The 72,089-nt window shown below is 40.1% G+C and overlaps 1 long non-coding RNA gene across 1 annotated transcript; it reads right to left on the reverse strand.

Moving 5' to 3' along the window:
* Window positions 1-51,058: 51,058 nt before the first annotated feature.
* LOC132668389 (uncharacterized) lies at window positions 51,059-56,043 on the reverse strand. Its single transcript, XR_009605566.3, has 3 exons — window positions 55,853-56,043; window positions 53,808-53,985; window positions 51,059-51,221 (listed from the first exon to the last, which is right to left on the reverse strand). It is a non-coding gene; the product is annotated as an uncharacterized LOC132668389 (long non-coding RNA).
* Window positions 56,044-72,089: the final 16,046 nt, after the last annotated feature.

A 72,089-nucleotide genomic window follows, 5' to 3' on the forward strand; every position in this document is an offset into this window, starting at 1 on the left:
TGGAAAAGGATAGGAGGGATTAGAACTGAGGCAAAAGAACAATCCATTAAAGAGCAGCTGGTGCTAGGGGCACCTGGGTGGCTCAGTTGGTGAAGCATCCAACTCTGGGTTTCAGTTCAGGTCATGATCTCCCCGTTTGTGAGTTCGAGCCCCACATCAGGCTCTATGTTGACAGCGTGGAGCCTGCTTGGGATTCTCTCTCTCTCTCTCTCTCTCTCTCTCTCCCTGCTCTCTCTCCTCCTCCCCTACTCATGCACGTGTTCTCTCTCTCTGTCTCTCTCAAAATAATTACAAAAACTTAAAAAAATAAAAAACAGCAGCTGGTGCTACATGGCAAACTTCTCCATCTTGGCATGGGCAGCTGGACGAGAAGACACGATTTTACATGGCTCCTGACTCTCTCAGATTAATTCCCTCTGTTGATCAAAGACACAAAGCGCTTGTTTTCCACTTCATTTTGTATTCTGAAGACAAGGTCCGAACATATGACAAAAGCTAACTGAGGGGCGCCTGGGTGGCTCCGTGGGTTGGGCGTCCGACTTCAGCTCAGGTCATGATCTCACGGTTTGTGGGTTCGAGTCCTGCACTGCTCTCGCTGCCGTCAGCACGGAGCCCACTTCAGGTCCTCTCTCTCTCTCTCTCTCTCTCTCTCTGCCCCTCCCCTGCTCACGCTCTCTCACTCTCACAAATAAATAAACGTTAAAAAATGTACTTGGGAACAATACAGACCGTACATATAACGAGTCTTAATAGAGCAAATATTCTCTAAGAAGCACTTATACGTTATTTTCTCTTGGTGATAAAAATACACGCTAACGTCCGAGAATTTCAAAAATCGAGGGAAAGGAAGCACAAAATAAAAATCTCTGGAATCTTCGAATCCAGTAACCACCTTTTGCCATCTTGGCTCATGTTCTCCTAATCTCTTTTCGAGCACTTTAAAGAGAACTACCATAGCCATAAAGAGTTTAACTTTTCTCCCGGAATATTCATTTTTCATTTATACAATGACATTTTTATTTTATGAACATAGCTGCACATTCTGAATGACTACAAAAAGTGAGTTAGAAATTTTGACCAAGGGGCGCCCGGGTGGCTCAGTCAGTTTTAGGTGCAGCTCCAGCTCAGGTCATGATCTTGCAGTTCGTGAGTTCAAGCCCCACACCCAGCTGTCTGTTGTCAGCACAGAGCCTGCTTCAGACCCTCCGTCTCCCTCTCTCTCTGCCTTTCCCACGCTCGCACATGTGTGCTCTCCCTCTCTCTCTCAAAAATAAACATTTAAATTTTTTTTAAGAAATATTGACCAAAACGTCACTTGTTGGCTCAGTTTTCCGATCTCCTGGGAGCTGCTGCGATTTTCCTGACTTAAATAAATGGACCACTGTCCTCAACTTCACCATTTGAAAGACATTTTGAACATAACCTTGAATGATCCTACTTCAATACCACGCACAAGGGAGAGAGAAAACATGCCATTCGAATAAAGGACAAATATGCAGCGATTAGTACCGTAAAGAGGAGAGATATTGCTTTTGTGCAGTGTCCAACAGGGTCCCACGTACTCACCTGTCTCACAGTGCACTGGGAATTGGAATGTTCCACTTCCACGCATATTAGACCCATTGTTTACAGCGGTTCTCACCTTTCCTTTTTTCAGCTTAAAATACATGTCAATTGATATGAAGGGATTCCATACGCGTTAACCCGCTGGTTTGGTTTGGTCTTGTTTTCTCATCACAACCTCACGATTTGCTTTAGCACCCTCCTCCCCAAGCCAGAGAGGCAGCGAAAACGCCGAGCTTCCATTTCTCTTACCCCTCTTCTCGCTAAACTATCACCAGGTTCGAGCTTTAAAATTACATTTGCCGACAGCTCAAGTTGGGGGCATCGGCATGTTTAATTCACTTGTCATTAGGCCATGTGACATCTTGTCCCTTCAACTTTGCAGCCCTTACAGCAGCCTAGCCAAAGTCCCTCTTCTCTGCGTGGGCTAGTTAAGATGTATCTGGCTGTTCTGCACTATCTTTAATATGCAGGGAGCACACAGATGGAGATAAAAGGCGAAATGTCTATCTTTGAGTCCTCGGCAATACCGAATAAGTTATCAACCCACTAACATGCATGTCTGAATAGACTCCTTTGGCAACAGTGAGATGTTATCTTCCGTGACATGTGAATTCCTCCCTCATGTCAATCCATGAAAATACTAGAGGCTGAACGCGCTAGGAAAATGAATGTGGCAACACCACTGGGAATGTGAGAGCATCATATTTCCCCCCCAGCCCCTTAAAAAAAAAAAATTCTCCAGCCGCATCCTCCATATATACATATAAATTAGTCATTCTGAATAACCGCTTGACAATCCATGGCTTTAATCTCGTGGAGTAGGCGTGGGGAATATACTCTGTTTGGTGCTCGGGGGCCTGGATTTTCCCCTTCAGTTTTGCCATCCTCCTTCACCAGCAGCCCACACAGATGGAACTGGAGACACGCGGAGGTTGCAAGCGGGGCGGTTGTGCTGCCCAAGTAAGCGTGTGCTTGACTGTGGCGTGACCCGGGGTAGAATGCCCCCCCCGCCCCCTCCCCCCCCCCCCCCCCCCGGCCAAAGCAGGCGCGAGGTCCACCTGCTTCATTCATAAAAACGATCCTAGAAACGACAGGTGGCTCGTGGGAGGAAAGGCCACGGCCCGCCAGATGCTACGTTAGCAGGTAACATCCGTGGGCCGCGGGTTACTCCCAATAACCCTGTAAAGCTGCATTTTATTTTTATTTTACAGAAGGGAAAATGGAGGCATAGCAAGCCTAGACAAGGCCAGGGAGCAGAGAGGTGGCGTCGAAACCAAATCCTGTGGCGCTCGAACCCGTTCTGATCATCCTGCGCTCTGTCTTCTCCCTGCCTCCGTTTTTCCGCCTGTAGCCTGTTCCTTCCTCATTATAATGCTGTAAAGTAGGGTTTGCTCTCCCTGTGCTTAAATGCAAAAACACTCAGAAGCAGGACTCAAAGAACAGACGCCTCTGTAGAAACTACCCAACCACCTGTTTTATTTAGTTGGGTAGGATTCAATCACTCACCAATCTATTTAATAAGAATGTGGGTTTTTAGGCCCACGTATTTATTTTGACAGAGAGAAGGGTGTGTGAGCCAGGGAGGGGCAGCGAGAGAGGCAGAGAGAGACAATCCAGGCGGGCTCCAGGCTATCAGCGGGCTCGAACTCACAAACCGTGAGAACGAACCTTAGCCAGACACAAAAGATCGGATGCTTAAGCGAGTGACCCACCCTGGCGCCCATAAACATGTGGTTTTAAGGACAGGACTGAAATGATGCATCTTCGTTTTATTTCCCGATCTCGGATTGAGACTTGGACCTAACTTATTGGACTTGGCTTGAACTTGGATCTAATTTACTGGACAAGCAGTTGGAAGCACAGTGACGTTTGCGAGGCTGGAATTTGAGAATTCAAAGGCACGAAGCTGGAAGTTCTGGCTGTAAATTGTTCACGTTAATTTCCACTAAAAATATGTTATATGCAGTCTAGATGCACCATGGCCATCCTAGGACCAAAAAATAAATAAGTGAATAACAATTAAAAATGAGCCTTTATTCCAAAAAGCACTACCATGATAAAACCAAAAACGCAGGGAGAGGACTATCAACACTGAAATGCAAATCAATGAATCAGTCTTTCTATCTGTCTAGAGAATGATATAAATAAAGCAAAATTTATACAAAGAGAATAGTACGAGCTAATGGGGAATCTGTAGCAACATTTAATTAACCATAATTTTATTCAAGAAGCAGTTAGGAAAACTTTAATCCTATATAGGGAACTCTGCTAGGCGATATAATTCATATAAAATTTAAAAAAATTTAAATGTCATCTCTTGAAAAGTTTCCAAACGCTAAGTAGGAAAGAAATAAAACCCGTAAGAAACACAAAAGAAGCGTCAAAAACGGGAATACGTGCGTTCTGCATAAAATTTAAGAGACACAAAACAGAGCAACAATTCAGAGAAGGTGAGTTTATTTAGTTCAGGAAGAATTCTTAGATGAAGAAAGATGAACTGAATTTTGAAGACAGTTACGGGCACACGCTGGAGAAAAAGGATCAATGCCAATGTCACTTACAAAGCTATGGCTATCCCAAGCAATGTCAAAGGGCCAACCACAAGGTTTGAAAGGTGGGATCATGAAATGATAGTACCAATTAATATCACAAAATAGGATAACTGATGCCAGATAATGGTGAGAGGGTATAAATGCCACGGTGGGGAGTTCATTGGGATCAAACCAATGATAAGAGGCCAATATAGATTCTGGAGTGATCTATAAGACACAGTGCAATGGGTCAATGGAAACACGGTGGAAGCTTTGTAAAGAACCTTCTTTCTTGGAAGGAAAGGAACCACTATTAAAATCCATATGGCATAACTGCAAGCCTCAGGTGGAGTTTCAAGGATTTGTCAGGTTCCTCTGAGTCTGAAACATTCTCGAGCAATGTCCTCAAGTCTTTCTTCAGCCACTATGGAATGCCTCACACACGTGGACAGGACAGTCATACTGAAAGAAGATCAAAATGCTGTGCAATCTAGTTCCCAGTTATTCCAGTTGGAAAACCATATTATTATGATTTTGAATATGTAGAACATAGGCTCTGAGAAGTAAACAAAAGTGAATCCTACCATAAAGCCAGAAGCTAATGCAACCAAGGGGACGCAGGCACATCTAAATCCACACCCATACCCTCAAGATGGTTATGTTCCACACAAGAAGACAAGGTTCATAATTCTCTCTCCTTTTTCTTCCCCATATAAATATTTGCTTAGTACTTTTCCATTTAAATATTATGTGCCAGCACTCATAAATTGGTAGATTATGAAATGAATTCTCATCCTCCCCATTTCCCTGTGCCCTCTCTCCCCTTCTCTATTTGCATTGGCATGAGAACCTCTAGTTCCACTAAATGAGTCATTTGGGACAAGAAAATTAATTTATTTGAGCAGATGTATATAAACGTTGCTCAGAATAGAATCACAAAACAGCCCACTATTTACATAAGGTCCCTATAATTGATGACCTTTTATAGTTTTGTGTGAAGAATCCAAGGAGCTGACTAAGAAGCTACATGGGAAATATCAACATGATTAGAAATACCAGCTCATCTCTTGAATTCCAATTCTGTGGTGATACACAATGAGCCCAGATGAGAAAAATAACCACAGAATTCCTCTGCGCAACTGAAACCTTAGTCCGAAAGCGTCAAAATCATGGTCTTCGACGTTGTTCGCTACCAATGTCGAACTCCACTTTTTGGCCAACAGTAGGAAATATCTAAGTTTTAAAACAAAACCAAGCATTCGTCTTGCATTCTGCTTCAACAGCACCATTCTATTTATATTAAGAGCAATCATCTCCACTGTGTGACATTTTCAGACTCCTCACTGTAGATCTTTTGCACTAAATGAATACTTTGTGTCCAAAAGCTGGTGGCTAAGCGTAATTCTTATTTTATGGATCAAAGAATTTTCCTCAAGACGAAGACCTTGCATTCTGCAATAGTGCAGATTTCTGTACTTCTTTACCAAAGTGGGGAAGAAAAGTCATGGTTTGGACTTAGGATTCTTGACAGCTGTGGATGGAGTTTTCCAAGGGAAAAAGAAAGGCCAGGTGAAATTACCAGAACACATTTCTCCAAACATCCATGCATCCACGGATGGAATCGCAAAATACTTGAAAAAAGTAAACAAAATAACTTGATAATAAGAACCTACTCTGGACAAGAACTGACTATCTGAAACTTAAGTGCACATCATTATGAATGGCAATTTATTTTGAAGTACTAAATGTAAAAACACAGTCCCTTCCCTCAGAGAGTTTGTAAGGTAAAAAGCACAAGAACGTCAAATCAAAAGAGACGGGGAACGAAGAGAAAAAGGTAAAGGAAAAAGAGCACATTTTAGGGAGGAACCAAAAAACAAGTGATTTTCAGTGGAAGGCGATGAGAATCTGGCGAGTTTTTATCAAAATCCCTTCCTGACAAGAATTTCACGAAGTCAGAGGAACAGGTCTGTTTCCTACCAGGAGTGGTAACAAAACAAAACTCAGTGGCTAAAAAATATGTGCCCATCTACGGGTGCAGAAATTAGCACCCCAAAACAATAATGACGATGCTTGTCTAAGGGACATAGAAGCAGATGTCTACTCGTATATTCACTTATCCCGCAGTAGGATTTATTTATCCTCCTTTGGGGAGGCAGGGACACATCTCCAGGAGACAATGAAAGTGCATACACCCCCCGGAGGCAAAGACAGGGCCTGGCCCTCAAAGAGCTCACAGTTTAGGGAGCAAGACAGAGGAGGTGATCCCAAGTTAACACAGCTTGTCGGTGCTATGCTAGAGAACCGGGTGGTGTCGGAACACAGACAAGGACCTCTGGTCCGCTGTCAAGAGCCTCACTCAGGCTCAGAGGCCGATCCGTCTTGGTTTTCATAGGAGCAAGACCATTATTAACCATCAATGGAAGGTTAGGTTAAAAAAAAAAAAAAGATCTTAACAGGCTTTATACACTGGGAGCAAAACTGTAGAACAAAATGAAAGTGGGATATGATTCCAGGTAACTGCATATACCCATGTTTTTGAATTTGTCACCTTTACTCATCAACAGGAAGTTACGTATATTTATTATAGCAAATGAGTTAAAAAGAAAAATAAAGTACCTCGGGGCACCTCGGTGGCTCAGTCGGTTGAGTGTTAGACTTTGGCTCAGGTCATGATCTCACACTTCATGAGTTCGAGCCCCACATCGGGCTCCACGCTGACAGCTCAGAGCCTGGAGCCTGCTTTGGATTCTGTGTCTCCCCCTCTCTCTGCCTTTCCCGCATTGGCACTCTGTCTCTCTATCTCTCTCAAAATAAATAAACACAAGAAAAAAAAATTTTTAAATTAAAAAAAAATAATAGTGAAGTACTTCTAATGTAGCCACCCCATTTACTGCTGATATCATATATTTTCTCCGGTCGCATTTTCTGAACCACCCCGAATATTGAACTCTGCATTTCTAACCTTGTGTTGTTAAATGTCCTTAAAAAGCTTTCTACGTTCTCTAAGCAGCAACCCCCCCCCCCAATATTTTCCCCACATTTCCACTGGGGAAGAAACACGTGATGTCTCCAGTCTGTGTGTGGGATGCCGATGCTTCCAGAATGAAAGATGTGTTGAGCAATCCTGGAGACAACCCGGTTGATGTATCAGAATACATTTGTTTTTACCGTCCTGTTAACGCACTATCTTATCAATGTGTGCTTTATCTCTCCGAATAGAAGGTAGAATCTGTGTGGGCCGGGACTGTCTCTTAGAGTGTCCGTATCTTCTATGACACCCGTAAGGGGCTGGGCATATAGTCAGTGTCAAAAAAAATCCTTGATCAATTGATCTGTCAGGTCTCAGACTTGGGTAAGAATTTAATCACACACCATTGGCCTCGCGTGCTTAGGACTTGGCACTCAGTTTAACTGGCCAGAGATGAATAGAGATTTGAGGCACAGCCACCTGGACCTTCACCCATGAAATCCCGGGACTTGCATGTTGTAAACCTTTTAGACTCTTTCAATGTTAGAACCATAAATTACGTAATTCTTTTTAACACCAATTACCATGATTTGATCCCTTGAAACACTTTCATTAGTTGACCCCGAACTTCAGTGAGCTCATATCTGAACCTGAATTATTATCCTTCTTTTTTTTTTTTTTGTTTTTAATTTCTTCAATTTTCCAAAGGGAAAGCACCCCGAGGGTGGCCTTCCTCTGAGGTGACAGTATGATGTAATGACACTCAGGTCACAATGTCATGAGCCATTGTCCAGAAAGTGATAACCCCCTTGTCCACCAATCTATCCTTGAGTGCTGAGGTTGGATTCAATCCGGCCAAATGGGAAGTGGCCGGGCAGGCTCAGATATGTGCCCCAGACAGCCTGCACGGAGCTATTTTAAGCACCCTGAACAGCATGAAAAATCACAAAGCAGCAGGAACATTCACTGTGACACTCTCCTGTAGAATCAGTTCCCGTGGCAGAATTTGTTTGGTACGTTCCTCAGTTAGCTGCTTCAAAAAAAAAAAAAACAAAAACAAAAACAAAAAGGAAGAAAAGGAAAGAAAGAAAGAAAAAAGAAAAGAAAAGAAAGAAAACAGAAAGAAAAAAGAAAGAAAAACAACAACAAGGAAAAACATAAGGGCCTTTTGCCCCCCTCCTTCCCCCTCCTCCCCTCCCTGAGGGCCTCAGCTTGTGTCTGTGCGCAAGTCAAGTCCTGGGGTCTTGGGTGTCAAATGTCAGGCCTTGTACTGAGCTGTCAAAGAGAAGAATAGCCTGGGATGATTGATGACGGGGAGGCTTGAAACCCACACCTCCACTGAAAATGCTGCTTTTACAAAAAAGCTGGGGCTACCCACAGCGCCTATATTCAAGGTCACTTGGCATACCATTACACCCACCGCTTGGGCTCCCAACAAGCCGGGCCATTCACACAGGGGCTGACTTCTCTCCTCAGCTGTGCTCACTGCCTCCCCCTTCCCCCCCTCCCTAGCTCCCCTCATGAGCCCTGGCCCAAGTGTTGGGATATGGAATCCCAGTCAAATAAAAAGATAAACTAAACGGTATGACCTTTTTGTTTTGTTTTGTTTTGTCTTGTTTTTCTTCAGGCTACATTTGCTCTGAGAAGCCATGGGGCTGGAGCTTTCTGGAGCACAAGTCAGATGACAAGATTATTAATGGGAGCAGGGCAATGTCATATCTGATTTCATGCATATTCATGAAGGGAGCCACACAGCTGGGACCATGCGCTGTGGAGAGGGAAAATAAAGAGGGCCCTACCCCCCACCCCAGGCATGAAGAATGTCATTGTGGAGATGAAGAGCCTGACTGGAAAAGTTTAAGTGACTGTATCCTTCGTTTTGAGAACCAAAAGGAGGTAAGAACTTACAACCACAACTACCACAAACACCAGCTTTGGCTCCTCCCGCCAGACTCCATAACTCAACACTGACATAGAGCCTCATACCTTAAATCACCTACCTAGAAGCTCTCCTCTTTGACGTACGCACAGGGACCATCTTTGCAACAGTGTCAACAAAAGGCGTCAACGTGTTGAGACAAGAACGAAAGAAAGAAAGAAAGAAAGAAAGAAAGAAAGAAAGAGAAAGGAAGAAAGAAAGAAAGAAAGAAAGAAAGAAAGAAAGAAAGAAAGAAAGGTAGGTCAGTGAATAGAAAGGAGTTGCTCATGGCAGTTAAAACATTGCCTATTCTCCCAATAAAGGACAAATTATGATTAGTGATAGATTTGGGGGAAAAAGTAAGGTCCTCAAGAGGAATACCTACACCTGTAGGAACCAAACAGCTGCTGGGAAGCATTTCCCTTGGCCACCCAGCAGGGTCCGACCAGCCACAGGGAACAGTGGGTGGTTAGGAGAGGCCAAAAACCAGATGCCCCCAAAACAATAAAGGTGGCCATGTTGGACTTTTCTTGTTTCCGACTTATTTATTTATATATTTTACTCTGCGTATCAATTCCCTTCAAAGTTCACAGAGGGTGCTCTACATAGTAAAGATCTTTCGTGCAGTTTTACCCCAAGCTGTCAACAGCATAAAAACATCAGCTAACGGTTGGATTTAATACCACTGTTCTCTGAAAGAAGACTAACCCGCTATGGAGTAGGGGCAGACATATTCGAGACTGTTTTCTTTCCCTCCCTCGATTGGAACACTCTTTACCAATCTAAGTCCCTTCTTAAAATCTCTCTCATCTCCCTTAGGAAGCCTGGAGAACGGGGCATACTGGGTAGCCTTATCAATTAGGCTAAGAAGTTTAATGACATTTAACCAATGTTCATAATTCTGGAAATCTCTACGAAAGGATAAATTCAAAATATGAAACAACATGCCCAAAATAAGTCATTGCGATGTTATTTATGTCGATGTAAAAATAAAATAAATAGAAAGAAAAAAAATGAGTTAAATGTGAAACCACAGACAAACGATTAGGTAAATTTATGTTTCATCGATTGGAAGCAATAAAGTGTATTGACGTATTCTGACCAATTTTTGACAGGAAACAGGGCAAAATACTACTCTAGGATTATTTTTCTTATAATTTTGTAAATGGCCTATTATTTTGGAAATGTTATGTAAATGTCAGTCACTGGCATAATGGGACTTAGGCTATCTATTCATGATATTGAATATTGAAGTAAAATAATAAATATGCTTCTACCTATTTAATATCTCCCATATAATGATAAAATAGAGGACAGTCACCTTATTCGATGAAGCCATTTCCACCCATATCGTCACTTTCTTGTTTCCAGAATTTCCAGAATTATTCCATTTGAGAATATTAAGGAAGCAAGCGATAATCAGTAATTTTTAACTATATACACTAAATTATAATTCAATCCTGGCTTTGCGTCTCAACTATCCCTGCGGAATACGAATGGGAGCAGTGACAAAAGACAAGGTTTTCCATTTTTGTAGGCTCGGAAAGTGACTTCTTTCTCCCTTTCCTTCCCTTATTTACATGATCTTTCAAATAATAACGTGAGATGCAGGGACCCCAATTTCAATAAACAAAGTGAAGGCTCTCTCTTCCTCTCTTTGTCCCTCCCTGTCTCTTCTCTTCCCCCCCCCCCCTTTCAAAATAGATAAAATTAAAATCAGAAACTCTGGAGGTTGACGACTAGACCAAACTTACATCTTTAAAGGTTTCCGGACTTATATTGGGGGTTAGCCTGTGGCTGGGTGACCGTGACCTGGTTGGGATGACTGAAGAGAAGGGTCACATATCTCCAGGGAGTTTGTGGTCAGGCCAAAGGTGGTGGGCAACCAGCCCAAGTTTTTACCTGGTCCCTGGCCTGCAACCTCTGTCTCCCAAGGTGGAGTGATAGTTACAGTAACAAGTAGGCCACACACTCAGTTTGGTATCTTCACTCTCCCCAAATGATCACATGAGGCAGATAGTTTCTATAGCTCCCATAGGAACTAAATGTATCCAGGGAGGGTGGGGGACTAGAATTTGAAGGCAACTGGCGTCTGAGTGCTAAGCCCACTGCTATAGCCAGTGAAATACCCAGCATCCAGGACTGTTGCGTTGCAGAGGGAAGAATTGATTGGCCCAGTACCAACGAGGTGTCATCATGATTGTAAATTTCTTGAAGGCAGATCGACCAGCTATTTCTTCCACTCTTAGACTCCCACAGTGGCAGTATGCTTCAGCAACAGACGTCTGCTTATCGTTACGAGGCAGGTACCTGCTCTACGTCTTGGCTTTGTCACCTGTCAAACAGGGATTACCAAACTAAGCTGTTTTAAAACGGAATACAATTATGGCCGCAAGTTATTTTCAAAACAGGCTGGTAACCATCTCATTTAAATGTGTAATAGCCACGACTTTCTTGGCAACAAGTGCGAGAATGACTCAAAAGTCAGACCCCGCCCTGCAGTGTTTTTCTGGAGATTGGTTGGCATGACAGTTTCAGGAATGGCTTTGCGGTGAGTGGCTCAACTTTACATGCCGGTAAGATGTTATCAGTTTCTTATATTTACACACACACACACACACACACACACACACACACACGCATGTGATTTTTTTTTAATTTCTAGGGCACGCCCAAGTGCCCCAGGCCCTCAAATTCTTCTGCATGTTCTGTATAAAGATTTAATAAAGTGTAGATGCTGGAAATTAATCGTCCTCAATCGATATACTCTTTGAGGAGCAGAGCAGAAGAGAATCGTGTAATTTGTCTACAATGCTAAATGGATACACTGCACTCTTCCTCTGCAAATACATAGATGTGGACACACTACACAAAACATATCTGCCCATTATACAGGTTAGGAAACTAGGATTCGGAGGCTTGTTACCTTTCACATAAACAATGAATGACAGAACCAGATTTCTCTAATCCAGGCCTGTCTGAATCTGACACACAGCATGTGTTACACACGATGTTTGACGTTGCCTCTGTATTGTTAGGGGAATCTTAAATTCCTTAATGTAAACAAATGTCTTCTAAGCCTGAACATATTACTTTTATTTAAAAACAAAACCAAATCCAGCTCACACGTCCCATCAGAAACTTTATTTTCCATTTTGATTCCTTCATATCATTCGAGATTTTGTATATAGTATGTTTAGAAGGTGTCGAAGAAAACCTTTTGCCTAATCCCTCCTTCTGAGTGATAGAACACTGACGGTTCTCTGAACACATGGTGATCCTAAATGAAGGCTACATATCTCCGCTTGCCTTGTATCTATCTGAGTGCGGCCACGTCATTAATTTCCAGACAGAGAAATGTAAACAAAACTGTATATAACTTGCTAGAAAGAGCCAAAGGAAAGAATATGCTTCTCATTCCTTTCCATCTTCCTGTTGGTGGAAATCTGTACGTGGTTGATACTGAAGCAGCTACTCGCTGTGGGCCATAAGGCGGAAGCCACATATCAAGAATGACCAAAAAGCCAGGAGAGAGATGACGAGTGGCCTGAAAAGCCTAAATTATTTGCTAGCTGACCCTTTGCAGAAGCTTGTTGACCCCTGATTTAAACCGTTATCCACTTAGATTTTCTATCACTCAAAGCTAAAACTAATTCATATGAATATAGAGGACTTTGATACATGTCATACTGAAAAAAAAAAAACAAACAAAAGAAAACAAAAAACAAGGAAAATTTTCCGGATGAGTATGGACAACCATAGGGGTTTTACGTATTCATTTTTGGTAGGTTTTTACCCCCTTTATACTTTAGAGAGAGAGAGAGCACAAGCGGGGGGTCCGGCGGAGAGGCAGAGGGAGGGAGAATCAGCTTGATCCCACAACGCTGGGATCACGACCCGAGCCGAAATCAAGAGTCAGACGCTCCACCAACTGAACCATCCAGAGGCCGCTATTTTTGGTAGGTTTTACTGATGTCTAATTGAAGCACTATAACCCACACGTGTTTAAGGAGTAAAAATGGATCAGTTCTGATACATGTATGTTCCTGCGAAGTCATCACCACGGATTATGAAGAAACCCACCACCACTAGGTTTCCTCATCACTCTTTGTCCTCCTTGTCACCCCCACTCCCAGAGGGCCAGAAAGCTTCTTCCTAAGTGTGTGTTCTAAACTTTTTTCAATGGTTAGTTTTGAGGGAGAGAGACAGAGAGGGTAAGAGCTTGAGTGGGGGAGGGGCAGGGAGCGAGAGGGAGACTCCAAATCCGAAGCAGGCTCCAGGCTGTGAGCTGTCAGCACAGAGGCCGACGCGGGGCTCGAACCCATGAACCATGAGATCATGACCTGAGCCGAAGTCAGATGCTTAACCAACTGAGCCACCCAGGCGCCCCTCTAGCATTTTTTTCTAAATCATAGGTATTATGGATTTATGGATTCAAACTGCATATACTCTTTTTTTTGCTTGACTTCTTCACATAGCATAATAATTGGAATTTATCCTTGTTCTTGCGTGTTTCATACCTCATTCTCTTATGGATGTATTTATTTATTATTTATTGCTTAATAGTATCTTATTGTATCAATACATCACAATGTGATTATCCACTCACAAGCACAAGTTCATGGGTACTGAGGTACGATGTAAAGGGTCAATTTCATTTTTTGATTATTTCTGGTTGATAGGAATACAGTTGAGTTTTGGACATTTATCTCGCATGACCGCTCGATTTAAGTTATTAGTCCTAGTTTTATACATAAAGGCATGTCAACTGCAGGAAAAGACAGTTTGAACTCTTCTTTGTCAATATTGATATTTTAGTTTTCTTTTTCTTTTTCTTCTCTGCGTCACTGCATGTCTAGAATTTAGGACGGTGTGGAGTAGAAGTTGCAAGAGTGAACATCCTTTCTGGTTTACCAATTTTAAGGAGAACATTTTCAGCCTGTCTTCGTAAAGTCTGATGATATCTGCAGGTTTTTGGTAGATGACCTTTATGAGGCCTAGGAAGTTCCTCTCTATTTCTGATTTGTGTGGAGCTTTTAATTATGACTAGGTGGTGGGTTTTGCCATATGTCTTTTCTCTGTTCAGGTGACTGTGTGATTATTGTTCTTTACTAATATGCTATGTTGCATTAGTTGACAGGTTAATTATATTAATTAATTGATAAATTGCTATATTGTATATAGCATATAAATTGCTATGTTGTATTATATTAAACCAACATTGCATTTCTGGCCTAAATTCCATTTGTCATGGTGTATAATCCGTTTTATATTTTGCTGGCTTCAGTTTGTTAATATTCTGTTAGGGATTGTTGAGTATCTATTCACGAGAAATGTTGGTCTACAGTTTTCTTGTGACATATTTGTTAGACTTTGGTAAAGTAATACTGTTCATATAATGAGTTAGGAAGACTTCTCTATTTTCTGGGAGAGTTTGTGAAGGATTGGTATTCATCTTCTTTTAAGTATTTGATAGAATATTTCAGTGAAGATAGTTGGTTCTGGGCTTTTCGATGTTAGGAGATTACATATTTCTTCTTGACACAATTTTGGTAATTTTTGTCTTCCTAGGAATTTTTCCATTCCATTTATTATCTAATTTATTGGCAAAAAGTTGTTCAAAATATTCCATAGAAATGCTTTAATTTCTTTCCAAACAATTTAGGAAATTTGTGTCTTTCTTTTGTTGTCTTAGTCTAACTAAAAGCTTTTCAGTTGTGTCAATGTTTTAAAAGAAATAACTTTTAGCTTCATTGTTTTATTTTTCTATTCTTTGGTTTTCTATTTTATTGATTTCTGTGTAATTTTTACTATTGCTTTCTTTATTTTGAGTTTAATTTGCCCTTCTTAGTATTTTAAGTTGGAAATCTAGAATATTGATTTCAAACTTTTTCTCTTTTCAAATATACGTGATTTGAAACCATCAGTATCCCTCTAAACATTGTTTTAGCTTCATTCCATAAATTCTGATATTTTATTTTCATTCATTTATAAAAATATATATTTTTGAATTTCTGTAGAGATTTTGAGACAAGGGTTTTTTTAGTAGAGTATGTTATTTAATCTCCAAATATTTGAGGATTTCCCAAATATCTTTCTGTTGATATCTAATTTAATTCTTTGGGGATCAAAGAGCATATTTTGTATTACTTTAATCTCTTTAAATTTACTGACACTTATTTTATGGCCTAGCATATAGCCCATCCTAGAGAATGTTTCATGTGACCTTAAAAAGAAAGTACATTGTGGGGTGCCTGGGTGGCTCAATCGGTGAGGCGTTGGACTTGGGCTCCGGTCATGATCTCATGATCTCGTGGTTGGTGAGTTCCAGTCCCGCAGCCCTCTCTCTCTGCCCCTCCCCAACTCACACTGTCTCTCTCTCTCTCTCTCTCTCTCTCTCTCTCTCTCTCTCAAAAATAAATAAACGCTAGGGGTGCCTGGGTGGCTCAGTCGGTTAAGCATCTGACTTCAGCTCAGGTCATGATCTCACAGTCCGTGAGTTCGAGCCCCGCGTCGGGCTCTGTGCTGACAGCTCGGAGCCTGGAGCCTGCTTTGGGTTCTGTGTCTCCCTCTCTCTGTCCCTCCCCCTTTCATGCTCTGTCTCTCTCTTTCTCAAAAATAAATAAACATAAAAAAATTTTTTTTTTGAAAAATAAACACTAAAAAAAAATTAAAAACAAAGAAAGCACATTGTGCTGTGATCAGATAACACACAACATAAATGTCCATGAAGCCAAAATATTGATAATGTTGAAAAGAATTGAACCACCCTACCAATATCAATTCTTTTCTATCATTAGGGATTTCTTTCTATGTCTGAGAGCAAAGTACTGAAATTTTATTGTTGAACTGTCTGTTTTTCTTTTCAATTCTATCAGAATTTTACTCATGTGTTGTAGGGCTATATCGTTAGACGCCCATACATTTGTATTTATCATATCTTCCACATATATTGACCTTTAGCAGCATTTCTCGTCATAAAGTCTGTGTTATCCAATACTCCTGTAGCTACTCCGTGTCTCTCATGGTTACTGTTTGCATGGTTGATCCTTTTCTGTTCTTTTAACTCTACCTGTTTGTGTCTTTAAATCTCGAATTAATTTCTTATAGACAGCAGGTAGATGAACCTTGCTCTTTTTTTTTTAAGTTTGTTTATTTATTTTGAGAGAATGAGGTGGGGGGTTGCGGGGAGCAGGGAAAGGGGCAGAGAGAGAATCCCAAGCAGGCTCCACGCTGCCAGCACAGAGCCTGACATGGGGCTCAAACTCAGGAACGGTGAGATCATGACCTGAGCCAAAATCAAGAGATGGTTGTCAACAGACTGAGTCACCCAGGCACCCCTGAATCTTGTTTTTTTATCTAGTCTTGCAATCACTGCTTTTTCTTTGGAGGAATAGTCCATTTATATGTAGTATAATTACTGTTGTGATTTAATTTACATCACATTTAGTTTTAATATGTCTCATGTCTTTTTGTTATCCTATTTCTCCTTTCCTGCCATGTTATCATACACACACACACACACACACACACACACACACACACACACATATACATATATGCACACACATACCTACACACACACACATATATTTGATATAATGGTATATATAATTTGCTACATAGTACAATGTATGCAACATTATATACATGTATACTTGGTGTTATTTACAAGTATATTTGGTTTTATACATATATATGTATATATATATACACACATATGGTATTACATATATTTGGTTATATATGTATCTTTCATATTTATATGAAAGATAAGATCATAGGGAAAGAGAAACAGTAACAAAAGAATGATGAATAACAATATGTCAAATACCAATACGGCTGATATATATTTCTATCTAGCACCATGTTTTATTTCCCCATTGATTTATGTACATACATTTAGTTATATTCTATGGATCACAAATTCATTATTACGTTTAGATTAATTGTAAGACACAAAAATTTTGTTACACTATAGCTTTATTTCCGTCTCCCTTATTTTTACTATTACTGTCCTATGTTTTGTATCAACATCCCTTATAAATCCAACAATGATGGGCTGTGATTATGTTTTATGCAATCTTGTGCCATTTGAAGAACTGAAATAAAAGCAGAAAAATATATATGGGCTTATATTTCTACCCACTTATTTATCCTTTCAGGTGTTCTTAATTTCTTGCTGTGGGTTTCAGAATTCACTGATGTCTGATGTCATTACTTTTAACCTGAAGGACTACCTTTTGTGTTTTTTATAAAATTGGTCTTTGTTTATCTGACTTATTTTACTAAGGCAGATTTTCTTTTCTAGTATAATTAGAAATAACTAATATGTCTTAATTGCAGTACACAAATATTGAGATGTTTTATTTTTATTAAAATAGTTTCTAATTTCCCTTGTGATCTCATCCTTGACCCATAAATTATTTAGAAGTCTGACTTCTGGATTTTTGGCTTTTCTTACATGTTTTCTTTTGATTGACTTTAAATTTCATCCTTTTGTGAGCTGAGGATGCACTGTATATAATGTTGATCCTTTTAAATTTAACAAGAATTGTCTTATATCCCAATTTGTGATTTATTATAGGGACTCTACTATGTGTTCTTGAAAAGAAAGTTTATAATACACCTGTTGGATATGATGACTGAAATGTCAATTAGAACAAGGTATTTGATAGTAGTTTTCAGATATTCTGTTTTCTTACTGATTTTTTTCTGATCTATTGATTCATGAAAAGAGACATTTGTTAAAATCTTCTACAGTGGTTGTAAAATGTTCTGTGTCCCTTTGTCATTTTTTTTTTTTTTTTGCTTTTTGTAATTTCAGGCTATATAATTTTAAGAAATTTTTAAAGTTTCCTTATTTTTGAGAGAGAAAGAGAGAGAGACGGAGCATGAGCAGGGAAGGGGCAGAGAGAGAGGGAGACACCGAATCTGAAGCAGGCTCCAGGCTCCGAGCTGTCTGCATGGGGCTCGAACTCACCATGAACTGCGAGATCATGACCTGACCTTAACCGACTGAGCCACCCAGGGACCCTGAGGCTATATTATTAAGAACATATACATTGATAGTTTTTGTCTTCCTCATAAATTGTCCATTTTATCACATCAAAATATTTCTTTTTATGCTATTGAAATATTTCTTTTTATCTCTGGTAATACTCTTTTCACTGGCTTTATTTTATCTGTTGTTAAGATAGCCAGTCTAGCCTTTTAATGCTTACTGTTATCATGACATGTATTTTTTCCAGGCATTTACTCTCACTAGGGCACTGTTGTGTTTAAAATGTGTTTCTTATAGGCAGCATGTAGTGACATCTTTCTTTCTAAGCTATTCTTTCAGTAGTTCCTTTCTGGATTTTTTTTTTTTTTTTGTAATTAGAGTAGTTAAACCATTAACATTTAATACAGTCATTGATATGGTTAGGTTTCTATCCGTGATTCTATTCTTTTTTTTTTTCATATTCCATCTGTTTTTGTATTCCTCCTTTTCTTTCTTCTATTGAATCATTTGAAGATTTAGAAAATTTTTATTTTATTTTATTTTATTTTATTTTATTTTATTTTATTTTATTTTATTGATTGGGCATTTGTACATATCTCTGTATTACTTTCAGTGATTGCTCTAGAGATTTCAATAGGCACACTTAATCTTTATGCTTAATATTGTACCACTTTATGTAAATTGAAATCTTGGCAACTGTATCAATTCCTTTCCTCTCCCCCCCCCACACTGATCTTCATCTTCTGTTGTCATACGAACTACTTCTGTATACGTCAAATGCCTAATCCAACAATATATATATAAAACAATATATAATATATATCCAACAATATATAATGACTTTTACTTTAACAGCCATATGTGTGTGTGTGTGTGTGTGTGTGTGTGTGTGTGTTATTCAAGAGGATAAAGTTAGTCTTTTATATTTACCCCAATATCAGTCATTTCTGTTGCCTTACTCTTATTCCTAAATGTTCACATTTCTGTATCATTTCTTTTTAGCTGGAAGAAATTCCTTTAGCATTTCTGGTAAAGCAGATCTACTGAGTATAAAACTTCTTACTTTCTTTCATTTTAAACTTTCTGTATTTCACGTTCCATTCTGAAGAATATTTTAACTGGAAATAGAAATCTGAGTTGACAGTTCTTTCTTTCAGTGATTTAAAGATATTTAAAGAGAAATCCATGTGTATTCAATTTGTTCTTCCACTATATGTAATGCCTTCTTTCTAGCTACTTTCAAGACTTTGTCTGCTTTGGTTGTGAGCTGATTTTAATGTATCTCAGTGTGATTTTCTTTGATTTTGTCCAGGCTGGAATTTGCCAATTTTCCATCTGTAAATATTTGTCCTTCACAGAATTTAAGACGTTACCAACTATTACTGCCTCAAATGTATTTTTTTTTCAGCCTTGATCATCCCGTCTCCTTCTGAGCTCCAATTACAAGTATGATCGACCTCTGATGCTGTTCAACAAACACTTGAGTCTCTGTCCATTTTTTTTTCAATCTTTTCTCCCTCTATATTTAGGCTAATTCCTACCGATACATCTTTAAGTTTATTTATTCTTTCTTCTGTTATCACCATTCTGTTAATGGGCCCACTTAGTCATTTTTAATTTCTTATATTAAATTTTTCAGTTCTAAAATTCACATTTAGTTCTTTGTAGAGTTTCTATTTCTGTTGGCAATTTCTCATTGTTATCACTCAATCAAGTGTGGTTTTCTTAACATATAAACAATAAAAGCTTCTTGAAAGTATTTGATATTTCCAACTTTGTGTTAATCTCAAGCTTGGCATACATTTATTTTTGCCTTTGACAGTTTATCACATCCTACTGTATCTTTTTTGTTATTATTGCTATTTCTTTTGTTTATGTATCAATTAATATTTGATCGTACTCTGGACATTTTGTGAAGGTTAAGCTGTTGGATGTTGGATTTTGTTAAAGTCTTCCGGAAAATTTTTCTGCCTTGCTTGTAGCAGGCAATCAGTCTAGTTAGGTTTCAGTTGTGAGTTGTGTCTTCTCTTCTGTGGAAAGTGGTTCACTTCTCAAGTTAGTTCTCAAAGTCTTTGCTATGCTGATCTCTGTCTGCCGTATGCATGACGAGCTCAGAAGTCAGACAGGTACTGGTGCTTCAAGTATCCTGGGCTTCAAGGTGGTTCAATTCAGTTCTACAAACCTTCACCATTTTTATTTGGTATTTATTCCACATGTATGCTCCTTAGAACAATCCTGAAAAATGCGTATGTCATTCAAATATCTTTTTGTTCATCTAAGTCTTAGCTAAGCTGGTGTGGGTCTGTCCCGCACAGATGTAACTCAAAGCTTATACTAAGACTTATCCATTCTTATGCATAGAATTAGAAGATTCTCTTCTGTCTCTCTCTCAGCATCCATCCCCCAATAATCCTCGAAAACCTCCTTTTCCTGGCTCCACTGGCCAGAAACACAGTTTCTCTCAAAGTTTTGGCCGAGACGCCATTGCTGCCGCCGTGCTAGTGGCTTGACTGGAGGCATAAAAAGGGGAACGATGATAAGAAAAAGAAAGACCATTCCAAAAAACGCATGTCTGTGCAGTCACTTTGTCAAGTTTCAGATGTACTAGACCTCTTTTCGTTTACTTTTCAGAGTCCTCAGGTAGCTACTTATGTATTTTGTGCATATCATTTAGATGCAATTAGTGGAAGGGATGGGCTAACATGGACCTTCATCACCATGCTTGTACCTTCTCATCTGCCCCACAACATAACATTTTTAAATAAGAGAAGTTAGTTGGTTGCTATATGGGAAATATATATGACAACAGAGCAGCTCTTGAATGATGTCATTTAGATGAAAGCCAAAGGTGGCTTGAACTAAGATAGAGACACTGGGATAGCAAACAACGTGGATTAAGAGGAAGAACTGATGGAACACCAGGAATGAGGGGTGCCTGGGTGGCTCAGTTGGCTGAACATCCAGCTCTTGATTTTGGCTCAGGTCATGATCTCATGGTTCATGGGATAAAGAGCTCTCTCTTTCTCTCTCTTTCTCTCTTTACCCCTCCCCAGCTTACATGTGCTCTCTGTCTTGCTCTCTCCCTCAAAATTAATAAATAAAGTTAAAACAAAACAAAACAAGCATGATTTGATATGAAGGGGGGCGGGAGGAAGAGCCAGGGATGAAACCCCTGTTCCGACTTATTTTGCTGTATATTTGGCAAGTCCCTTCAATGAAATGGGGAGAAAAGAAATAATTTGGGGACGGGTACAAGGCAAAAGTTTCAACTTGGATATCTTAAGTTTGGGTGTCCATGGGGCATCATATTGAGAATATTTAGTAAGCAGTTGATAGAAACACTAGCATAAAACAGGTGCTCCATACATATGATGAACAAATTAAATTAAAATTTACCTTTAACAGAAAAGCGCTATGAGACCATCTTGGACTCTGAACATAAGCTATTATATATTTTATTTCCCCTCTGCTTTATCTAGCAATGAAACATTTGATTAACTACTGGAGTTATTGACATTTTACTTCTCACCACAGCCATCAGTCATAACTTAGGATTTAAATATTACAAATGGACTCGACAGACTAGTGGGGACATGGCCACTTTGGTTCCACCCTGGTGCCTCTTTTTCTCAACTTTAAGACTTTGAGGATTTCCTAGATGAGAAGATACAGAATTACTACCTCCTTGTAGTTTTGTCGTAAACGCTAATATGATACTTTCTGATTGATTCAAATATTACATTTCCAATGGGCTGATAAAGGGATCTAGTTACCAAAACTGCATCTGCCTACCGCAGAAAGTAAGGTAGCATCTAATAATCGTTAATAATATCTGGAGGCAAAAAAAAAAAAAATGGGTCTGCTAAATGGAAAGGGCAGGAAGAAAGGACTAATATTTAATGAGTCATTTCAAGTGCTAGCTTATTCATAGCTGTTATCACACTCGAGCTTCATATAATCCCTTCAGATAGGTATTATTAGATCTACTTTGAAAGTCGAGCAATTGAGACTGAGAAAGTGGAACCTAGCCCAAGATGAGGTAGCTGGTGATCAACAGAGTCTAAGCTCAGGCTTACGCTAGATGACCTTCACAGCAGGTGTTGAAAGATATTTGAAGATAGCCTTCTCTTGTCTATGTTAGCCTAAAACATTGAATATTTCAATAAATAACTTGGAAATTTGCAAATCATTTAGGTATTCCAATCTTTGGGTCCCATAAAAATCTGAGGGGTAAAGTAGGATTTTAAGATTACAAGAAATGGAAGCCATGCCTCCAATCACTTATGATTAATCAGTCTCATAGCTCTTTTGGCTGTAGGAAACATTTTCTCACATTCAAGTTTGTCCAAACATGTCAGCATGTCAGGACTGGTTGTTGTTGTTGTTGTTGTCATCGTTTAGATCCTACTAAAAATATCAAGCCAGGCAACTGTGTTTAAGGCCTAATAGTAAGGACCAACATTCTGTGCTGCCTTGACATCTGGGGAAACCGGGAGAGCCTTGAATGGCCTAACCACAAGTTTTTCCCCTCATTCTTCTCCCACAGTTAAGGTCCCCTGGCTAAACAACCTTCCAACCCTGTCAAAAGGACCAGGCACAGTTCCCACTTACCTCCGACTATGTCTGAGTAGTTCCCTGCCTTTGAATAGTTCCATAGGAAATTATTATAATTATTAGATTATGATGATGATGATTATAATTATTACAATTCCCTGTGGAATTCTACAAACAAGCGATCATATCTTCCTGTGGAAACTGGGGGGTCACCTGACCCTCTTGATACTAAAAAGGGTGCCTCCCACAGACCCGCTTTATCTTTCTTTTTATCTTTTATTTTTAGAGAGATAGAGAGAGTGTGTGAGTGGGGGAGATGGGCAGAGGGAGAGAGAGAGAATCTTAAGCTGGGTCCATGCTCCGTGCTAAGCCTGGCACGGGTCTCAATCCCACCACCCTGGCATCATGACCGGGGCGAAATCAAGAGTCAGACACTCAACCAACTGAGCCACCCAGGGGCCCCAGCCCTGGTTTTTCACTCTGTCTGGAGCACAATCCCCTTGTGGCCCCGTGCGGCAGGCAGCGAGTATATGTGACTAACGAAATACTCTCAGTCTCAGCTGCCTGGTTATCAAGTGTCTTATGCTGGTCATTCTCATAAGCTTAGGGTGGGACTCCCTCCTTCGCCAATGAAACAAACAGGAAGTGATTGAGACATTATCACCAAAGGATAATCCTTGTGAAGTAAGGATTTTGATTTATAATTCAGTTCAACCCAAGAGCCGCTCAGGTGGTCAGAGAAGCCCTGAGCCTTGCTAACACCAAAAGTGGTCGCTTATTTCAGTGGCGTCCTGAATAAGAAATCAGAAGACTATGGATAAATGACTTCAGGATGCCCTGCCTTGTTTCACGACACCTACCTTGTGAGTAGAAAAGGAGAGCTAGAAACCTGGAATCTGGAGCATTACCTTGTGGGATAATATAGCACAGTGGCTAATGGTGCAGACTCAGGAACTGGATTAACCTAGGTTCAAATCCTAGCCCCCTACATGTATAGACTTGGCGGTAACTGGGCAAATTAATTAACCTCTGTGACTAATTTTCATCAATTGTGTTGTAAAGAAATAATCGTATCTATTGATATAATGGTACATATTGCGTAGGTTGTATGAGTTTAAGTAAATAAAGTAACCTGTCACAACACTTGCTTTTTGGTAAATGTTGTCTTATTTTTTTTAACTTTTTTAAAGGTTTATTTCTTTTTGAGAGAGAGAGAGAGAGACAGAGTGCAAGTGGGAGAGGGGCACAGAGAGAGGGAGACACAGAATCGGAAGCAGGCTCCAGGCTCCGAGCTGTCAGCACAGAGCCCGACGCGGGGCTCGAACTCACAAACCGTGAGATCATGACCTGAGCCGAAGTCGGACGCTCAACTGACTGAGCCACCCGGGGGACCCAGTAAGTGTCTTATTAGTGACACCAGTATTGCTATCAGGAATAGTATTCAAATTAAATTTATTAGGTTACTAGTATGTTGAAGCACATGAAATTGACACTTTTTAGGTAAAAATGAGGTAAAATACAGGCAATTTCTTTTTTTTTTTTGATGAGATATAATTTATATACAATGTGATGTTAGTTTCAGGCATACAACCTAATGATTCGGTATTTGTGAAATGATCATTACAGTAAGTAGCCAACAGCCATCACCACCCATGACAAGTATTTTCGTTGTGATGAGAACTTTTAAGATCTACTCTCCTCGCAACTTTCAAATATGCAGTACAGTGTTATTAACTATAGTTTCTATGCTATGAGTTACATCACCGTGACTTATTTATTTTCTGACTGGAAGTTTGTACCTTTGGATCTCCCTCACCCATTTCACCCACCACACCCCCCAGCCTCTGGCAACAACCAATCTCTTTTCAGTATCTATGAATTCAGGTTTTGGAATTTTTTTGTTTGTTAGCTTTTCGATTCCATGCGTAAGTTAGACTGTAAAGTATTTATCTTTTTCTGTTCTGCGTATTTCATTCAGCATAATGCCCTCAAGGTCAATCCATGTTATTGACATAATAAGATACCTTTTTTTCCCCCCATATCCGAGTATTATTCCATTCTCTATATGCGTACACCACATTTTCTTTTTCCATTCATCCACTGATAGACTTTTAGGTTGTTCCATGCCTTGGCTATTGTAAATGATGGTGCAACGAGTATGGGGTTACAAATAATGTTTTTGAGTTCGTATTTTCATTTCCTTCAGATAAATATGCAGACATAGAATTGCTGGATCACCTGGTAATTCTATTTCTAAGTTTTTGAGGAGCCTCCATACTGTTTTCCATAGGGGCTGCACCGATTTACATTCGACCCGATAGTGCACAATGGTTCTCTTTTCTCCATATCGTTGCGAATACTTGTTAGTTCTTGTTGTTGTTGTTGTTTTCAATCATAGCTCTGCTGACAGGTGTGCGATAATATCACGTTGTGGTTTTGATTTACAGTTCCCTGATGATGAATGATGTTGAGCACCTTTTCGTGTACATATTGACCATTCATATGGCCTCTTTGGAAAAGTACCTATTCAGGTCCTCCGCCTATGTTTTAACGGGATTTACAAACAATTTCTTAGAGTCAATTTACTTCATTTTCATACTCTTGTTCATAACTGAGAAGGTGACTTCTGCAACGCCAAGATATTACTGATTTCTGCCGTGGGAGGACTGCATTATAACAAATACAATGTATTTCTTCCTAACCACTGATATTCCACCTTACATGATTACATTAATGTTTAGCTCTGCTTAATAGCAGAGAGGCAACAGTTGCATATTACTTAGGAAGAAAGAAGAGGCATTAATGCAGAAGGGAATCCTCTCCGTTTTCATAAGAATAAAGTTCCACAGCTGCCTCTATCGTCATGTCCTTACAACTTGTGTTCATCCTCTTTTTGCAGGACTTTTTTACTAAGCAGGATCCTGTATTCTCAGTTCTGTCGCCATCTCTGTGGCCTTGGAATTATCTGCTTAGCGTTTTCACATTTTGATTAACCTAGGAGATCTGGGTGCACTGTTCCTTTCTTGAGCTATTGCTGGCCACAGCAGATTCTCTACTGAGAGACATTACTGTAAGAAAACCTTCCTGTGGTATGTTTCCAATTAGATAAAAACAATGCAGCTATACACAGCGGTCCTAGTTTAGCGGGACTTGAATGAGGTGTGGAGAATTGGGGCAGGAGGAATTAAGCATTAGTAAATTCAACTGAGGCACTATTCATCCAAATCATTTGTTAAATAAGACCGAATGTTTTTAAAGTGGCAAAAGGGGATTCAAACTTAGGCAGGAAAAGAATTCATTGGCGCACTAGATGGTTGTCCAAGAGAACAGTTAGCTAAATGGTCCGTCAGATGCATGGACTCAATGCATATTGTCAGGGATCTTTGTTTGCATCTACCTGTAAGTTCCCATTTCACTAGAATTGAAGGTTTCTTTCATAGAGTTAGTAAGATAGTCACTGGCCACCACTGGCCATCTTTGGCTCACTAATTCTTGGCTTTAGAATTCCAACATAAATAGGTATTGTCTCCTCCCATTAGCACGAATCAATATCGCAGAAAATTCTGCTGTCCAGCTTAAGTAATATGCTCCTCTCTGGACAAATCTTTGGATCTAAGGAGGTAGTTTTATTATTGGCCCAGCTTGGGTCACAAGCCAATAACTGTGGTCAGAAAATATGATCAGAGGCTGTGGAACATCATGAGCGAGGGTGTCCCAGGATCATCTTGGGTGGAGAGGAGTGATTCACCTAAAGAAGAGAGGCTGACAGAATAGAAATAACGTGTCCACCAATTGTCTTCTGATAAGAGTATCTTTTGCGGAGAGATCATATTGTCCTTCCAGAAAACATTTGTCAAATCATCTTGACAGAGCTACATATAACACATTTCTGACTGGTTCCCTTAAAATCACTGGGTAGAAGCTGTGTTCTTTCTCTGGAACAGAATCTAATATTGGAAAATATTTTAAAATCAGAGCCTCTAATAGAATAAGTTTATAGCTTCATTTGCACTGATCTTTTATGGAAATCCCCATGTGTTATTACAGAACCATTTCAAGGGAAGGATCGGACCAAAGGGCTCTTCAGAATGGCTCAGAGCACTACAGTCCTTTCTCAAATTCTGCTGCACCAACTATAATCCTGAATCACATGCAGGACTGTGCAATGCTATTAATTTATACATGTATAGATATTTCTTTTTGATAAAAGAATGAGGAAAGAGGGGTGCCTGGGTGGCGCAGGTGGTTCGGCGTCCGACTTCAGCTCAGGTCACAATCTCGCAGTCCGTGAGTTCGAGCCCCGCGTCGGGCTCTGTGCTGACAGCTCAGAGCCTGGAGCCTGCTTCGGATTCTGTGTCTCCCTCTCTCTGTGCCCCTCCCCCACTCACAATCTCTCTCTCTCTCTCTCTCTCTCTCTCTCTCTCTCAATGTAAGGATTAAAATGTAAGGATGTAAGGATGTAAGGATTAAAAAAATGTAAGGATTAAAAATGTAAGGATTTTTATGTAAGGATTAAATGTAAGGATTAAAAAAAGTAAGGATTAAAAAAAATTAAAAACAAAAAGAATGAGGAAAGAGATTTTTATTCATGTTGTTATCCTGAGTTACTTATCGGACCACGAAAAGGTATTCTGAAGCCTATGGTTGACAGATCCTTACTAACAAACCCTGAAGAGCTGAGATTGAGTTATGTTGACATCTGAAGTCTGGCTTTGAGCTTTTGCACTTGTGGTTATAGGAAAATGTATAAACCAACAAGGGAGTGTTTTAGGCACTACTCTCTTCACACTCACACTTTCTCATTTTTTTTACCAGCATAGTTGAAGCTCTGAATCTCGCTGACCTCAGCCCCTACTGTCATAAGTGGAGAGGACAAACCTGTGATAAGGAGTTCTAGAAGCATGATACCATCGTATTAATTAATTAGTCCTGGAGGCGCTCCCTTCACAGTGAAATACTTCAACATAACTATAGAAAAGGCTTACTTCTCGTGTCACTTCACTTCATTATGTGAAGGAAGCGAGAACAGAAAATAGTATGATAAGAGGCCTAAAAGAGGAGTCCCAGCGTGGCACCTTTATGGGGAAAAGAGATAACTTTGGATGGGAGGAGGTTAGAATGTGAGAGGCAAGCGGTAGGAAATGACCCTCTAGTCCAGCATCAACTAATCTTCTTAAATTTACAAACTCATTTTGTACTCTTTTCATCCTTTTGCATGCTATAGTACAAAATGTATTTCTAAGTAAAATAAGCATTTCATTTTGGATGAAGGTATTTTTGAAATTTATGGTAAGTTTTATTTGACACAATCTCTAATGATATTTACAATATAAGTGTAGTAACTACAAAGCATGATGGGTATCTTAGAGCAGGTTCCTGGAAAGATTTTATACGGAAAGATGATTGAGAAGTGCCCTTAACATCAACTCTTGTAGAGAAAGGAAGGAAGTAGGTTTGTGCCGACGGATAAATGCAATTTGGAAGGCATCAACCCAATTCCAAGATCCCCTGGAGAGTTTTGGAGGTGGATCATCGCTTGGAAATTGCCTGCCTTGAGGCAAAAAGGCTGAACTTTGGGCCTCTGTATTACCAGTCATGGGGCTGTGCTTCCATTAGGGGAAAAATTACAAATCTGGGCTAGGGAGTTCTTTTCAGCTGATGGCAATTCCTAAAAATGGAATCAACTGAGAGCTGTTAGCCACAATGTTTCTAATTGGTAGGGGAAGGAGTGACTTAGTTCTGAAGGATGAATGTGTGTGGTCCACCATAATATCTACTATAGGGGTTAAAAACATGGTTCTGGAGAAAAACGATGTAGTTTTATCTACTGCCTCCATATTGTATTATGCATGAATTTGGGTAAGTTAATGAAGTAGTCAGAAGCCTCTATTTTGCCATAGGTCCTACTCAATGAAATAAGATGACTACAGCAGAAGGAGAAGAAGGAGAAGGAGAAGGAGAAGGAGGAGGAGAAGGAGAAGAAGAAGGAGAAGGAGAAGGAGAAGAAGGGAAAAAAGGAGGAAGAGGAGAAGAAGAAGAAGAAAAAGAAGAAGAAGAAGAAGGGGAAGGGGAAAGAGAAGAAGACTATATTTAACGAATAAGTGAACTTTAAAAACTTGTAAGATATAAAGTTAATATTGTAAGTATTAAAAGATCCGTAGTATTTCTATATACTAACATTAAACAACTAGAAAAAATAAAAAAAAATTCAACTTATAATCACATCAAAAGTACTCATATTAAACACTTTGGAATAACTCTAACAAAAAGTAAACAAAAACCTCTATACTGAAAACTACAGAACAGTATCGAGAGAACTTGGAAAGAGATACAAATAAACGGAGAGATGTATCATGCCAATTCTCCCTAACTTGATCTAAATATTGAATGCAATTCCTACCAAAAAGATATTTTGAAAAAATAAGCAAGTGTATTCTAAAATACATGATCAAGAAAAACACATTTTAAAAAGAACAAAATTGGACAACTGACCCAATCTGATTTCAAAGCTTACTCTACAGCTATGATAGTAATGGATCCATAATCAATTTTTGGCTATGACAAATCAAACTAATTGGGAAAGAAAAATCTGGATATCCATATGATTTCTTTTTCAAGCTATGGTGCATGTGGGCACGCACTGGCGAACACACACCCACACACACACACACTCTCTCTCTCTCTCTCTCTCTCTCTCACACACACACACACACACACACACACACATTTCACAATGAATCATAGACCTAAACATGAAACTCAGACACAAACAGATTCTAATATAAAACAGTAAAATATCGGGGCTCCTGGTGGCTCAGTTGGTTAGGCAGCCGACTTCAGCTCAGGTCATGATCTTGTGGTCTGTGGGTTTGTGCCTCATGCCAGGCTCTGTGCTGGCAGCTCAGAACCTGGAGCCTGCTTCCGATTCTGTGTCTCCCTCTCTCTCTGACTGTCCCCCACTGGCACTCTCTGTCTGTCTCTTTCTCAAATAATAAACATTAAAAAAAAACAGTAAAATATCTACATGGTTTTGAGAGGATTTTCTTGGACATGCTATATAAAGCACTAACCCATATGAAAAAATAAGTTATAAAATTGGACTTCATCAATTAAAAACACTTAATTTTCAAAAGACCATGAGAAAGCAAACAGAGAGGCCATACACTGGTAAAACATATTCTCATGTGTATCTGACAAAGGTCCTGTATCCAGAATATGTAAAGAATTCCTACAAATCTACAATAACACAAAAGCAACCAATTTAAAAATGGGCAAAGTGCATGAACAGATACTTCACATGTTACCGGGCACTCGGCATCATTAGTCACAAAGGCGAATGAAATTCACAACGACAACACTAAATGATGCCAAGGATATGGAACTACATTGCAGGAGGAAATTTAAAATGATAATACCTTCCGGGGAACTGTTTGGTAGCTTCTAATACCCAAAGACCCAGCAGTTCTAGTTCTATACATTTACCCAAGAAAACTTAAAATGTATTTCTAAACTGTCAAAAAGAATTTTCATAGCAAACTTATTCTCGATAGCCCCAAACTGGAAACAACTCGCGTGTTTCATAACGGGATAATGGTGAAACGACTTGTGGTATATCCATACAAAGAGCGAACACTTGCCATAGAAAGGAATGAGCTACAGTGTGTGGAATAGCATGGATGAGTCTCCAAAATGTCATGTTACGTAAAACACATATTATATATTTTCACTTACATGAATTGTAAGAATAGGCAAAATGAATCTATGGTGATTAAAATAAGGAAGTAGTTTCTTGGGGTGGTATGGAGATCTGGTTGGAAAGAGACCCAAGGGAACCTTTTGAAATGATGTGATTTTTTTTTAAATTTTTTTAACGTTTATTTATTTTTGAGACAGAGAGAGACAGAGCATGAACGGGGGAGGGGCAGAGAGAGAGGGAGACACAGAATCGGAAGCAGGCTCCAGGCTCCGAGCCATCAGCCCAGAGCCTGACGCGGGGCTCGAACTCACGGACCGTGAGATCGTGACCTGAGTTGAAGTTGGACGCTTAACCGACTGAGCCACTCAGGCGCCCCTGAAATGATGTGATTTTATTTTGCGGATGACCAAACAGATGCCTCCACTTTGTCAAAACTCATCAAACTAAACCCATACATCTGTGCATTTTGTTTTCTAATTTATACCTTGGTTATATCTCAAAAGTATCTCGAAACCTCAATGTTTGGTGTGTCTTCCGCTTTGTGTGTAAAATAAACGCCAGCAGGTCTTACCTGTTGTCACAATTTTGGGTTTGGGGAATAACACAGATGACAAGTTTGCCACCAGGTATTGGGGATGCCGTGGATGGACTCCCCCCCAAAACTACCACCCCACACACAGGGCTGAGGTACTCATTTCTTAACCTGATGAGAGAGTTGACAGGTGAGTTTTATCTCCCAGCAAATACCCTTCCCCGAAGGACACAGTCCATTCCCAGGATTATCCTGTATCAATAGCTAGTAAATGCAGAGGCATAAAAGCCTGTTGCCCCGGCTCAAGACAACTCCTCGGGGCCATCCCAACTCCAGAGTTTCCTGTTTGGTATTGTCTGAGGCAGTTACAATATTATCACAATTACATCACAGCTCAACTTCCCCCCGCTGCTCCGTCCTGTTTCCATTATTCCACACAGTTGTTGATCTCAAGATGCTTCCAAATAAACTTCCTGCATGCCAGTATCCACCTCTCGATCTGTTTCCCGGTAGAGCCAACCTACAACAGTTGGTGCCCAAAGCATCCCAAGAAAACAGACTCTAAAAATGGGATCTGGGAGTGGGGGTGGGGTGGGGGACCGACCTCCTCTGGCTGGCATTGTAAATCCAATCACTCCTGGGAGGTGAGTCCTTGAGGACCTCCCACTGATGGCTTACCTGCTGAAGGGAACGCGCTTTCGCTGAAACAATGAAGCAAGTGTTTGAGAATGGTGAGGCCCATTGTCATTGTAAGAACAATGGAATTCGATGGCCAAGGCTAGAGGCCACCAAGGCTTTGGAGAAAGACAGTGAGATGCTGCAGGTGATTAACGAATCATTAAAGGTCCAAAGTGAAAGCCAGAGACCTCTGACAAATTAAAAAATATTCTCCTATGTAGTTGCTGGACGAAAGCACGGAGAACCAGACCTGAAACTTAATGTTATGAATGGTGGGACCCCAGATAGGGTGTAGGGTTGAATTCTCAGCTCTGACAGATCTAGTACCAAAAAAAAAAAAAAAAAAGTGGGGGAGGTTGCTGCGATTGGGATGGAGTGAGACCCTAAGAATTAAGATAGGGACGTCTGAGGTTTTTCATCAAAAACCTTGAACCTCCGGGGCGCCTGGGTGGCACAGTCGGTTAAGCGTCCGACTTCAGCCAGGTCACGATCTCGCGGTCCGTGAGTTCGAGCCCCGCGTCAGGCTCTGGGCTGATGGCTCGGAGCCTGGAGCCTGTTTCCGATTCTGTGTCTCCCTCTCTCTCTGCCCCTCCCCCGTTCATGCTCTGTCTCTCTCTGTCCCAAAAATAAATAAAAAACGTTGAAAAAAAAATTTAAAAAAAAAAACAAAAAAAAAAACCTTGAACCTCCAGATCCGCCGAACCCCCTGTAGGCCAATGCAAATAGTCTCCTCCTCCCTGTGAACAGCTAGAACTCCCTTCTTTCATGGAGACTATACAGAATTTTCTGCCCTGCAGAACAACCATGTGTCCCCTTCAGGATCTGCTTATGATTCGTTTTTAGCCATTAGACCACTAACAAGAGATAAAACACGATGATACCTAGCCAGCAAATTGCCGAGCCTGCCAAGAGAGGAAACGAATTTGCTATAGGACCATAAGACGGAAGCCGGGAGATTATATATGGAACCAGACTCACAGGAGACTGAAGTAAGCCGAGCAGAATGTAAGTTTGCACAGAGAGAGTTTGACAAAATGGGAACGCCACCAGGAATATAACATATAATACTCTGGCAAAGACCTTGGGTGGGGATTTTAACACAGTGTTAGGACTTCTCTTAGAAGCTTGGGGAAATCAATGACCCTCCGTAGGTTAAATAGAAGTGTCACAACGGCCATCGTAGACCATGTAAAAAGGAATCCAAAGGCTCAGAGAATGCACATGTTAGAGTTGGTGTCCTATGTAAGACTGGAAGACCTGCCAACGGACTATATTCTGCTGGTGACACTACAGGTCACCCTGCCCATGTAACTGCCAAGTGACGCACTTGATGAGAGGGGCACCAGAATTGCCGGTGGCTGAGGGCGGGCCAGTATTGACAGGAGAAGACCCTATTTGGAAATAGGTTGGGAAGAGAGAATTCAGAAATAGTTGAGAATCAGTGGCGGCACTTATATATTCAAAGTTTTCTCGGGGCACCTGGGTGGCACAGTCAGTTGGTTAGGCGTCCGCCTTGGGCTCAGGTCATGATCTCACCGTTCTGGGTTCGAGCCCCGCGTCGGGCTCTGTGCTGACAGCTCGGAGCCGGGAGCCTGCTTCGGATTCTGTGTCTCCCTCTCTCTGTCCCTGCCTCGCTGGCGCTCTGTCTCTCAAAACTAAATAAAAACGTTAACAATATTTAAAAAAAAACAGAAAATGGGAGTTTTCTTGCTCCCTTTACAAAGTGAGCCATTTACCTGGGTAGCAAAAGGAAGTATCCAAACATTGATTGTGAGAGCTTTTGGACAAGGTATCTGAACTGATAGTGATATTTAGAAATCCAGAGAATTGTCATCGACACTCTATTAGTGTGGTTGTGTACGGGAACCAGGTAGTAAATGAAGTCCGGCATCACCCCCACCCAATGACAAAAGCAAACAAATAAACAAAAGGCTGACAGGTTCACAAAGTCCAGAGAAGGGAAGAACTTTGAAGCAGACACAATCTGTGGTACAAGCACCCTGGGCACTTGAGCCATGACGTCTGGAACAAACTATGGTATTAGATGTGTCAGTGATGAGAAACTACGCAAAGACAGCACTAAGTAGGGAGAGAAATCGCCACCGTCTTGGCAGGGTAATTGACACTAGTCCTCAGAACGAGATAGAGGCTCCATTTATACGGGGGGTGGGGGGGGAAGAAAAAGAAGTTCAGTCACCATTTGGGCATCTCTTACTATTCTTGTGCTTAATTTTGACAGTAAATGGGTACATACGTCCCCTACGTAGCAGACGTAGCCTGAGAAGGACGTGGTGACCAGGGGCTCACCTCCTTTATAAATAAGAATCTTTTCACCCACTCCCTAGGTAAGCTACCTAGACGAGCAAGGGCGCCATGCTACAAGGAAGGCAACCTAGAATGGATAGTTGAAAAAAGAAGTCATAAGTACTGATTGCAGCCTCAGGAGCAGCTTCAGTGGGGGGGGGGTGGGGGGGGTGGGGGGGTCAGTATGTCTTCTCATACATTTCCTCAGGAAAGGAGGCCACCATCATTCTCAAGAAGGTGAGCCCCGAATTTATATGAAGCAAGTAAATCTTAGTAGTACAAAGGATGGATTGTAATAAACACGGTGAGATGCCAACCACGCCCCCCAGGATTGAAACACTTCTGTTTCGCCAGCTATTGAGAGGGCCGGTGACTTTCATCTTGTGCCTGAAACATGACCACATCTCCACCCAGTGAGTTCCCCGGATGAGAGACGGCTGCTTCATCGAAGCTCATGTGTCCTTTCTTGGAGTAACTCACCTACGGTATCTGATCCATCTAAAAAATCCCAGCTCTTTGCTTCGGTTTTGGGCAACTCTGCAGGCCGATCCCAGCCCAGGGGAGCCCTATGGTACAAACACACGACAGTCTGATTTTTTTTTCCCCCTGTCAAATCTTGATTTCTTCACTCCCCCAAAAGTGTGGATCCTGAGAGCATGTCCCCAAATCTCTGCCGCATGATTTCCTGGGAAATCTGACTCGTGACATAAAATTGTGCCCCGAATAAGCCCTAAGTTACTAGCTATCATCGCGTAATTGATCCACCTGGACTTGACTGGGTACCAGCAGAAAATAATTTTATTCTCTACTCGCCACCTGCTTTGAAGACGAGTTCTCCGCTCCTAGATGAGGTATCATCAGCTCTTGAGGATTTCCAGCCCTCTTTAATCACAGAGTAGACTTATTTCGGGAAGTAAAACACTCTTCCTCTCTTGGCTCTCTTCACCTCTCCAAGTGGTTTTCCCAGGTGATGTGTCTTTCAGAAGGTTCCGGCAAACTTCCTCCCAAAGGACTCATATTTGGTACTTGTGAAACCCATGCCATCACAGTCCTCTACACAAGTGGAAGAGGGTCCCTGACGTCGCCTTCGGATTCCAACAGGTGACGAGAGGCACCACGAAATTCCAAGAAGCAGGCCATTTGAAGGTTTTTCTCTCGCTTAGTCAAAGGTACAAAAAACCCACCTTTCTCCACTGCCTGAAGGTAAGCTCCTGCTTTGTCTCACCAACGTATACTTTTATGGGCTGGAGGCAGGTTATCAGTAATTCTGGCCGAATAAGTTGTGGTACATCCTGTTACAGTAAACCAACTCTTCCCTTTAGACTGGGAGCCTTCTTGGAATATTATATTGTTCTCAACCATGGGGGCCCTGGCCATAAAAAGGAGACCAAAAGATCCCTCTTTAGCATCATATTATAATTATTATTAAAAGTAATTCTATGTAAAGATAAACGTCCACGATTTCTCAGAAAGCAAATGCCACTCTCGTTATTTACCTGAACGTTCATTATGGGAAAAGTTGTTAACAAATGATTTCTAAGATGACATATACCACGTATGGGTATTTTTAGTACTGAACGTATAATAAAATGTAGATTGGAAGTGAATTATTTCCCAAAACATAAAAAAGAGATAAAGGGGCTCCTGGGTAACTCAGTTCGTTGAGCGTTGGACTCTTGATTTCAGCTCAAGTCATGATCCCAGGGTTGCGGGATCAAGCCCTGTGTAGGGCTATATGCTGAGCATGGAACCTGCTTAAGATTCTCTGTTTCTCTCCCTCCACCTCTCATCCCTGCTCTCTCTCTCTCTCTCTGTCTCTATAAAATAAAAAAAAAAGATGACTTTATTCAAAGACTAATTAACATTTTTGGAATTTGAAATATCTCTCTGTCTTTCATACACACCTAAAGAGAGAGAGAGAGAGAGAGAGAACTGGTTAATTTATTTTATAAATGTTATAATTTGTTTCTAAGCTCTGATTTTCAGGAGGCTACTGGCAGGCACAATTCCACATATAAACTATTAGGGTCCAGATAGATTATTTTATTACCAATAAATTAAAAGAGAACTTTTAATAGGACACATGGCATCTTTTTCGCTGTATTTTTCTTTTCTAATTTTGGGTTTTGATTACTAGACTACTGGAGACATCTCTTGATTACTGGGGGTATTTTGCTACAGTTTGTACATAGTGTGAGTGGATGAATTCAGCCTTACAGATCCACGGAAGCCCATTGCCAATTTTCATACTGCTTATGAACTTATAGTTTAACACCAGCCTTTCAGGATTCCTTTCTTGAGTGAACGGCCCACTATAGACATAAGGAAGTATGCTTAAGAATAAAAACCAATGTGGGGCGTCTGGGTGGCTCAGCCGGTTAAGTGTCCGACTCCGACTCAGGTCATGATCTCACAGCTCTCGAGTTCGAGCCCCGCACGGGGCAGTGTGCTGACAGCTCGAAGCCTGGAGCCTGCTTCAGATTCTGTGGCCCTCTCTTGCTCTGCCCCTCCCCTGCTCATGCTCCCTCTCTCTCTCAAAAATAAATAAACATTAACAAAAATTTAAAAAAATAGAAAAAGGCACCTATATAGGCAATTGCTTCCTTGTAGAGGATACGGGTGAAGAAGAGGACAAAGACGATATGCAAGTCTGGTTTGGGGCACAGTTTAGGTACTGGTACCACTCACTGAACTAATGAAGAAAGAAAGAGGAATAGGTTTTTGCGGAGGGTGATTATCTCAGTTCAAGATATTCTCAGCTCTGGCTATTTGTGGACAATTTAAGGAGCTATGCCGCCTAAAATAATTTCATCCAAAACTCTGGAGAGAAGACAGAGAGTAATTGGATTTGGGGATGTTCGGGTAGAACCCTGTGAAGTGTCTCCATAGAAGGGACTCACACATCAACGGCTAGTTACCACTCCCCTAACGCAATACTCATCCTTTTTTTTTTTTGTAACTTTTTTAAATGTTTATTTATTATTGAGAGACAGGGAGAGAGACAGAGCATGAGCAGGGGAGGGGCAGAGACAGGAGGAGACCCAGAATCCAAAGCAGGCTCCAGGCTCCGAGCTGTCAGCACAGAGCCCGACGCGGGGCTCGAACTCACAAACCACGAGATCATGACCCGAGCCCAAGTCGGATGCCCAACTGACTGAGCCACCCAGGCGCCCCAATACTCACCTTTTATATCAGTTTAAGGGCCGTGACTCAGAGGTTAAATCCTGATAGCATGTAGTAGATGTGTTCCTTATCTATCCCCAAAATATACAAAAACAGTTGGGATAAAACCAGACTTTAGAATCTCCATGGCTTGTGCCTTACTGCATCGCATGAAATAAAAATCCGTGTAACTAACCTCTTTTAAAGCAAAATCCAAATAGTAAATTCTGCCTCGTTATTCTGCACGAATCAGGGTTAAGAAAGATAAGCAAAAATGAGTTTGGACAACACTTTGTGGTAGGACCGAATAGCCAGGCTCTGTGGCATTTCACATTTCGTGCCGCGTGCTCAAATACAGGCTGGTGATACTGCTAAATATAAAGTCCCATATTAATTTTCTGTATTTAGGCGACCTCATCATTTCTGCAATCAGTTGCATAGTGGATAATTTAAAGCACTACAAAAATGCCATTTTTCCCAGGCCGATAAAGCAAAGAAAAATCCACTGATAGTGATTACAGCAGTGCGAAGAACATGACAGGGGGATCAGAACAGAGGAAGGAGCATGTTAATGACATTCACTATTCTCCCCGTGTCAATTCATCAGCATTTTTATTGCCACTATTTCTGAGCATACACTATTAGAATTTATTGAGTCAATCTGTCTCCATCACCTGTGATATAATATATTTTATTCCATAAGATATGGAATAATATTTATCTTTCAACTCCAATGGCTGGCTTTCAGGACAATAACTGCTTATCAACCAAGCATTGCAAGAGTAGGAGAGGTTGTACATTTTAATATCTGACCCGAGAGTTGGCATTTCAGCATCTCTGCGTTTGGTATTACGAAGTGTGCGGACTTCAATCCAAGAGATCACTCAGATTCAGTAGGTGTGGCGAATGATGGTACCAAATCACGTTTTGGAGTTCTAGCCTAGGGAAGCATATCGCGAGAAGGTGAGGAAGGAAAAGACTCGAGTCTGAAGTCGACCCTCTGAGACGTTTGCCCTGGATTGTCTATACCGGAATAAGAATCAAGTTCATGCCTGAGCTTGCTCGTAAGAAATACGGGAACGGAAAGTGGGCGTTTTGGCTTGAATTGCCTCGAACTGCTTTCATTGCAAACTCGAGGTAAAAGCCAATCTGCAAGTTGTGGCCTCGAGTCGTCGGTGTGATCCGGGGGGTGTTCGGGACTGAACACGGTGCCTCTGCTTTTCACGTCGTTGATGTAGCTGGTATTTCACAGCCACTGTCTGGAAGGAGGATTGCTTTGTTGACGGCTGTGTGGTCCTTTGGAGGAGAGAATCCAGGTTTCGTGCAATCGAGTTAACCAAGTCCTCAACCTTCGCACAGTTGAGATGCCCGTCGTGCACCTCAGCTAATTCTGAAAAAGCAAGACTCGCTACGTTATCCTTCTCTGTGCTTTGATGAACACTTACCCCCACCCTCTTTCTCCCCAGAAATGTTGCATCGACGGGGACACAAAGGGCTGTCACAGCCCTGACATGATTGAATTGGTATTTGGTGGTTTCACCCCAGCAACGAAGGGGTCCGGAACTCCTGCTGGTAAAAAGCACTAATTTCTCTGCTTTTAGGTTTGCTCACCAGGAAGTCCCCTCTCCCGGGCAGAGAGCACAGAGCTACTTCCTGTCAGGCGGTTTATTGCTTGATTGTGTCAGCAATTGCTGACCTGCCTGAGTGGGTCGGGCAGCAGGTAAAAAGACAAAGATATCTGCCTTCCAACAGGCACATGCCAGCTCACCACGTGTGGTGTTACCACTCTGTGCGCCCAGTGTAGCAATCTTTATTATTCCCTGCTGTTTTCGGTTTGTTTGTGTTTTGAAGCCTTAGTCCGAGCTTTCAATTCCAACAATGATCAATTGCCGTCAGATTTCTCTGTCCCACCCGCACACGTCTCTGGCCTCTTTGTTTATTACTTTCTGCATATTAGAAGAAAGGAAAAAAAGAAAAAAATGGTGCTGGAGTCATCCGAATTGAATTCACATCCCGGTTGAGCAACTTCTTAGCTGTTTGATCTTAAGTAAACCCATCTCTCGGAGCTGCAGTTTGCTTGTCATTAACGCCCGCCTGGAAGGGGCCACGAGAAAGAGAAATGAACCGATGTATGTAAAGGGACCGCCCCCAGGTCTGACTCAAAGTAGGTGCATTTGCTTCCCTCAGGGGGGAAAACAAAAAATTAAAACAAACAAACAAACGAAACTTCGAGGTTAGATTATCCTCCCAAAAGAAAACAGGGTAGAGCGTTGCTTGTTGGTTCATTTATTTACTTATTACCGCACAGGAAGGGGAGACGGGAAGGAGGAAGTGTGGTTGGGAGAGATCAGGCATTAACCCCGTTGGGAATTGCTCTAAGTGTGTGTTTTGTGTATGCTACTAATATCTTCTTAGAGTCCCCATTTTAAAAGCAAGGCCTTTCTTTACTTTGGCACCACACAAGACGGTAACAATAGGATTAAAAGGAGTGTATCTGGTTTAAGATTTGTCTTGAAGCTTTACGGAAGCCAAAAGGAGGTGTTATATTCCCAGCTTAGCGGGGGAGCATTTGGCACAGGATACCTCAACCTCAAATCCTTGGCTGTTCTCCATACATTTGAGGTCGCTTTGTTGTGTGTGTACCTTTGTGTGTTGGTGTTGGGGGTGGGGTGAGGGGGGAATAGAGGAGGTTTAGGAAGGGGGTGTGACTTTGGGGAAAGTGAACGGAGCGGGGGACATCTGATCAAGTGATGTCTGGGTTTGGATCCGATCCTGATGCTCTCGTGCTCTGGCTGACTGTCTTGTGCACAAATGTCAGCTCTAACAACCTCAGCAGGCCCCGCTTTGGGCAAGTATTTTAGCCGTAAGGCACTTGATTTATCTGTAGAAGGGGGAAGAAAATATATCTCAGGGAAGCCAAAGGAGGAAATATTTATATAAAGCATATAGAACAATGACTGTTGATCATTTAACGTATGCCAATTTCCTCTTATAATGTGCCTTCTTACTTTCTGTCCTGCCCCTAGAGGAATCACAATGGGACCTTGATGCCCCATGCAATGCAAAAGCCACCTTAGACTTTAGGCTTTTCCAGAGAAGCCGTTTCAACCCTTCTTTTGCATTCAGTGAAATTCCTTAGATCATTTGTCTTGATTGGACATTCAAACTATGATTCTGTGAGTCCCACCTGGCTCTCTTTCTTGCGTACATGAAAATAGGCAATCCAATTCAGGATCAAGAACAAAGTTGGGGCTCATGGGTGGCTCAGTCGTTAAGCATCCTACTCCTGGTTTCAGCTCAGGTCATGATCTCACGGTTTGTGAGTTCGAGCCCCGAACTCTGTCCCTGTCTCTCTCTCTGTCCCTGTCTCTCTGCCTCTCCTCTGCTCTCTCTCTCTGCCTCTCAAAAGGAAGAAAGAAAGAGAGAAAGAAAGAAAGAAAGCCCTCAACTGACCACAGGGTTCCAATGGAAAGGTAGTTTATTAAAGTCCTCTCCAAAGAGGTAATGTTTCTGAGCAGAGATTTTTATTGAAGTGAAGGAGAAATCTAGGCAAAAAAAAAAAAAGACTATTTCAGAAATAACGGGGCTAACCTGATATTTTAAGAGGACAACAAATGTAGGAGAAGGGGATATTGGACAGGTAGGATGTGGGTCACATAGGTAGTCAGGAACCATCAATGATGGGTTTTGTTATCTATTTTCTATTTTACTGAACTTATTGTCTACTTAACAGAGAACTTACTGTGAATGACCAATGGTGAACAAATACTACTTTAAGTATTATTTAATCAACGCAGTGTGATTCCACGATGAACATGACAGTAACAGATTGGATTACGCAGCCTACTCCTTACTAGTAGACTGACTTTAGGCTAGGTACCAAAGTTGGAGCCTCAGTGTTCCCATCCATGAATTGGGAAGAAGATCACCCACCCACAGCGCTGTTCTAAGAATGTGATAAAGGTTATGTGAGATGTTTAACGATATAGTTGCAAAATAATAAGCACTTAAAAAATGTTACGCCCCTCCTTGTTCCTCACCTCAACCAGTTATTCAGTAACTTAAGCCTAGTTAGCTTTTACCACAGACAAGGTGCTTCAAAGGTGCTCCAGTCATTACTGTGTACATAATATTGAAAATATACGATAAGTCCAGGCTGAGGCCCTTGGATACTAGGTGAGGGAGGACGTTCTGTCTTTATACTTCATGACCTGTAATTCCCAACAATGGACAAAAACACCTCGTGTCAGGAACTTCTCCATCCGTATCTTGCCCAGCTGAGAAGGTCCTGCTTGCCCACCGGTGCCACAACGTGAGAGAATGTTGTCGCTGGTGAGGTCTTCATTTGAAGAACCATGGCTCTCGTTCTGAAGTGTTCTGGTTACAGACGGAGGAGTCACAGACAAAGAGTTGTGTGGCCAGGGAAGGTTACGGACCGAAAGGGTGGAAAAGCATGGAGATGAATGGGGGGCCATAGGTTTTGTCGGGCACACTGTGGAAAGCGGTCCATGAGGATGCTATGAAAGACTTCACCGAAAGAAATGGTTACCATCTGTGAAACTGGGGATGGTGAAGAGAATAGCCAAAAGATTCCGTGTTTCATTTCTCAGCTGCGTGTTGCCCAGCACTAGGTCCAAACTGTCACTGTAGTTTCTCCTAATGCAAACTTCAAGAGGCTATGTGCTTCTGGACTGACATCCACCTGCTAATAGGTATCTGGGAAATCCATTTTCGACTCTATTTGTTAATAAATCTTAGTAAAGCATGAATTATAAAGAAATGTGGTGTCTTGGCTAGGAGAAATCAATAACGCTTTTAAACACAAACTCATTAGTATTAAAGATTATTCCCATTTTTCATTATATTGGGAAAGAAAGAAAATGATAATCATATCAATGCATGCCATCTATTGAACTGACACGATGTCAAATGCATTGTTTAAAATATTAAAATGTTTCATACGTGCCGGATATTATTTATTTATTTACTACCCCTTTGCCCCCCACACACAATTCTTTTACTCTCCTATTCTCAATTCTTTCCAAAGAATATTTGAGACACCTTCTACAAAATGCATACAATTTACTAACACATAAGTAGATAAAGAAATCAGAAAGGCATATGTGACTATTAAAAATAGCAGGCCATATAAATGATAAAAGGAATAATTAATATATCATGTTCTTTAATAGCGGTTCCTTTTCATCCTATAATCTAAAGTACTCTATAGATATCACCCTATTAATAGTCCTGTTAGCTTTGCCCAGGTAATTCATTTTAGGGAAGATTAATATTCAATAAGATACAAGTCATTTGAGATTATCGTAGAAACAATAAATATTCTAGAAAACACTGTTCCATCTTTTAGGCCATTTTCACAAGTCATAAAAGAATTATAATAATAATTCTTAACATAACAAGAAAAGCTTGCTGGAGTATTGTCTGTGCATGTCAACTCAGTTTTACTCACACATATTCACATCCATTCACGCTTACGCATATGGTCCTGTTACAGTGCATTGCAGGTATACGCATACTTGCCAGAGAGACAAAGATTTTTCCAGAAGGCAACTAAGGAAGGAGGCTATCACATTTCTCATTTTCTTGGGTGTGCGAGCCAGTCCTGCCCCAGACAACTAGGCAAATGGCCTTTTGCCAAGCAGGATTTGATCACCGGGAGGCAACTCCTTGTCCCCACCTGTGACCACACCCCCCCCCCCCAAGGTAATTGTAACAAGCACTTGGATTCCTTACAAGTAAAGGTGTGAGGGTGGGGTTACCCATGTCAACTGGTAAGAGGAGTGCAGGGATCATGCTAATCCTTTTACAAGGGATGCAAATCCACAAAGCATCTCAATGCCAGCCGGTCAGTGTGTTCGTCCTTTAAGGAATCCAATCAGCAAAAGTCTCTCCCAAGATAGCAAAACACAGTTTTTTTAAAGGGACTCAAAACTTTTAGTGGTGTTTTTGCATTCTACGTAACTCCACGCCCAATATTTATTGCGAAGTATTACTACTTTTTTTTTTCTTTTCCTGGTTGTTATTTAAAGGAGAAAATTTCATTAACAAACCATGGATATAAAATATGAAATCTAGATCACCTACTGCCAGGGAGAAGCCAAACTAAAAAGGATTAGTTTCTTTCACTGTCTAGAAATTTTTCATGGAAGACCTTGGCTGGCCTTTTGATATTAAAACTTCCTAACAAGTATTACACAGGAGTTTTAAATTAGAACTTGCTGTCACTGAGACAGTTATAAACTGTTAAATATGTCCTTTCTATGCTAAGCTCCTGTAAAGTATGCACACGGCCATGGCCGCGACGCTCTTCCTGACAAGTAGCCGGGTGAGATCACTGAGATTGTTTGCAAGCTGCCTGCAAGGTTGTGCAGGTGGCCGCGTAAAGTGTGTGTGTGTGTGTGTGTGTGCACGGGTGCACACACATGTGTTCAAAATAAGCCACGCTTCTCTGCTTCTCAAATCATATACTTCTCTTCAACGAAAAGTTCTCATGGAAATGCACATTATACTCTTCAATGGCATCTAGAAACCAAAGAGTGATTTTCAAACTGGCTTTGCATGCATTTGGACTAATTTAATATTGAGCTTTCTCAAATAGCAAGAACTTAAAAAGTCATTCTATGTCATCATTATCCATAAGGTATCATAATTTCGTTGGCTGTAAAAAACTGAGCCATCGCTTAAAGGATTATTTTCCTATTATCATTATTTTTCACAAAACAGAAAAGTGGTGTGTGAGGTCAAAGGCCACATCGTACGAAAAGTGGGAGGGGCGGAGAAAAAGGAGACTCAACCTCCCACCTTTTTTTTTTTTTGGCTCCCATGTCTCATTTTGTGTATTTTATATTATTTTCCAACAGCCAACGTCTCCTTCAAAGGTTGATTCGGGAGGTTGCAAAAAGGACTCTGCTGTCTCCTGACTAGTAGAGCCCATAATTAGTGCTTAATTATAGTTTATATGGCCACTTTGGTCAAGAAGAAAAGAGCTGCTTTGTTACAGTCAATGAAGGTATTTAAAGCTATACCCAGGACAGGGATGGGTTTATTAAACACTTGGGTAAGCAATAATAAACTTACATTGATCGAGCAATTCGATAGATCTCTTTCATGTGCTGCCTTAAAAACAATCCAGGTAGAATTGAAAATAACTGGAAATCATGTTGCATATGCTAGCAGTAGTAATTCCCCACAAAGCCAATGTAACAGGAGAAACATAATCCCTCCTTCCAAGAAAAACTGACTTTCCCCAAACATGAGATAGTCCTGCTTTATGCTGACTTTGACAAAAGGGATAGATTTGTCTTATATTACATCATAAGTAATATGCCTCGAGAGCCAGGCATGGGCTCAGCACTTTTCTTGGCGTAGAAAGGTTGAATAAGTTGCCCAAGGTCACAGAGCAAGAATTCGAATCGAGGGGGTTTTGTCTCACAACCGAGACATTAACTTGAAATTGATGTTCACCGTCTTCGGCTTGCATACGGGAGGATGTTGCTTGTGTGAACATTTGCCATTCATAATTTTTAAGTTTTTTCACTTTGTTTTTCGCTGGCCATCCTTCCAGAATTAAACCTTGCTGGGAGACAGAAACCCCTTCTTACTTTAGAAGCTAAAGGGACTGGTACTCATTTTCCTTGCTTCTCCTGCAGCAAGGAAAAGGCCATGCCGCCCAAGACGGCCAGTAGCCTGCAGAAACTTGAACTGGGAGCCAGGTTTGCTCAGAAGGGGGAGAAGAGGGTCATTCATTTTGCTGGCAGCAGATAGAGCCAATCTTCCTGGGTGGAGAGGGCTGCGGTACCAGCACCCATGTCCACGGGACAGGGGACAGTGCCACGGGCATGTGGCAATGCGTGCTACAGCATCTGGGCTCCATGGGACCACAGCTGTGATGGTACAGCCCGGGTCTAGGCTGCTGCCTGGCTTCTAGGTTCTGAGATCGCTTCCATATTCTCCCCTATTCTCTGGAAGCTTCAAAAGTCGGTGCTCCCTGTTTCAACCCACCAGAGCTGGTCTGCTGCTTACAACTGAGATCTCTGACACACTCTTAATAATAAGTTGATGCTCTCCTTTATTTAAGTGCTCACCAACGTAATTGGGTTTGTCGTACTTTGCAATATCAGGTGAATTTCAAATGTTGACTTTGGAGAGAGACGCTGAAAGCTTTGTCATTGTTGGGCTGTCCCTGACCACCGTTCACCCAGCTTGAAACGTGTGGATAGAGGCAAGTGATCCGAGCCCACTGCTCCTGAACCTGCACACCTTCTGTTGGGGGTAGTGGGGAGAGGGGAGGGAGGGTTCATGGTCACCCTTGTTAGTGCTGTCCTGGGATCACTGCTCAAAGCACAGGGTGAACCAAAAATGAAACTGGATAAGCTAACGTACAAACTGACTCCTTCTGCTTCCTCTATCACCTCTTACGTTTTTTAGTAACAAAGATCATCCTCAACAAAATGCTGCAAACTTTGTGATTTAAAACAACACCTACCTCTTACAGTTCTGGAGGTCAGAAGTCTAAAATGAATTTTGCTGGACTAAAATCAAGATGGCGGCAAGGGCTAGTTTCTTCTTGAGACACGGGGAGAATCCATGTTATTGCCTTGTTCAGCTTCTAGAGGCCGCTCACATTCCTTGGCTCATGGCTCCTTTCTCCACCTTCAAAGTTAGAAGCCTTGCATCTTCTCTCCTCTCTGACCTCTGCCTCCATCGTTAGATCTTCCCTACTGCAATCCTCCCACTTCCTTCTCATAAAGACCCTTGTGGTTACTTTGGACCTCTCTGAATAATCCAACATCATCTCCTTACTTAGCTCAAAATCCTTAACTTAATCACATCTGCAAAGTGCCTTTTATCATGTAAGGAGCATATGCATAGGGTCCAGAGAGTAGGCAGTGAATGGAGGCATTTTGGGTACAGGGAACAGTTGCACAAAGACGCTGAGACGGTTTGGAACAGGGTACAGTTGAGAAATTGAAGAAAGCCAAATGGAATATTGCAAAGAATGTAGCACAAAGAGGCAACAGGGAAATAAAAAACGTCCAATGCACAGAGAAAGCCTTGAAGGCCAGGTCGAGGGCTCTGCTAGATGGCCTTATCCCAGAGAAGCCAAGATCCCATGTATATTTTATATATACGCATATGTTTTTTTTCTATCATTTGAATGTTTCACATAGTTTACTTAAATCGGAGACCACTATAAACTGCCTTGCTCTGGTATGTTTTCTGTATCTGATTTGCGTGTGTCAAGATGGCCGTGAGTCCAGAGTGAAATGATTGGCAACACAGCATGAGAACAAGAGACAGAAGGACCCGTGAGGACTGTGCACAGTATATTCCAAGAGAAAGACAGGAAATCAGACTCCAGCATACTTCCAGAAGACCAAAATGTGAGATGGAACATCTCCTTCACACTCCTTCCTGTCTTAACCCTGTTGAGACACAAGCCGTCCCAACTATGGTGAGGAGTCCCTGAGCAGAAGCAGGACTTTCAAAATCATGGTTAGCAAGACAACGACATCCATAACCTGGGGGACTGAAATAAAGCATCATAAGGTAACATGAACAATATATCTTAAAGCAAAGCCAATTCCTGAAGAAACACTCTAAAATAAACAAGAATCATCCGTGTAAGTCTCCTTTCTTGAACAAACTTTGCCCTGTTGGGTTATTTTTCAACTCAGTCACTCTGCCGTTGATTCGCCTGAGAGTTTTAATTATGTACACTCATCTTGTTTGTAAAATATCTGAACTCCCTTCTACTGACTTGAAAGTTTTAAAGCCTTTTACGTTCGCCGCCTCTCTTATTTACACATGCCCTTGAAAAAAGAAAAAAAAAATCCATATTTTTATATCCCATTGTAAGAGTAACTACGCTTGTCCTCAAAATATAGATAAAATTATTTAACTACTCATTGCACTTTCCACACAAAGTCCACCATCTTCCACAGGATTCCTAACAATTCTGGCGAGATGATATTTTCCTGGTCACCTCAGCCTTTGACTTCTTTTCTTGCATGAATTAGTTTGGTGTGGAGGTTAATCTCATCTTTCTGTGCATAGTTCACCAGCCCCTTGATTCTTATGTGTGCAAAACACTTCATGGAAGTTTTCAACTGTTTGTTAATTTTTAGCAAGAGAAGCTCTGGTTAGCTTATACGAAATGAAGAACAAAATAAAATAACAATAACAATGTAACATTTATTTATTTTTTTAATTTCTTTATTTTGAGAGGGGGAGAGAGAGAGAGGTGGCGAGAGACTAAGGTAGGTTCTGCACTGTTAGCCCAGGGCTGGACACAGGGCTCGATCCCATGAACCGTGAGATCACGACCTGAACTGAAACCAAGGGTCGGACGCTTAACTGAGTCACCCAGGTGCCCCAGCTATTTAAATATTAAATTGTTGCAACTCTGAGCCGCTTCTCTTAAGTGTCAGGATTTCACATCTTCTTTGGAGGTTCTCAAGGACTCTCTCCAGGAGTACTCAGTCTGAAAGGGAAGATGCTAGAGACCTTTGCAGGAATTATAGTCAGTCTTCTGAAAGAATCTCCTCTCCTCTGCTGTGACTGACTCATGGTGGTGCCACCCAAATCCCCTTGCAACCATTGTTGTCATTTTCCACAGTCGTTTCTGAGGGCGTTTACCACAATCACTGTCACAAGCTTCTCGTTTAATGTCCTAATAGCACATCTGAGGATTCCTTCCTCCTTCCAACACCGTCTTCCATTGGTTTCTGTGAAACGATGGTCGGGTTTGCCTTGGCCCTCTCCTATCCTCTTCAACTCAGCTACGACGTGTTGAGAGTCTTTAAGACTCAGTCCCAAGCCTCTCCACTCTGTATAGTTTCCTTGTACAGGCTCTGATCTACGCGGGTTACTCAAATTGTTCTTAAGCTCAAAGATTTAGACTCGAAGATTTAGACTCCAATGCTCATCTTCATTGGGATGTTCACCACGTCTGTGAATAAACTTAGGTTCTTTACAAACCCTCTTTCCAAACTTGGTTCCATTCATGTTCCTACTTCATCAACCATCCATCCTGCCGGGGAAGTCAGAAACTAAATGTCCTTCTTAGTTCTCTGCTCTCACTTGTGGGTGTTTCTGATGCAACCAGATTCTGTTGATTTTACCTTCCGTAACTCTCCTGAGAACTGCAGTCTCGAGAGTCTGTTATTTCACACTAGCATGACTAAATGCCTTTCATTTCTTTATACGTGGTATGCTTTCTACTTTCTTAGGACTTCTGCACCTGACAGAATCACCACTTAGTTAACTCAGATTCCAAATCTCCGCTCTGGATCATAGAAAGATGTGGCGAACTTCCCAATTTAAATTAGTTTCTTTTATTTTGCGTGCCTGTGAGCCCTTATTCTTTGCCTCACATGACTTCACGTGATTTTTTTTTGTATTCATTTAGGTGATTGTTTAATATGTCTTCTCCACTAAATTATAATTTTCAAAAAGACAGGACCCGTATCTATTTTGTTCATTAATATAGCCACCATCTCGCACAAAATTGGGCATATAATGATTATAAATATACATTTACGTAATGAACAAATGAACTTGTGGCTCAAAAAAATCACAGTAACCTTTCAACGAGGTCAGAGATCAATAAGCTTTTAGGTCAAGGCCAGATAATAAATGTTTCAGGCTTTGTAAACCTATAGGCTCTGTGGCAACAATTTGCTATTATAGTATGGAAACAGTAATAGACAATCTGTAAACAAGTGGTAAATAACTCCATATAAAGAGCATTACATCTTTCTTTTTGATCATTTTTCAACCTTTGACAAGGTTCCAAATTCCTCCAGTTCAAATTACTAAATAGGACGGTTAACACATCCATCTTTCCTCTAGAACAAAAGCCAGATGCTTGTTTTTATTCTCTTCACTGAAGGGCCGCCATACTTGGTGATTTCCTAACACAAAGGAAATCAACCCCGAGGATACAAAGGATTTCACTATCTCCCCATGGGAGCTCTTTAATGATGCTGAACTGGTCAAAAGCACTTTTTCGGTCATATTACTGTTCACAAATGTCAACTTCTCTCATCTCAATGGGTAAAGACTCTACTTCCCCAACCTGTGGCCAAGTGCCTTGCTTTAGCAAATGTATTGTGATCCAAGGTATTGGGTGCCGATTCCAAGCAGAAAACTTAAGACACAGGGTGTGTTTCTTTTCTGTTGCTCTTCATGCTCACTAATATTCTAGATAGAGGCTAGTCTATGGGCCTGGGCCCAAAGAGAAGATAACCTGGAACACGTTTGCTACCTACATAATGGATTTATAATGGAAGTGAGAAATGCATCTGTGTTGTTTGCAAACCACCACAATCATGGAGTCAATTCTTATTGCATCACATCCCCCCACCCCCATCCTGACGAATAAACTGGAAACCTCCCAGGTCAGATGTCCTTCTTGGAAAAGCCACTGTTGATGAGGAATAACTATATTCTACATTGATGTGAGAAGGATCCCAATTATAGTCAGTAATAGCATGATGAGGTTAAATTGAATGGATGGGCAACCCTTATAACGAAGGGCACAAACCATGTTTTGTGAAAATGTTTTAAAAAATGGAACTGATGAAATTACTTTACAATTTTTAATAAAATATGCCAGCTTTCTATAACCACAGGAGATCTGGTGTGATTGCCTAGCATTCCTGCATAGCAAAGATTGGAGCTGATTTTCAACTGCTCCCTGTAAACATGGAGTCCACTCTTTAGTTTGCCACAGTCCTCTCCACTCATATAAAAAATACACAGGCCTCTCACCAACTTTCCCTGAACCTGCCCTTCCCATCTGCCATGGCAGACTCTGTACCTGGCTGGCATCCTGGCTATACCCTCAGTCACTCGGTTCTTGAGGCCAGTGACCGTGCCTTCCTCAACTTTGTATCCTCAGCCCTAACACAGTGCTTGGAACACAACATATGTTCAGTATATATGAGCTAAATACATAACTATAATTGAACTACTGTGCTAGAAACTTCTCTAGAGTCAAAATTTGATCAACGAAACCTCAGATTCACTTTGAAGTGAAAAGTCTATCAATCCATCTAAATACTTATTAAATCCAGGGCATCCGGGTGGCTCATTTGGTTGAGCGTCCAACTCTCGATTTCAGCTCAGGTCATGATCTCACAGTCCGTGGGACTGAGCACTGTGTCGGGCTGTGCACCGACAGTATGAAGCCTGCTTGGGATTCTCTCTCTCCCTCTCTCTCAACCCCTGCCCCTCTCAAAATAAATAAATAAATAAATAAATAAATAAATAAGTTTTAAAAAGAAATTTTTATTCAATCCAAACACGTGTTAAAGAGACTATGTAGGCAAGATGGGAGAAAAAGAACAGAGAGTCCGGGCAGGTCAAGGGGTGTATGATATTGACAAGTTATGAAGCCTGCAGGATCTTTTCTGATACTCAGTGGAACTTTTAGGGTTTTAGAAGAAGCAGAAAATGTAAAGACATTTTGATCCCTGATATTTAGCATCACTTAATCTGGCACTCTTGTTCCAAGCCAGGTATGGTAAGGTTCATCCAAATCTCAGGAAGAGAGAATAAAATTTGATGTCTGTGAGCCCAGAACTTTAATATTAATCACAAAGGCTATATCCTTTTCCCAAACCTGCTGTATTTCACATCTCTGTCCTTCCCTCTCCCACCCTCTTCCTTGCTCCATTACACTTTATTCTCTTCTTGGGGGTGGGTGACAGAGGGAGAGGTAATTCATGCCGCATCTTCAGACTGTGTGCAGAACGTTGTCTCCCTTCAAGGTGAACGACACTAAGTCAAACTCTTCATTCAAGGGGTGAGAATGGGATCAGCAGTCAGGAAAAGAACTACACACACAGATCAGCAGAATCTTGCCCAAAATGGATATGGCCCAGAGAGACCTCTTGGATGTAGTGTCTATTTACTTCCTGGTATAGTTAAGAACTGCGTTTTAAGACATGCACAGGATTCGGGACTAGAAATGAGAAGGCTGGGGTGATTTCTTTTTTTTTTTTTCGTTGGCAATTTTATTTCTTTACAGCAATAAAGAAGTTATGGGGTTTCACTGATTCATTTTAATAAAAAAGAAATAAATATATAAGCAGTGATTTTTATTATATTTCGGTTTTCATGATACATTTGATTTAATTAACATAACGCTCTCACCGCTGACAACATTTTACAAAGAACTGCTCTTAAGTAGAGCTCTGCATTTGACTTCAGTCTCTCCAGGGTTCTTATCATCAATCTGCATCACACATGGTTTTTTGCAACAGGGGAATCACAATATCTTGTAAAAAAATAATAAACTCAGTGAAAGGAACTTGCTCAGAGTGCCTATACTTTATTCATAGGTGAATTTCTATTGTCCATTATCATTTATATCTAATATGAACCATTCTACACTGCTTGCCTCTAATCCCCATGCTTGTTAAGGAGCTTAAGAGGAGAATCAGTTGATTTCAAGGCCTTTTGGAGTTCAAGGGCAAAGTGATTATTTCCTTAAAGGAAAAAAAAAGATCACGGACTCATCACAATTTCCAAAGTTCAGCTCTTTTTTGCTTCACTAATTAGAAGCCAGACCAAATGCATATCTAGAGGCTTTTATACAAGCTATCAGCCCTTTGCCCTGGGACCAATTACAGAAAAGTATCTTTTACACGTTACTCTCTGTGAATATCTAGTGTTCATACGAGCTGTCATGTTTCACCATGAGTCATGCTAAGACCATATAATCACATGGTTGGAGAGCTAATGATATGTTTGCTCTTCTCGCTTTAACTCACAAACACAACTGCACTTAAACGCCCGTGGCTTATTTGTAGCTTAAACAGTAAGGTGTATAAAAACACATACATGCGAACGTTTTGTCATTTTTTTTTTTTTAAAGAGGACACTATTGAATCAGTAAATGTAATCACGCTTTTTCATCTGAAGAGTATATTCCTAGGTTTAATTCTGTCCCTAGGAATGTTTTTTTTCTTGCAAAATGAAAGCAACAGTTGAACATACGTATTGAGAGCCTGATTTGGATATCAGCATGAAATCTGTGTGTGTGTGTGTGTGTGTGTGTGTGTGTGTGTGTGTTTTCCGATGTGTTTTAGAGAACTATGGATGCACTGGTTATGGAGATCTACTGTTTAAAATGGCTTCGTGTTTCCAGTTGTACTGCTCTAGGGGTGGGGGAGATGAGAGAGAGAGAAAGAGAGACAGAGATTGACTTTGACCAATTGGCTCATGTGGTTACGGAAGCTGAGAAGTTCAAGATGCACCCCTGGCAAGCCCCAGACCCAGGAGAGCGAGTGGCGTAGCCAGTCCAAAGGCCAGCAAGCTAGCGACCTAAAAAAGAGCCCAGGTTTCTATTTCCAGTCTGAGGGCAGGAAAAACACCGTGTCTCAGCTTGAAGGCCGTCAGGCCAGAGGAGTGCCCTCTTACCCACAGAAGGGTCTGATTTGTATTTTCAGGCCTTCCACTGTTTGGATAAGGCCCATTCACATTAAAGAAGATGATCTGCTTTACTTGGTCTGTTGTGTAAAGGTCAGTTTCACTAAAAAACGTTCTCATGAAAACACTCAAAATAACGTTTGATGCAACGTCCATGGCTCAGCCAAATGGACACATAAAAGTAACCATTTCACCTCGAGGTCCTCCTATGTATGGGTAGCCCAATGTAATTTGATGTAAGTAAGCCAGGGTCTGAAAGGTCTTAGCTCTTGTCAGAGACCTTTAAAAATTTGAGACATTTCAAGAAAACAAGAAAAACTCACCCTGAAGAAGGTAGCAATGGGTTCTCACAGTTGATAGTCTCTAGCAAGAACATGAAGAGGTCTTTCAGAGATGACATTTTGAAATTAGGATTTTTAGTAAATGCCATGTGCATATATCAATAACTCCACTGTTTAGAAAGGGCCACCAGTTGTGACATTACAAGTAACTGTTGTCATTGAGCGTTATTAATGTTGGATGGTGAGGGACAAGTCTCACAAAATGATTTTCCATGTCTTCCTCTGGAGGCAACATTTGCTTATGGTTTACAGAGGGGGAAAAACATGGCTTTCTCTCTTAATTGCCTTCGCTAGAAAGCTACGGTAAGCTTTATTTTGTCGGATATTGCACTTACGGCCACAAAGTACAGCATACGCCGACTCCCTATTTTTGATATGAGGGGAAGAGATTATTAAAGAGAAGATTTAAGGAAAGAGGAGAGAGTCATCTTGTGAAGAATTATATACCGGTGTTGGGATGGTGAGCTAAGGCTTCCGATAGGATATTCTGAGAAGCATTTGGAAATATTTGTAAACTGCTTACTTTGTGTAGATATTATATGAGTGAGGGTCTTTTAGGTTCAGGATAAGACTGACGCCCCAGGGTGAATTTGGTTTATCTGGCTGATCAATAAGGTATTCCTTCCCTTCTTCACGTCCCAGCCTACATTTTGTATTTCAGTTCAATGCCCTTTCCAAAGAAAGAAGAAAAATTCTTTGGTCAACGGCACACAAATAAAAGCCATCCCTTCCTAAAAGTGCCAAATAAGTATTCCAGGTCCATTTACCACCCACCCCCCGCCCCCCGCCTTGTTAATTGTAGTCTCTGTACCTGTCCACATAATTTTGGGCAATTCACTCTAGAAGAATTTGGCCAGAGTTGCTTAGATTTTCTTAACGTCTGCACTATGTGTCCAGTTTCATGAAATTAACTATTCCTTGCAAGAATTCCATTCTGGTTTTGATTTCATAGGGGTGGATCCAAATTCAAGATCTCTTACTTTTAATAATATACTTCCTAGTTTAGTAAGTCATAATGGATGGTACTAATTGTTGGGGAACGAGAGATTAGAGATTAGCCTTTCCAGATTCTTCCCCACCAACATACTTACTTGACTGTCTTCTCTCTCGTTTCCCTTCCAACATAGTTTCCATTCATTGCACCTTAGAGTAGTTCTGCCCCTTCACATCGTGCACTCTAGGCTTCATGTAATCAAGGCATTTTTTTCGCTAGGAGCTGGGAGGGATCAAGAAACACACAAGCAGCGTGTATTTCCATGAAGGAGATAGCTGTATAAACAAACATAATGTAAGACAGAACATAATACCGGTAACTTAAAGACACATGTAGTATGCTATGCAAACACAGAGGACCCAGAAGTAGTGGGGACTGGGAAGGCTTCCATCAGATGGTTGCATTTGATCTGAGACCCTCCAAATGAAAATTCTTCTATGATTGTGGTAAAATACACATAATACAGAAAACAGTTAAAGTGCATGGATATGATTCTAATAGTCAGATTAAGACACTGAATTCCAGGAATGGACCAGTTGCCCACCACAACAGGAAATTTGAAAGCACATGAATGGTTTTCGTGGATGCCTGGGGTGTGGGAAGTTTAGAGAACATTAGAACATAAAATAGGTAAATTGGGCCAGAAAATGCTTGATTCTCATACGAAATTCTTGGAATTTCTTTTGCAAATTATGGGAAAACAGATGGCATTTGGGGAGGGTTTTAAGGCATGAAACTATCTCTAAGAAGATAGTCATTGTAAATGAGGGTGGAAATGGAGACAAATGGCAAACAAGGAGACAGAGTAATATCGTAAATGTCCAGATTAAAAAAAAAAAAAAAGTAAACGTGATGAATAAAATAGCAAGATGCACGGCCCATTAAATTTAGAAGGTTGGCAAAGAAGGAAGACCTGATAAATAAGACCTTAAAATGTTGAGAATTGAGGCTGTTGGGAGCTGATTCAAGAACGAAATGTCAAGGAAACCAATGAAAAGGTAATTTCAAGAATAGAAGCGTTTCAAGATGAACGTGGCAGGCAATATTGGCTCACTCTTCAGAGATTTCAAGTGGGCTGAAGGGTCTCACGTACATTAGAAAGCAAAAGCAAACCAAAACAGAAAACCTTGCTTCCTTCGGTATTATGTGTTCAATTGCTCCAGAAGCTTCCCAAATCAAAGTTTTCAAACTCTGAAAACTGGAGAAAAGAAAACCATTTGGAAGTCCAGAGGAATTTCCAGCATAAAGAAGGACAGAGTGAGACAAGCCAGGGTAGTTCCGGAATTCGGCTCAGGAACTACAAGCTTAACCAAGACAGCAAATTTTAGTTTTTTCGCTCTATAACTTCTTTCAAAGGACCCAGTAATTCAGCATTTAAAGAAGCTGCATATACATATACAGTCTCCAAGTTACAGATGCGGAAATAAAAGATAGGTTCAAAAATCAATTAAAGAAAACATTAATACATATTTTAGGGATGTTTGATCAGGGAGGATACCAAAAAATAGTGCAAACCAGCAACCAACACTATATAAAATCTTATTTTATCAAGAAAGACAAGCAACAAAAAAAGAAATGGAAGATTCTAATAAGATTTCCTAATGTATGCATATTATAATTGAATATAATATTTCTTAAGCCATTCATTTGCTGCCTAAATGTAAATTAAATTAAATTATGTATTGATTTGTAAGCCAAAATAAAAGCACAGATTGCTTTAATACATACAAAGCAGACGCTTTAAATATCCCTATATTCCACGTATATGGGGCAGTGCCTGAGTTATGAATACCCACTTAAGAATACCTATTCCTAATTTAGGAATAAATTGCACTTGAGACCCTAACTGCACCTCTGTGACATATAAGGGAAGGTGATCAATATCGGACACTGTGAGGGAACCGCCAAGATGTAATGAAAGTGTTAACTCACCATGCTGCCATTTTTGCTACGTTCTAGGCAAAGGAATAATCCTGGGAGAGGTTCCGGAGAAGCCATATTTTAAGCTGATAAATTGATGGCTATGTTCTTTTTCCCTTCCAGGTGGGCCTCCGTGAAGCATAGGTCACCAGAGTGACCACATCCCCTAACCACCACCACCATGAAAACCTAAAAATCTCTTCTATGGCCACCATATCTTACCATAGTTGTGCCTTGGCTGGTTGCAATCTCCTTCGTAGAGTTCTCTTTAAACTGATTGATGCAGAATAGTGAAAAAGACAACTCCTTGTTTCAAATGGAATCATCAAAATGGTCAAGTTGTTGTGCAGTGTCCAATCTTTTAATCTGTTCCCTGATGTGGCCCATTCATTAAACTACAGGATCCATCATCCGCTGTCCTTGGTGCATGGAGGAATTAACCAGGAGAAAGAGTTAAGTGGGGAAAAATATTGTTTTCTAAGGATATCTATAAAGATAGAACGAGATATAGTTGGAGCGGCCTTGAAATGTAGCTTAAATGAAGTCCACTAAAAAGACTGGGGACGTTGGTAGCTTGGAGCAAAGGGCCCAGGAGAGGAGGGATTATTTAGAGAAGAGAAGGGTACTCACGTATGAACCAACGACAACAAGAATAAAGAACCTGAGAATAAAAGGATACAAACATAGTCTTAGGAATAAATTTGGGGAAAAGTTTATTTCTATTTATTTATTTTTACTTTTTGTAGAATTAATAATAGTGACACAGAAAACTAATGTACAATTTCAGGTCTCACATCTTATTCTCGGAGCTTCTCTTTATACTAACATTCAGGTCCCTAGGTAGATTTTCTTGGCAGTCTGGCCATAGATCACTGAGCTATGGATGCCCAGCTGACCCGATCTGACCTCATGAGATTGTTCTCTTAGAAATATAGAAACAGGGCAGAGAAATGCTAGTAAACCTCTATTAACTGAATGAGCTGGGAAGTGATTAATACAGACATGCAATGGTCCTGACCCCCCCCCCTTTGTTTGCCTAAACTGAGGAAGTTATTCTATAAAAGAGAAAGTGGAAATTGGAGCAGTTGTGAAAGAAACAATGGTAACATCTCACGGGTCCCACAGAACCACTCGGTTTGTGTTGGTTCCCAACTTCCCAGTCCTCGTGCCAAGATGGAAATGAAATATGGTTTCATATCTAGCCTTTGATTCTGTGAGCTCTCTTAATAAATTATCTTTTTCCCTTTGTATGTGTTAGTTTGAACGGTTTCTCTTCCTTATAACCAAACTATTCCCAAAATAAAAAAAATGAAAGGACTTTTATGGTCTCAGTATACATTTATTCAGTATATACTATTTCAGTGTACAATATACAGGTCGTATATAATATTTCAGATTTGTTTTGGAATTAAATAGATTTCTCTGAGATGGGCTCACTCCTAGTTCCGCCATCAGTCTATAATAAATCAATTGGAGCCAAACCATGAGAAACGTTGGATGACATTTTTTAGAATATTGAGAAGCCATTTCTCAAAGAAGATTTAAAAAAAAATCATATCTCTCTTGAACATAAACATTTTCCCGACAATTAATTAAGTTTGTATCTTCCAAATAAAAGGAATAATCCCAAATGCACCCAATGTGCAAATGAGGAAAACTTAATTTTTATTTTTTTATTTTTTAAATCACTGACTTCCCCAAAGGACGGTTCAGATCCACGAGGAAGGACAAGACTCTTTTAACTGGTAGCCGCAAAGTTGGAAATAATTCGTGTTTGACTGGACAGGGAGAGATATGAGAATGGTTAAAGCAGTTCATTAATGTCTGTCACAATACAGAAGGTTTAAGTTAGTATAAATTTCCAACTGGAGTAATGATGATAAGTTTCCTCTTTTGAAAGGGAAGGACTGAAGGCAGTAGAGCTATCTCTTATTTATTAGGTATTAATGGGGGATAAATATTATTGTCCAGGCTTCTGGTTCAAGTGCACTAGTGAACTTGGTAAAAACTTCCCACTAAGGACAACCAGAACAGCCAAATGAAATCTAAAAATCTGTCTACTTGAAGACTCTTTAAATAATCTTAATTCTAGGAATATCGTTAAGATTATACCAGAGTGCAAGAAGGCCCCAGGACCTGTCAAAGGAAAACATACGCTGTTTTGGAAGAAGATAAAATCATGCAAGCTTTAAATTATTTCAACAGATAATTTTCGAATGTAATATCAGACAGAAACATGACCAGGCCCACGAGGAATTCAAAACTATGTGGAACAAACACAGTAGACATAGGTTATTAGGGGTTCCAGAATTTGGAATCATCAGAAACAGGTTTTAAAGCACAGCTGTATTTACTTCATTCTACAATTTAAAAAAAGGATGTGAGAATTTTTGAAGGGATCTTAAACTAAAGAAGAAAATGAGAAGGAGGAGACAAAGATGAGAAGATGAAGACATAGAAGAGGAAGGAAGAGCAGGTAGAAAGAAAGAAAGAAAGAAAGAAAGAAAGAAAGAAAGAAGAAAGGGAGGGAGGGAAGAAGGGAGGACAGAAGGAAGGAAGGAAGAAGAAAGGGGGGAGGGAGGGAAGGAAGGAAGGGAGGGAGGGAAGGAGGGAGGGAAGAACGGAGGGACAGAGGGAAGGAAGGATGGAAGGAAGGATGGAAGGAAGGAAGGAAGAAGAAAGGAAGGGAGGGAGGGAACAAGGAAGGACAGAAGGAAGGAAGGAAGGAAGGAAGGAAGGAAAGAAGGGAAGAAGGAAGGAAATGAAAAGGAAAAAGAAAGGCAGACTAAGTTTCAAATGGCTTCATCATGGAATTCCATCAAACTTTTGGGGAAGAAATTATGCCCATCTCACACTCTTTCACAGAGGAGGAAAGAGAAACTTATTATCTCTTTTTACAGAGGAAAGCATGGCTCTAACATGCACCAAAATCTGATTACAAGAAAGGAAAATTATAGTACTTAAAAGCTAAACTTTTAGAAAACTGAATACGGCCAAATATAAACATGGTCATCTCCAATAACCAATTTTGGTGAATTCAAGTTTTCAAGGTAGGTTTCATATTTGAAGTAATCACTGTCTTCACAACATTAATCAAGTGAAAGTGAAAAACTGCATAACTGTACCAATGGATGCATACAAAACACGTGGAAGCTGCTTAAATACGTATTAGTAGTAAATGCATCATGGTGTATTCATACAATGGAATATTAGTTAGCAATAAAAATGAATAAACTGTAGCACAGACACACAGAAAAAGTCCCACAAAGATAATGTTGGTCAAAAGAAACCAGACACAAAAGAGTAAATGCTGCTGGATTCCATTCCCAGAAGACGGGAAAAAAATGCAACTGCAGCGTTTAGGACGCATGCACAGGCGGTATAAAGAAACAAGAAGGTGATTATATAAATTCCAAGGTAATGATTACCTTCAGAAAGAGCCATAGGAGGTGGTAATGGGGGGGGGGGGGCAAAATCGGGGACACTGATCATGTTCTATTTCTTGACATGGGTGAGAATTACATGGATGTTCATTTTGTGATAAATCGCTGAGCTGCGCAACTTTAGTTGGTACAGTCTTCTGCACAGATTTTGGTTATGTTTTATAAAAAGTCTTTACCAATCATATCCCCCTTACAAAGGAGAGAAGTAGATCGTCGTATCAAAGGCTTATGACATAAATACGAAAAAACTGATAAAGAAGCAGTATTCTAAGGGCGCCTTGGATGGTTCCTTCGAGTGAGCATCCAACTCTTGATTTTGCCTCTGGTCACGATCTCCCAGTCGTGAGATCAAAACCCCCCATGGGGCTCTGTGTTAAGCGTGGAGCCTGCTTCAGATTCTCTCTCTCCCTCTCTCTCTCTGTCCCTCCCCCCTTAAAAAAAAAAAAAGAAAAAAGAAAAAGAAAGAATCAGTATTCTAATCACTCATACGAACAAATGCAAAACAGCACTTTTGACCCTCCCTCTTAATTTATGTCTACCCAAGTAAAGACTAAATCATCTCCGGGGCATACAAATAATAAAAGCTATAGCCCATATGAAGCGAACTGAACCGTGACCTCAGCCACTGAAAATACACCAAAATATTTTGCTCATGTGTAACTTTGAGAATGTGCTTGAGACATGAAACATAAACATAAACCCCAGCAGATAACCCGTGAAGTGCTATAACGAACAAATGAGTTTATCGATTTACTTTAAAAAAAACAACTCCGCGTCACGCAGAACACATATTTTTACACTCCTTTGATGTGCAAATGGTTTATCGGGCTTCCCTTTACTAGTTAGATCGTCGCTTTAGATCCATCAAAACTGCAACGCTTCTGGAGGACAGAAGCTGGGCGCCATTTTATTTCCGCCACCCGGAAACGTGTCCAGGAATAGGTACCGGTTAACAGTGTACGTTTAATTTTCAACAGGCCAAATCTGAGCCACATCTGAGGTAAGAAAGAATACTGAGTCAAGGATGAGAGAAGTTAGGAAAGTCACCGTTGAAAAGGGGACTGGAGAAAGAAGGGCCCATCCTCAGAAACCTTCATAAAGGGAGAAAACGGTTGGCCTGAGGAGGCGCGGAACAGACTCAGCTGGGAGATGAGACTAACACAGATTTCCCCTGGAAACCTGACCTTTCAGAAACATGGGAGCCATGCTTTGTTGTGACAAGTTAACTCTACGAAGGTAGGGAGGGGTGTTTCAAGAGAAGAGAAAACAAAACAGGGAAAGGGTGGAAGGAGAAGGTGGGGAGAGTTTCTGGAGGGAGGGAGCGAGGTTCACCGCAGGGGGAGGGCACCCGGAAATAGAAACTGAGGTAGAAAATGATTTTGCCCAGGGCTATAAACCTAACTCATCACACACACACACAATGATTTTACTGCTTGGTTTCTTTAAAAAGTGTTGCATTTCAGTCAAAATATTGCGGGATGAAGGTGGCCACATATGACAGTTAAGACGCCAATCAATGGATTTGACCCTCTTTTCTTTTTTTCCCTTTTGTGCCAGGTCAATCAGAATTGTAAAGATGCAGATCTGACCAACTTTCATCAGCCAGTAGAACTCCCCACTGTCCCAGTTAATGGAAGGATGGTTTAAAATGGCTCCCTGGCAGGGATATGTACAATTATTACAAACAGAGTAGGGGCGAGAACCCTGGAGCAGGGCAGGTCATGGTGTGTAAATGGCCGGCCCTCCAAGCCGTCTGTTCCTTCAGCAGAGAGATTAGGGAAGCTCTTGGTCAAGGGGCAGCAGAGGGCACTCCAGGCCACCTCAGGTTAAGTTGTGGTCACTTTATCTCTTGTTGTTGACGCAAAGTCCTGAGGCCACGGCCCAGGGTTTTCCTGCAGAAATGTGTTTACAAGCAGGTCAAGGACTTGCAGACAGATAACCATTAGCAAAACAACTTTTCTATTGACAACAGAGCAAAGAAAGGTGTGTCTGCGGATGAATTATCACTTGCTTCTTAAAGGAAGAAGAACGCTCAGCCAAATCACTAAATCCCAGCTTTCTTACCCCTGACCGAATTTTCCGAGGCCCATAGGAAAAATGGTTTCTTGCTTTTCTCACAACTATATTCACATCTCAGCAACCGCGGATAAATCTGTAAGGGCCCTTTTTAGCCTTCAGTACGACCTGCAAATTATCCATTTGGGTCTTATTAAGATGAAGAAACGATGTTGTGCCAGGATTAGAAAAAAAAAAAATTCGAGAGAGCATTTCAATCTCTTGGGCAAGTTTTGGGAATATCTTATGATGGGCAGGGAAAGCGAATTCTTGAACTCTTGGTAAAATCCTACATTTCTGAGGACTGAAGATGGAAGAAGGAGATAACCCAAGCGCCTTGAGGCAAGTGGGGGAAGAAAAAGCAAAACAAAACCAATCAACAAACAAATACACAAAAAGGCTTAAAATAAGGTTATCAGCAACAACGTGAATGAAAAGCTTAGCTAATGAACACGTTCAAAGCTTTGAAAACTGTAGCCTAGTTCAACTTGGAGTGTGAGGTAACTTTTGCATAGAAGCTGGAGGCCCGGTGGGGTGGAGGGGGGGGGCAGGCTATGCTCTTATGCTAAAGAAGGGAACTCGCATTTTCACTAAAGGAGAAAAATCTGAACTTGGGAATCAGCCCATGGGTAAATATGAGCTGTCTCATTAGAAAGATACTTCTCAATTAGTTTTCTTTTTATCCTCCTTTCTTTTGGCTCTCAGCCTTCTGACGCACACCCACACAGACACAGTCCTACACTTGCGAAGGGTCAGAAAGGTTCCTGCCGATTTCTCTCCATAGAAGGCCTGACAATGTGGCATGTGCAGTCTCGACAATGACATGCCATTCAAAATCCCTCCCTTCAGATTGTCCCTCCCTTTAAAGGAGACAGCCAACGTGAATGAAACACTCTTTTCCCCCTGGGGACGTCTGACTTGCTTTTTATTAACCCAGATACAAAGTGCCACTCAGAGGTCTCAGACAGTAGAATGCTTTATTCTCTTAACTAGCAATTCATTTGACCCTCAAGAATAGTATTAGGGCTCCACAGTTTTCTATATTTCTTATTTATTTTATGTTCCCACTGCTCCACGAAGCATGCTTATAAAAACATTGTCATGTACTGTAAAGTCTTCATATTAAAAGGACATTTTAAATGGTTTCATCTTAACATGTTTCTGCCACTCAAATTGGAAAACTTTATGCTAGTTCCTTTCCAAGCTGTTAAAGATTAGCTTGATGTAGATAAGGCTATTCCCCAAACTCATTATCTGTCTTCCAAATGCACCTTAAGGACTCCTTAATAAAGTCAAGGTTACGTGAAGAGTATTTTCCTGAAAATCAGTGAATGACTATTAATAAATCTGCATTACAGATGAGTTATTTTGTCTCCGTCTCTCATCTTTACCATGAATGATCCTTCTTTTTTATTAGGTTTTTAAACAATAAGATTATTTCTTCATTCTACATCACCCATGAATCAGCAGTAACTGGTTGGAAGCAGCTAGAAAATATTTCCACCAATGTATACATAGAGGTAGGCCATCCATTCTGCCGGATATGTTACAAAAATATCTTTGACTTCTACATCACCCCCAAATTAAAACTCTATCTCCGCAATCCGCCTCCTTGCTGCCAGTGGTTGCATATTCAACATGCACACACACGCGCGCGCACACACACACACACACACACGCACCGAATGAGAATAAGAACATGAAGAAGTCCCATCTGACTATTACGGTTTTAGACCTGCTAAAACAAAGCTCCGGTCCATTTGACTCTTTTCCAGGTGTTTCTCCAGCTCATAGAGATCTAAATGCGCAGCGGAATTAAAACTCAGTAATTCTATTGCCACCATACCTCTGAGTAACTGGATTTCCACCCAGATACTACTTTCTGGCACTCAGCTTTCTTTGAAATTGGCACCTTCCCTACCACACACCACAAATATCCCATGCTGTTTGTGCAAGGCTAGCTTCTTTTATTTTAGAGTCCAGATTTCTAATCCCTCCACATTCTCGTCCTTTCTCCGCCAGACCCAAGATCCCAGGGTTACTCGGCATTTTTATTAAAAATAAAAATAATTCATAGTGATCGCTGATTCATCATAAACCATCAGTGAGGGTCTCTCCTAAGGTAAGATGGATCGTCGTAGAATTTTTAAATATTTGCTTTTGCCACATACAACAAAGCTGTGAGCAAATCTCTTCACGCTTGCTGACTAACAAAGAATGTTTCATTGGTTGCTCCTTTCAGAAAAACCTGAGCCATGCTGAAATCTTCCTGTGGAAAACAAATTTCCTTACTGGGGATCTTCCAAGCACTTGGCTTTTCAGGAGTGATTTTTTTCTCACCTTTCTGGTGTAAGTCAGATTAAAATACAGTGTGTGTGAATCATCTATATTTATTGATAATGTTGACTCAAGCCAAAATCACAATCTGCAGACATATAATCACAGTAATAGTGGTGTGGGAGGCAATGAGATAATGGAACATTTAGAGGCTACACCATCTTGGCTCCTGGGAATTATATCAGGTACAGAATAATGTTGCTAAAACTGCACCTTCACAGGCGCGAATATGGGTAAAGGAATCCTTGTTCCGGGGGCCACACCTTCCCAAATAGAGACACTCACCTACTGTTGAGGGCCTTCCCGGTTGCCTAGGAGTTCCAGATTTAGAGCCCGCGATCAACCCACTTTCCTAATGGGACAAAGGCAAATATGACATCATGATACCGGGGAAACTGATGGGGGTACTAAGGATTCCTTAAGGGCTCTTCAAGGCCATTCTTCCTCAAACATTCGGGGATGTTTTGGTTCTGCAGTTGTCCTGAAGTAGGCCAGCCTGGCTTTCTGGCTGTCTTCCCTCCTCTTTTTCCTTTGCGGGTGATTCATGGCTGACAGGATGGAGGGGCAGAGGCCAAGGAGGCCTACGGTGTGAGCCGCAGCGCCCTGGGATCTCTGGCTCTCGATGGCAGTCCCCGCAGCAGGGCATTTCCAGGGGTGCGGATCAGCGCGGGCCCCTCCAGATGGTCACCACACAACTAATCCCGGTGACCGTGAGAGGATCCGTTCTGATTGAGAAATTAATAACTCCTGGGGCGGGGGGGGGGGGGGGGAAGAATCGGTTTCAGGGACAGAGGTTGCAAACGAACTTGCAACAGAAAGCCTTTAAAATAGTTTTAGGTCCTGTTAGAACCGTAAAAGTGGCCCATGGAATAAGGAAACTATCAATGACATTTTATACATTTGAAATTAGTCACAATGAGTACTGTCTATTTTAAGTTCCACTTGCCAGCCTTTACTTGCTATAAATTTTCAGTGTCCTGTTTCACTGAGACACTTGGCGATTGCTGGGAAAAAAAAACAAACAAACAAAAAACAAAAAACTTTTTTTTTGTTTGTTTACCAAAATGTACTTGAAAACAACACTAACTCAAGCATCATATATTTGCTCAATGGTGTTCTGATTTTATGACTCCCGATTTATTGGTCTCTAATTTGAGAGTCCCGGTGTGGGTCCTGACACCGACCCCAAACATGAGCTTTTCTTCCAGGCTTCAGGTCTGGCTCTGTGGTCTATTTTTAAACTACCTTCTCAAGAGGCAGGAAAGTAGAGTGGTCAAGGTAATACACTTCAGATTTAGACATGAATTAAAACCGCAGACCCACCGTTCGCCAGTCATTTTTATGTTCTATAAAGGAGAATAATAGTGGTTCAAATAAAGGGAGGAAAATCACATTTTATATATTTTATACAACTATTTAACCCGTGTGACTCTAGGTTCTGATCGGGACATTACTAATTTCAATGGTCTAGTGGGAAAATAAATTAAATTAAATTAAATTAAATTAAATTAAATTAAACTAAATTATTTAACAAATATTTGTCCTATACCATCCGTCATTGCGAACAACTAATGACTCACCTTGTCTATACATGCCAATATGCATACATATATAGAATATATGCATATAAATATACACGGACACAAATACCATTATATATAATAGTTGTGTGTGTATCTAGATCTATCTAGTTACATATATGTGTCACATATAGTTAGACCAAAATTCTTCATGGTGCCTAAAAATATCCCTAATTAATGCCCTACTTACTGGACCTTACACAGGACAGTTGAGGGACTACTGTGGCTTCAAGTACCTCTTAGGTGGCCCAGCGTCTGAAAACCTTGATTTATTCTATTAGTACAAACTGCAGAAGGCATAATTTACAGTAAGATCACCAATAAGCCATTTGGTGTCTCCTTTTATGATTCAGACATGGCCATCTTCTCTCAGTTTTATAGCTAGCTATCCATCCATCCATTCATATATACATATATGGATTTTTATATATATTATGATCATGTTATTAGGTTCCTACTAATTCAAAATTGTTTCCACCTGATGAGTTATTTCTTCTTTTCAGAATCTAATAATGATTTTGCTTTAAATTCTATCTCATGGAGGGGGCGGTGGTGCAAGGATAGCTCAGTCAGTTAAACATCCAACTCTTGATTTTGGCTTGGGTCAGGATCTCACAGTTCATGAGATCCAGCCCTTCACTGGGCTCTGTGCTGACAGGGCAGAGCCTGCTTGGGATTCTCTTTCTCTCCCTCTCTCTCTCTACGCCTCCCTTGCTCTCTCTCTCTCTCTCTTTCTCTCAAAATAAATAAATAAACTTAAAAAATAAAGTCTGTCTCATTTGATATTGATGAAGCAAACAGCTCTTTTTGTGTTTGCCTGCTACACACATACACACAACCACACCCACACACACACACCCCCCCCCCCACACACACACACTTTAATCCTGCTTTTTACTTTCCTGTGCCCCTGTAAGAAGGGATTCTTCCTATAAAAACACATAAATAGATTTGATTTCTGTTATCCAACTGGGCCATTTCTGTCTTTTGATTTCAAAGTCTAGTTTATTTATATTGTTGCAATTGGTGATGCCTTTGGATCAATTTCAACTACATACTTTTTCTCTCCCTAGTGTTCTCTGACGTCACACTTGATTCCTCCAATTTCATCAGTTATGCTCCTTAAGTGTACATTTTTTTCATGGAAATACACTTACTTTTAGTTGAGATAATATTTACATCCAATAAAACGCACCGTGCTTAAATGTGAGGTTTTCAATTGTGTATACCCCAGTGACCACCACCCAAAATGAAATACAGAATATTTCTATCACCTCAGGGAGTTCCCTTGTGCCATATTCCTGTCGATTTCCAAACTCCGTAGATGAAAAATGTTCAAATGTTTACCAGCCGAGTTTGGTACAGACTCAACTAAAGCTTCACATAGATGGCATCATAAAACTTCTTTTTCGGTCTGACTTCTTCCAGACAACATATTGTTTTTGTGTTTTATCCATGTTGTGGTATTTGTCAGTACTTCTATCCTTTTTATTCCTTAGTATTCCACTGTGTGTGTATATATATATATATATATATAGTCATGAAATCAACAGTCCATGAAAACTGGAATAGGTAATTTATATATATATGATATATATTATATATAGGTAATTTATAATTATATAATTATATATAGGTAATTATATATATAATTATATATAAGTAATATATAGGTAATTTATAATTTATATAGGTAATTTATATATATGTATATATATGCATATATATACACATATATATGTGTATATATATATGCATATATACACATATATATGCATATACTTATATATACATATAAAACCAGAATAGGTAATTTTTGTGTGTATATATATATATATATACACACACACACACACATATATATGTAAATTATCTATTCCGGTTTTCATGGACTGTTGATTGTTTTCCATTTTGTAGCTATTATAAATAAGATTGGCATGAACACTCTGGGATAAGTCTTTGTGCTGGCATATTTTATTTTCTATCAGAAATACCTAGAATTGGATTGGAATGGATGGGTGGGTGGGGGTATAAATGAATGTTTTACTTCATAAGAAACTGCCTAATAGTTGTTCAAAGTGGCTGTACCATGGGAAAGTCAAACCAGAAAAACAGAAGAATTCCAGTTGATCTGTATAGTTGTTTAATATCTCATTCTCTTAGTTTTTACATTAATCATTCGAGTGGATTAAAAAAATTGGTATCTCGCTGTGTTTTTAATTTATATTTGTCTGATGACTAAATATACTGGACATGTTCTAATGTGTTTATTGTCATTTCATATCTTCTTTGGTGAAGTATCTGTTAAAGACCTTTGCTCACTATTAATTGAGGTTTTTGTCTGTTTATAGTTGACTTGTAGAAGTTCTATAAGAGTTCCGGACACAGATTTTGGTCAGGTATATGGTATAGCATACATTTCCAGCTTATAATGGTACCTTTTAAGGAGGAGGTAATTTTGAAAAAAATTACCGATTTTTATGGTTAGTGTTTTTTGTGTCTGTATAAGAAAACACTTCTTATCCCAAGGTTGTGAATATAACCTCCTGTGTTTTCTTCTGAAAGCTTTATGGTTTGAAGTTCACATTTTGGCCTTATCTCAAGTTGATTTTTGTGTATGCAGTTAGATGGGGATTGTCGTCAATTTTTTCCCCTAATGTATTTCCAGTTGCTCTAGGAATATTTGCTTAAGAGATTTTTCCTTCCCTCACTGATATTGATCAAACATGTCAAAAATCAATTTTATGTATATATTTATATGCATATATAATATATTTATACATTATATTCATATATATGTGTGTGTGTGTGTGTGTGTATATATATATATATATATATATATATATATATATGATTTTAATTATGGGTATCTCACTGACTTTTACTCACTTACATGTCCATCCTTAAGACAAAACCACAGAGGCACCTGGGTGGCTCAGTCAGTTAAGCATCTGACTCTTCATTTCAGCTCAGGTCATGATCTCATAGTTCACGGGATCGAGCCCTGTATCAGGCTCTGTGCTGTCATTATTGGAGCCTGCTTCAGATTCTCTCTCTCCCCCTCTCTCTCTCTGCCCCTCCTCTGCTTGTGTGCTCTCTCTCTCTCAAAATAAATAAATAAACATTTAAAAATAGACAAAACCATAATACATTGATTACTGTAGCTTTATAAATCTGTAAATTAGGTAGCATAGTTCTCCAGCTCTATCTTCTTTTACAAAATTATTTGGCCTACCTAGGTCCTTTAAAGGTACATACACATTTTTGAATAAGCTTGTCAATTTCTACAAATCAGTCTTCTAGGACTTTGATTGGGATCATGTTAAATCTACAGATCAGCTTAGGGATAAATGGTTGTCAATATTATTAATCTTTTCAGATAACTAGTATTTGACTTTATTAATTTTCTGTGTAATTGCTTTCTATATCATTGATTTTCTGCTCTTATTTTATTTATTTCCCTTTACTTTGGGTTTAATTTGCTTTTCTTTTTTTTTTTTTTTCATGGTTTCTTAATGAGGAAGCTTACATAATTGACTTTACATCTGTAACTTGTAATATACGCATTTAAAGTCATACAATTTGGGGGCACCTGGCTGGCTCAGTCGATGGAACATGTGACTCTTGATCTCAGGGTCGTAAGTTTAAGCTCCCCGCGTTGGATGTAGAGATTACTTAAAAAAAAGTTTGAAAGAAATATATATATTTTTCTCCAAGAACTACTTTTACCGCACCCAAAAATTTTAATATATTGTGTTTTCATTATCATTCAATCCAAAATGTTTTGTAATTTTTCTTGTGCTTTTTTTTTGGATTCATGGATTATGTAAAAGCATATTGATAAATTTCCAAATACTTACGGATTTTTTTTCAAATATCCTATCACTATTAATTTCTGTGTCACTACCACTGTGGTCAGACATCATAAACTGAATGATCTCAAGCCTTCACTATGTATTAAACATATTTTAGTGTTCAGTCAATGGTTTTAATAAGTGTTCCATGTGTACTTGTAAGGCATAGCATTCGATAAGTGTTAACTAGATTGTATTGGTTGATAATGTCTTTCAGATCATCTGCATATTTATTGCAATTTCTTTTGGTCTTCTTGTTTTCTCAAATACTGGACCAAGAAGGATTTTAAAGTCTTGAAAGGTGCTCTGCATTTGTTTATCCCCCCTTTTATTTTTGCTGAAGTTCCCCCCACCCATATGAACATTTTAAGGTGGATTCAGTTGAGGAATTCTATCTCGAAGTTTGTTTCATGTTTATCCCATTTCTTCCATGCCAAAAAGGTGTATTTTTTTTTTAATTCCATTCTTCTTGGGTATTCGCGCTTAGCTATATTTTTGTGCTCTCTTGGATGACCGCTCTAGCAATTACATTATTCATCTTCACATAGTCACGGACTACCTTCAAGTAATATTTTACTATTTTAAAAACAATATAAGAATCTTACAACTATATAATTCAATTTATCCTCCTCTCATCCTTCCTTCACTTATTTTCGTATATTTTATTGTTCTATACGTTACTGATCCCACAGTACGTTGTTATTGTTTTTGCTCTATATTTTTCTTAACATTAATTTATTTTTGAGAGACAGAGAGAGACAGAGCATGAGTGGGGGAGGAGCAGAGAGAGAGCGAGACACAGAATTTGAACAACTGAGAAATATTACAGTTCCTTTTGGGGAACACTTTTTGAATGTGGAATTAAAAAATATGGTATGGGTTGCTAATTTTGCCTTTTACCTTCCCACGTGGAAACTCAGAAGGAAATGTTCCATTTCACCATCAGTTAGAACATTGAATATTTGTCAATGATAATTCAGATACCAGGGTAAATGCTCACCTTCCAGGCTTGTGGGACTCACTCTGGCTTTGAGACAAGTAACTTACTCCCGGGTGGAAAACACCTAAATTTTCCTGGGGTCTCAGCTATGCAGAACAGATACCAAATGTGTCGGAGTATGTCTGGCTAACTACTGGTTTATGCCCAGCAGAGACATATTTACATAAGAAATTAGAGGCTTCCTGGGAAATAATTTACCTAGAAGGAAGAAGAAACGAGGAGCAAACATCATTAGCCAAGAAGAAAGCTGATTCCCTCAATCTTCCCAGGAGGAGGGATGATGACTGAGTCATTGATTTTCTTTTTTATATAAGTACATATAGGAGAATCTCTAGGGAAGTTTATAAGAAATTTAGCAGTATGTGCTAACTTACTGTTAGCTGATAACAATATTCCTGCGAATGTGATATTTGTATTTATGAGATATTTGGATTATTTAAAGATAAAGACAAAAGTCCTAAAGAAAAGATTGCTGGATTTGGGCTGAATCTAAATGTAAATTTCTGAGTTCTAATTCACACGTTGAAATTAGCTAATAGGCAAATGATCAACTTGCAGATATTCAAAACAAAATAATGAATAACCATCGTATGTAAAAAGCTCTAGAAGAGAATGCCTCTATTAAAAAAATATGTGAAAGCATAAAAAAAGGCCCTTCACAAGAGAAAAGCACGTGGAAAATGAACACGTAAAAGACTATTTAATGCATGGTAGGTGAGGACGTAAAATAATATAACAATAAGATGTACTATCTCATTTCCAACAGTGGCAAATAGTTTTAATAATATCCAGTATTAAAAAAATAAATTTAAAACTTGGGGCACCTGGTGACTCAGTTGGTAGAGCATGTTACTCTTGATCTTGGGGTCATGGGCTCGAGCTCCTCACTGGGTGTAGAGCTTACTTAAAAAAAGAAAAAGAAAAGAAAAAATATCTAGGACTGCGAAAGTCCATTCATAGACATCTAAGAAGCTTTAAGAAGTTATGTTTTATTCATTGATAGGAATATGTGCAGCCATTCAAAGTTATTTAGGAGAAAATGTAAGGGCATTGAAAACAAACCTTATATTGCTAAAGAAAAAATATGTTCCAAAATACAATAATCCCATCTTGTAAACAAAATAAAACAAAACAAAAAGTATGAATATATGAATCTCAAAACTGGAAGGATATATGTATGTCATCCTTTTCAATATGGAAATTAAATTTCTGGGACCCTAATGAATGATAAAAACTACAATTTTATCAAGTTAGTGGAACATAAAGGCATTGCTGGGAAAAAATAAAAAGCATTATGTTTCAAGCCTAAAAGGAATTTACTACAAAATGGAAGAGATCTATAGCATTAAATATCTGCTTTGCTAATTGTACTACTGATCAGCGGTCTTCAATCTTCCGGTGAAATATTATTTTTAGCACCCTTTATTGGCTAAAGGCAATGGGTTCCACTAATTGTATGTCACATACATGCCACTCTGGTTTGAATATTTTTAGCCTCGGTTAGCATTTTGCTGCGACCCTGTGTTTCCCTTTGTTTAGTTTCAACAGGTATCAGCAATTTAAATACCCTCTGATCTTTGTACAAAATCACATTTCTTTCATGTATCTTACTTTAACTGTCTTTATATCAAAGGGGTGGAGTCTAAAGAGATGCCTGAACTGAATTTTGTAGATGTAAATATGTTGTAGATTTTAAATTTTGGCATAATAGTATGAAAGAGTGTCATCTCCAAACTTCAGACGGCAAAGGATTATGACATCTCAAAATTTAAATTATGATTATCTGGGCAGAATTATAAGTGATTTTTCCCTACTGCAATTGTATGTAATTTCCAAATTTCTACAATAACATATCATACTCAGAAAAAAATAATAAATGCGGTATAAGAGCACATATATAGACCTGTGGTTTGGGGGAGGGGGGTCTCTAGATCTAGAAATCATATCAAAGGATGCTCTAGTTAGTTGGCAGTAATTGGGTATGTTTTTTTTCCCGCACGAACCGCAAGACACAGCATCTTATAATGTGATTTGAAGGCATGAGGAAGAGATAAATTTGGGTCTTCTAGCCCTGAAAATATCATCTTTGTCCGGTCTCAAGAATAAAAGTGTAATGTAATAATTTGAGAAGTCAATAGCAGTAGTCCACATAGGTATGCCCAATTTTACAGTGCACGTAAAGCTTAGAAA

The sequence above is a fragment of the Panthera onca genome, chromosome B3, assembly GCF_046562875.1.
Source record: "Panthera onca isolate mPanOnc1 chromosome B3, mPanOnc1 haplotype 2, whole genome shotgun sequence".
Lineage (NCBI taxonomy): Eukaryota > Metazoa > Chordata > Mammalia > Carnivora > Felidae > Panthera > Panthera onca.